This window comes from Zingiber officinale, chromosome 5B (assembly GCF_018446385.1).
Source record: "Zingiber officinale cultivar Zhangliang chromosome 5B, Zo_v1.1, whole genome shotgun sequence".
Lineage (NCBI taxonomy): Eukaryota > Viridiplantae > Streptophyta > Magnoliopsida > Zingiberales > Zingiberaceae > Zingiber > Zingiber officinale.
In genome coordinates, this window is record NC_055995.1 from 4,546,207 (window position 1) to 4,618,295 (window position 72,089).

Consider the following 72,089-nt stretch of genomic DNA (forward strand, 5'->3'; position numbering starts at 1 on the left):
GGAACTCAATCAAAGGAGTCTGCCAATCACTCAGTCTCCCTTTTAGTTGGCCTCTCAATGTGAGCTACCAACATTACCTGCTCGATCGATTTGTCCAACACCACAAGTAAAATCCCAGCACCTTGAAAGTTCTTCATAATCAACACAAAGAGACCACAGATAGAAGGATACTCCACCAGAAAACCCAACAACACCCAAGTTTAATTGCACCAACGGCATGTTCCACATAACCAGAAATCCCAGCAACACATCATCCACAAGATTTCGCCTTACTCAAAAGATGCCAATAACATTTCTCCACACAACAACATCCAGTATCTTGTGAAAAAAATCTCCAAACACTCCCCTTAACAGAAATTTAAACATAAGAGAAACCGTAACAAAAAATATAAATATCAACCTAGAATTTGGCCACCAATCAACACATTTTCATCACACAACCAAGCACCAAAAACCAAAAACCAAAAACAAAATCTCCATGAAAAAATCATTAGCTTTTCAGAAAACTTCATAAGGGTATGAAATCCAGCCACAAGACAAAGAAACATGTCATTTCAATACTTAACTTCTACCGAATCCAGCCAATCACAATAACATATCAACATCACACACAGAAATAAAATTCCAGCACTGTAAACATTATACATTATGAGTATCATGATTAATATCTTCATAAATGCTTCACTTATTTTTAGAAACATAATTCCAAGAAATCCAAACACCAAAAAACCAGAAGAAGATCACCATAAGAAAACCCAAAAACAGCCTCCAACTGGGAAATACCTGCCCCCGCAGAAACCCAAACCTGCACACAGATATTAATATCCTGACAAATTCTGTACAAAGAGAATTCAGTAGCTCCAAATCAATAGCCACATATATTTAACATCAATTCTAAATCAAAGTCCATAATGTCAGAAAAACTCTGCTCAAAGAATCTAATACGGGCACAAAACAATCTTCCCAAAAAATTCTAAAAAACAACACATCAGCCAGGCTTCAAATATCTCTCGAAAGTCAGCTTTTAAACTCCCAAATAAATACATTAATATCAGCTCTAAATACACCTCTTCTTCATTTATTCAATTACCAAATCTACTTTCTAGAAGAAGATAGCAAAAGAAAATGCAGTTCTCAGGACAGAAATAAACAAAATTATGTAAACACGACTTCTTAAGCCTCCACAGATTTACTTGTGCATCTAAAATAAGGGAGACCCAATCTATCAACCTTACAAATCCCAAATAACTTCCTATCCAAGTCATGACTAAACAACACTCTATCTCCATGATATTTAAATGCTTGATTTGCTAAAAAATCTGACCCCGTGGGTCATCCGAGATGGCATGGGGTGGAGGTTGCTACAATGAGGCCGTTGGGTCGAAACTCAGTGGCAACGGGGAAATAAATCCCCTATCCCTGTATCCCACACCCGGTCCGTCCCATGTTAGCTCGGGTGCTGCCATTTACCTCCCTCACAATGACCGTGGGTCCGGTCGGTGGGGGCCCTGGGGGCGAAGGTTTCGCCTTTTGCTGCAATTGATTTGCTAAAAAATCTGCAGCAGAATTAGCTTCTCCGAATATATGAGAACAAGCAACTTGATACCTTAAAATTAACTCTCTAATTTTCAAAATTTCATTGCGAAATTCCCAACAAATAAAAGAAGACCGAATAATCTTCAAAGCCACCATGGAATCAGATTCCAACCATAAAAGAAAAAAATTATTATCAACACATAACTCCAATCCTTTACTAATTGCTACCAATTCAGCTCTTACATTAGATCTAATGCTAATCATTCCATGTTTAGCCATAATCACTTGCCCACCATGATCCCTAATAATAACTCCATAAGAGTATCTACCAGGATTTCCTCTAGAACAACCGTCTGTGTTGATTTTAAAGATTCCCAAATCCGGCCTCCTCCAATGCACTACCGAAATTATCCTCTCAATTACAAGCTTCAAGGGTAAACCCAACTCACCAGCAGCTTTAGAAAAACCTTTCGAATGCTTACTTTTGATAAAACCCGCAGCCACACCAAAGAACAAATACTGATTAGTATTTCAAATTATCTTTTGAGCACTCATCTTGATCCCCCTATGTTTGGCATCATTCCTGGAGACCCATATAAACCAGATAATTAGGAAAGGGATCACCTCCCTTACATGTCCACCATGTAACCAATGTACTCCCAATCTCCAACTCTAAAATTCAAAAAAACTGTTTACACAAAATAGCTTAGCAAAAAAAATCCAAACCTCTCTTTCAACTTGACCATTAAAGAATATATGCCCCTAAGACTCCATCTCCTCACAACACTGACATCTAGATGCTAGGGATACTCCTCGTTTTTGCAAAATTGAATCCACCGGTAATCTTTTCAACATAAACCTCCGACCAAAAATAGATATTTTAGTCACCAACAATTTACTCCAAGTTACCACTCCCATATCCTCCTGCTGTCCCCTACACTTAACACCATTCCACGCAGATTTCATAGAGAATTTTCCATCCGAAGACAACTTCCGTATCATATTTACAGGATCTCCTTTCTGAATTACAACTTCAGCCACTTTATCAGCCACCAAACAAGGTAAAACAACCCTCAATTTATTTAAATCCCAGCAATGGTCCACTATAAAATCTGTAATTAAAGCATCCGGATTTGTTTTCACTGCACAAGACTGAAACAAAGGCCTTCTATCCAGCCACTCATCATATCAGAATTTTACCTGGCCTCCACCAACCAGTTCAGATCCTCTATCCCCAAATTTCTCAGTCCCCGTGTCCCCTTGTCGATCGAACGGATCATATTACATCTCAAAGATGTCTTGCACATCACGAGGATACTGCACACATCTTAAGGATACCATGATGCCTTGAGATGTAATCTAGTCCATCCGATTGGCAGGGGACACGGGGACAGAGAAATTTAGGGACAGAAGATTTGAACTGTCCACCAACAATCCATCCAATATGCTTTTCTGCAATAACACGAGCTTTCAGCATCCTTCTCCAACAAGGAGAAGCCTTACATTTTATAGCAACAATCAATGGAGAAGTCGCACCACAATACATTTTGGTAAGAAACCTTGCCCAAGGAGTATTGTGTTCTCTAAATCTATGCCATAGCTTCAAAGATATTGCCGTTGCCACAACAGATAATCTTCTCACACCCAACCCTCCCTCCAACTTTGCTTTGCAAATTCCTGCCCAAGAAATCTAGTGAGCTTTCCCTTTGGGATCCGAGGAGCCCCAGAAAAAATTTGCAAATATCATTTCCAATTGATGCAAGATCGAAAGAGGTGGTAAAATAACTTGCAACAAATAAACAGGAAATGAACATAATACACTCTGAATCAAAATCAAATGTCCACCATGAGATAATCTTGATATATTCCATCCAATCAATTTTCTCCTTACCTTTTCTAATAAAGGCTTAAAATATATATTTTTTTATTGCTAGAAAGAATAGGAACTCCCAAATAAATAAGAGGTCATTTCCTTCCATAAAGCCCGTCACTCCATAAATTTGTATTTTTCTAGCATTAGAAATACCTTTAGAAGGAAAGAACTTTTTGAAGCATTAATCAATTGTCCTGAGCATGACATATATGAATCCAGAAAAATCTTAACTCTTTTACCACAATTTATCAACTCATTCATGAGAATCATCACATCATCTGCATATTCTAAATGGGATACCTTAAAATCACATCCTAAATTGAAAAACATTTGAGGAAACTTATTAAACAAATTATTCAATCCTCTAGACAAAAAATCAGCTGCAATAATAAACAATAGTGGGGAAATATGGTCTCCTTGCCTTAGACCTCTTTTAGAATGAAAAAAACCTGATAGATGCCCATTTATCCTTACTGAAAACCAGCAATCCGCAATACATCTTCTTATAATATCAATCACGGTATCCGAGAATCCAAAAGCATTCATTATTTTAAAAAGGAAATCCCATTGCAACTGGTTATAGGCCTTGGCCATGTCAAGCTTTAGAATTAGATTCCCTCTCTAACATGATAATTCAACTTATGGTACATTTCTTGAGCCAAAAGGATATTATCTGAAATCAATCTTCTTGCAACAAATCCACTTTGCATAGGAGATATAATTTTTTCCAAAAACAAACTCAACCTATTAGCCAACAATTTTGTAATAATCTTGTTTGATACATTACACAAACTTATAGTTCTGAAGTCCGTCCACTGTTGAACATTATCTTTTTTTTTGGGATAAGTACTATAGTAGTAGCAGCCATCCCTTTTGGTAAAGATTCTCCTTGAAAGAAATCTAACACCGCATTATGAACATCCCATTTAATGATCTCCCAACAAGCCTTATAAAAAGTTACAGAAAAATCATCTGGCCCTGCTGCACTATCTTCACACATCTCCCATACAACCCATTTCACTTCTTCCAAAGTAAGTGGAGCTAAAATCTTTAGCACTCCAAGAAGGCGATAACATAACCCTATCCAATCTCTTCCATACCTTATTATTTGTCCATGTAAAATATGTTGGAGTGTATACTGAAAGCCTAAGCTTTGTAAACATTCATTATGAATAAAGAATCACATTTGGTCTAATTATCTACATTTGTTTGTAGTTGTTCATTTAATTTATATTGTAGATAACATAGTATGTGGTGTCACATACAGAAGATGATGTTATCAGTACCTTATAAATTATAAACAGTAGCTCACGACCAGAATGGAAAGGAACAAACCATTAGAAGGTCGTAGTGTAATTAGGTATTAGTTTATCTTGACTATATAATTACACTAGTATACTCAGAGTGTATTGAGTAGGACCATTTGAGGTCGTTCCTTTTATACTGACTTTATAAAGGAACAAAGACCTCAGTTATTATGGAAGTGTGTGCTCTTAATCCTAATATAATAACAAGCACATATGTTTGATATTTATTTCTTTAATTTATCAATGGGTGAGATTTAGTTCGATGAATCAATAAACCCGATAAATTGGAAAATGGTATCACTCATAGTGTGTGTTGTTGATTATAGAAGGAACCGTGTCCTAGTGATACTAGGTTGATAATGTCCTCAAGAGGAGCTCATAAAGATTGTCATGTTAAACCCGGCAGGACTTAGTCCGACATGATAATAAGGTTGAGTGGTACTACTCTTGGACTTAGATATTAATTAAATGAGTTGTCAGAACTCACTTAATTAGTGGACATTCGATATCTTAAACACAGGAGACTAACACACTCATAATAAGAAGGAGCCCAAAATGTAATTTGGGATTGGTGCGGTAGTTCAATGATAGTTCTCTAGTGGAATGAATTATCATTGATAAAATTAAGTTGTGTGTTCGGGGCGAACATGGGATGCTTAATTTTATCGGGAGACCAAAACCAATTCCTCCTCTCGGTCCCTATCGTAGCCTCTTATTTATAGAGTACTATACCCACATATACCCACCTTCTATACCCACCTAAAGGGGGCCGGCCAAGCTAGCTTGGGAACCAAGCTAGGCCTAAGCTTGGGTTTAAGGTGGCCGGCCCTAGCTTGAACCCAAGCTAGTAGGGCCGGCCATAATTAATTAAAAAGAAAATTTAATTTTAATGTTTATTATTATGTGGAAGATTTAATTTAAAAGAGAATTAAAATTAAAATATCTCTCTTGTAAAATATTTACAAAAGATTAAAGAAAGAGACTAGATCTCTTTCCTTATTTGTAGATTGGAGAGATGTTTTATTTTCTCTTTAAAATTATTCACATGATAATAAAATTAAAATTATAGATATTTCTTTTTATTAACCATGAAGAGATTTTAAAGAGAAATTTTATTTTTTAAAATTTCCGGAAACAAATAAGGAAAGTTTTAATTGTTGATTGAAACTTGTCCAATTTGCTTCCTATTGTTTTGGCCGGCCATCATTGTTTAATTGGGGAAATATTATTTTATTTTTCTCAATTAAATCATGTCAAGGAAATTAAGGAAAATTTATTGTAATTAAATTTCCTAATTTACCTAGGCCAAGGAATATAAAAGAAGGGGTGAGGGTGCCTTCACAAGACACAACATCTATTATTCCTCTCCCTCTTTTGTTCCTTGGTGTGGCCGGCCATCATCTCCTTCTCTTCCTCTTGTGGTGGCCGAACCTCTCCCTCTCCCTTGGAGTTCTTGTGGTGGCCGGATACTACTCGGAGAAGAAGAAGAAGAAGGAGAGAAAGCTAGCATCTCTTAGAGCTTGGTTAGTATTTTGGTTTTTCTCCTTGGTGAAGCTTTTCTTTGTGGCCGAACCTTGCTTGGAGGAGAAGAAGGTGGTTGGTGGTTTCTCATCTTGGAAGATCGTTGCCCACACAACGTCCGAGGTTAGAAGAGGAATACGGTAGAAGATCAAGAGGTTTTTCTACAAGGTATAACTAGTAATTTCTATTTCCGCATCATGCTAGTTATTTATGGAAATAATACCAAATACAAGAGGCTTACGTTCTAGTATTTCGAATATATTTTTTCGAAGTTGTGTTCTTTTGTTTCTTTCTTTTCCTTGTGATTTGATTGTTCTCTTTGGTTAACCTAAAGTTATTTTAGGAAATTAAACATTAGCTTTCTATTAAAGGTTTTGTCTAGTCGGTGGTGGTTGCTCCCATATCCAAGAAGGCCATGTGCCTCGCCACGTCAGTACTGGGAACCTTTTATGGAAATTAATATTTAATGGAATTAATAACTTAAGGAGACTTGGGTCGAACGTGTTAAGTTCCGCAGGAGATCCAAGTTAAAACCTAAAAGAACAAATAGATTAAGTTTTGGATCAAACGTGTTAAGTTCCGCAGGAGATCCAAAATTTAATTTAAAAGAACACATGGTAGCTAGGAAAAGGTTCAGATCTTTGTACAAAATTTTTGTACAGTGGAACCTATAGGCTTTCCGAGTAGCAACCAACAAAAAAATCCCCAACAAATCCCTCATCTACTAAACCGGACAACATTATAAAGTTATTAAAATCTTGGTTTTGATATACAACCTACAGAATGTTCATTAATTCCAGATATCACATTGAAATCTCCCCCAACCAACCATAGATCATCCATAGATGGTTTGGTTTCCACCAGTCTTTCCCATAACACCTTTCTTTCTGCACTATTACACTTAGCATATACCACTGTAACATATATACTGCTAGAAAAATCTGTGAAGAAAGTTTAAGGTGAAGAAACTGATCATGGTCCTCAATCAAAGACAGACAATGTTATAATCATGCAGAAACCAAATCTTTCCTGAGCAATTTGATAAACCAAAATTTAAACCCAATCTTCTAGATATAAAGTTTCCATCTAATGCAATAAAGGCTCAAGAATACCCAAAAAATTTAAATGATAAAACTTTTTCAAATAATGCACTCTTCTACAAGAAACTTCATTACCTATCCCCCTAATATTCCATATAATACCTGACATTAATGAATGGAGGGAATGGAAACTTTTGACCTTGTGTTTTACTTCTCGTAATGCGATAAACATGGTTAGAAACAACATTTGATGGAGCAATATGATGAACCCCCATGCTCGGCACCAAAGATAAAGAAGAGCTCCTTTTCAATTGCCCCGTATCAACATAATCTGGATCATCAGCTGACACTTTCTGTTTATTGTTCGAAATCCAGTTCTGTCCCTTCTTTACTCTCTTATCCACAGCCACCGAAGTCCCCCTGCAAACATTAGATTCAGCAACTTGCAAAACTTTCTGACCTTCCAAATCATCAACCACTTTGTTCTTTAACTTCAAAATCTCTGAATCTACAGAATCAAAACTATGCTGCTCATCTCTATTGACATGTTGACCATCATCAAAAAGCTCCTCCTCATTCAACTCTTGCTCTGCAAAACCTTCCATATTATTCTGTTCTTCTTCGATTAAAGGAGATAAAAGATGAAATCTATTCTCAGGTACACTGCCCTTCTCATTTAAAGTGGTATGTCCATTTAACAGATCCTTCTTCTTCCATACTTGTTTTTCTACTACTGGATTATTTACCACTTCATCTCTCACCTCATAAGGAGCTGGATCAATCACTGCCTCTTTTTCATTTACCTCTCTTTGATTTAGGAAAACCCTGAAATCTTCACCATCATCCATAGCATTCTTCTTATCTGTTTTCCACACCTATTTAGGCTTAGTGCCCTTAACATAACACTCATCATCAGAATGACCCAAATGATAACAATGTAAGCAATATTTTGGATACTTTTCATATATCACTCTTTGCAACCTTTTTTCATCGCCAATTCCTATCCAGAAATCCTCCACTATTGGTTTTAGTAAATCAATTTCCAAACAAACACGAGCAACCAAAATCCTCGAACCATCTGCAGTAGCTTCATCTATTTTGATAGGTTTTCCAACAATCTTAGCGGCCGAATACGAACTGTTTTTGTGGAAGACGTGGATAGGAAGATCTGGAAATCTCACCCAAACCGGAACCACAGAGGATACAATCTCATAAGAAAAATGTGGAGACCACTTGAAGATTCTCAGAGGTACACCACTAATATACCAGATTCCCCTCAACCAAATTCATGCCATATCCTCATTTGATGTGAGGTGAATAAGAAGATATCTAGATCGAACATTATAGAAATTCAAAAGTCCAAGGTTCTTAAAAGCTTGAAAAACTACTATAGGTTTTGGCCTATTGCCCGAAAATTTGCCAATCAATGAAAATTTATAAGCTTCATCCATATCAATTACCTCCTCCTCGGAATAGAAAATTCCCGATTTATTATTGTAGATCTCAGATTCCTCATAATCTTCCCCAACATCATCGAAGTTTTTTTTTGGAGGTCCGAGGAGATGCCGGCTTCAAAATCGCCGTATAAGAAGGAGGTCGAGATGGATCCAGTGCTGGAAGATGAGCATCCACTGTTTGATAGAAGCTCTAGGGAGAGGAGAAAACATGGAGGAGTCCATCGCCGGCGGCATAGAGCCGGCCATGCCGCCGAAGAAAGAGGCTTGCGCCCCTTGTCACCGTAGAAATCGCCCAAAAAGACAGAGTCGGGAGGGGAAGAAAGGTCTAACCGGATGCTTCAGGGATGAGGAGAACTCTTCCTAAAATATTGTTAGTTAGCACAATTATTGGATGTGATAAAAAGTAGAGGCGTCACCTCCGAACGGCGAGGACAAACCCGTATACTAGTTTTTCGAGACAAGTGTAGTGACATTCAACATCTTTCAATATGTGGCTCAAAAAGTATACTGGCTGTTGTTCAGTGTCGTTCTGTCGCACCAACACTGAGTTGACCGCATGTAGACGACAAGTACATCCAGAGCGGCTCGTCAGTGATGGGCTTGGCCAGTATAGATAAGGAAGTTAAATAACTCTTTAGCTCCTCCAACGCCTTATCTCACTCAACGTCCCATTGAAACTTTGTAACTCAGCGTAAAACCTTGAAGAAAGGGTGGCTCCGATCGGACGACTTGTATTTAAACCTTGACAAGGTGGTGATCCGCTCGGTCAGCCACTGAGCTTCCTTCAGGTTGTATGGAGGGGGAATGTCTTGGAGCGCCTTCACTTTGCTTGCATTTGCTTCGATCCTCTGCTCGGTCACGATGTAACTGAGGAAGTGTCCGCTCCCTGCTCCAAACAGGCACTTACTTGGATTGAGCTTGATTTCATACCTCCTTAGCGTTCATCAAGTCACCTTTATATCTGCACAGAGAGTAGCAGCTCGGAGGAATTTTATTAGAATATCGTCGACGTATACCCCCATGTTTCGATCGATCTACCTTTGGAACATCTTGTTCATCAACCTCTTGTATGTGGTTTTGGTATTCTTCAAGCCGAACGACATCACATTGTAGAAGGTCTCATCAGTCGTGATAATACTGACCTTCTCTTGATCCTACTTTGCGAGTGGCACCTGGTGGTAGCCCTGGTATATGTCCAACATGCAAATCAGCTCACAACCCGCCGTGGAGTCCACCATTTGATCAATGCGCGGTACGGGTAGTAGTCCTTTAAGCAGGCTTTGTTCAAATCTCGGAAGTCAATGCAAACCCGCTATTTATTACCCGGCTTAGAGACTACTACCACGTTAGCCAGCCAGCTCAAGAATTATATTTTGCGAATGTGCCCGACCTCCGACGGCTTCTCTACTTCCGCTCGGATGATCTGATTCTGCCCCGAGCTAAAATCTCTTTTCTTCTATTTCACTGGCCCAGTGTCCGGTCAGACGTGCAATTAATGTTGTGCTACGCTCAGCGAAATTCCTGGAAGCTCATGAGTTGTCTAGGCAAACACATTATGGTTTTGCCTTAGACAAGTAACCAGCTCCGTCTTCTTTGCTGCACTCAGATCGACCGCGATGAAAGTAGTGGCCTCCGGTTGGCTCGGATGGACATGGACTTCTTCTTTTCATCGTAGACCAATGCAGGAGGCTCTTCTAGAATTGTATTTTCCTCCAACCTTTGAGCCCTCCAAGCGGCAAGTGACTCAATCTTGACCATTTCGATGTAGCATCATCGAGCTGCTAGCTGGTCGCCCTTAACCTCACAGACCAAGTTATCCACGGAAAACTTGATCTTCTGGCAGAACGTTGACACGACCGATCGAAACTCGTTCAATGTTGGTCATCCCAATATGACATTGTAGGCGGACGAGGCATCCACCACAATGAAGTTCATTGTCCTCGTCCGTCGAAGTGGCTCCTTCCTGAGGGATATGACCAGCTGAGCTTGGCCGATCAACAATATTTCATTTCCTGTGAACCTATATAAGGACGTTGTCATGGGCTGGAGCTCACTCTGCTTTATCTGAAGATGCTTGAATACCTTCTTAAATATGATGTTCACCGAACTTCTTGTATTTATGAAAGTATGATGAATATTATAATTAACAATTGTTGCCTTGATGATCAAAGCGTCATCATAAGGGACCTCTACTCCTTGCAAGTCCTGAGGGCCAAAACTGATCTCCGACCTCTCTGCTTTCTCCTTGCTGCATCCGATAGCATGTATTTTTAGTCATCGGGCGTGTGACTTCCGAGTCGGGTTGGAGTCATCATCAGTCAGGGCTCCAACGATTATACCAATGTCTCCTCGAGCGATGTTACTTTGGTTCTCTTCTTCCCGGGCTGATGGGCGTGACCGCTCGACAGATGCCCGTGCGGGCCTCTCGTACTCTCTTTGCGGGGGTTGTTGTTGGTGTTGCTCATCTCCCTGCTTGCCTTCCTCTTGTTGTCCTCCTAATCGACTATGATGGCGGCGATTGGGTGTCGCGGATCGGCGGGGAAATCTTGAAGGTGTCGGTTGGCGTGGCTTCGGTTTGAGCTGATAGCAGTCTTTGGTGTTGTGTGTTGGTGATCGATGATAGGAGCAAAAGAGTAGCATTCATGGTCTGAGCTCGGCGAACTTCGTCCAATCGGCCTCCACATGCTGAACCGTATGGGTCCATGACAATTGATGTTGTGGCGCAACTCCCGCTCGGGGCCTTTTTGGTAGTTGGTATGTATGGACCACGTGACGTTCCGAGGCAGCAGTTGGCTCAGGAATCACTTCCTTCTTCCGAGCTACCTGGGCCTTCTCCACTTTGATATATTCTGCGGCTCGTCCGAGTAAATGATCAAAATCTCTTGGGGGCTTCCGGATGAGTGAGTGAAAGAACTCACCATCTAAAGTCCTCGGGAGAAAGAACTCATCAAAATTCCAGAGTCGTTAATGGGACTTCTATGACCACTTGATTAAACCTTTTAATTTAGGCCCGCAATGCTTCCTTGGCCCCTTGTTTAATCGTGAATAGGTTAACATTTGTTTTCTGATATCGGCAGCTGCTTGCAAAGTGCTAGAGGAATGCCATTTGGAAGTCTTTAAAGCTACATATCGATCCGATCGACAACTATTTAAACCACCTCTGCACTGATCTAGAGAGCATGGTGAGAAATACTCGGTATTTGACTCCATCAATAAACTGGTGGAGCGTGACCATGTTGTTGAATTTGATCAGGTGATCTTCTAGGTCGGTTACTCTCGTGTATTCCCCCGATCGCCAATGACCTATAGTGTTATTGTAGTTGGTGGTCATCCAAGATCTCTGGGAAAACTACCTATTTATCCGCTCGGGAGAGTCATCAAGCCAGGGTGCTTTTCCTTTCCGCTCGTCTTGGACGGGCGCGTTCTCTAAAGAGGAACTTTGTAATTTTTCCGCTCGACCTTGATCTTCTAATGGCATGCAGAATAGTACATGGTGGTAAGGGATTGGCGGCTTAGACGCTTCTCCAAAGTCACCAGTCGCCCTGTTGTTGGGCTTGCAAATATAGCCGTCAATTTGGCTTTGGCCCATCATGTTGGCCTGCCCCACCAAATAATTTAAGCGGGTTGGGTTAAAATTTTACCAACCCAAGCCCGTCGTGGGCTGAGCCGATTAGGCCCGCGACCCGCGTGGGTCAGCCCGCGACGGGTTTGGGTTGACCCGCGGGTTAAGAAACACATGTAATCTAAGTTTTATGTCAATTTATTATCTTTCTTTATTATAATTTTGAAATAAAAATAGTATTTTTCATCCGAAGTACTAGTTTATGTCCATTTATATTTAAAATACATGTTTATGTATACATTTATTGATGAAACCTTTTTGAAGTAAAACGTTGAAGATATGAAATATTTTTTTTTTTTTTTAAATTTTTGATGGGCCCGCGGGTTGGCCCGCCAAACCCACAACCCGCCTTAGATTGGGTTGGGTTGGAAATTTCCTAACCCGCTAAGTTGACGGGTCAGCCCGTCCTGCCCCACCAAATGGTCGACCTGCCACGGGCCGACCCGCCCAGCCACGGGTTGGCCCGTCTGACAGCTCTACTTGCAAACGACCGAGTTTTTCACTCGGCCTCTTGGATCAGCTCACTGACCTGTCATTGAGACTGCAGGGTCCTTTGCTCGATAATCAGTTGTTGCCTGCTATTGCTCCGCCATATTTGAAGCTCAAGCTTGTATTAACAGCTCCAGGTTCTCTTATGTTAACGTCATGGTGGTGAGTCATCCAACGTCTTCCATCTTTTCATTTCTGATGCAAGTGAAGTTCCCACAGACGACGCCAAATATGTTCCTGTCCAAAAGTGGAGAAGATGACAATCTCGGGATGTGGCTGGAAAGTTGATGGGGCGGAGACTTCACATAGTCCTACAACACAAGCGTTAGTGCTGGGCTGGAAAGGGTTCTCGGCGTTGATCCTCTGACGCTCAAGTCAATTTCCGATGATGTAGAGAATAGTGAAAAATTTGTAGCTAAAGCATATAGAATAACGAACTTGTGCATACCTTTGCTTGTAGATGGGAATTCCCTTTTATAGTACTACTGTTGTGTCTGTGCACGCATCTCAAAGCATACTCACATTTTCCTAAGTGTCCTACGAAAAGAAAAGTCAAAAGATGTCCCTGACATCTTTCCTTGAGTATGCATATCTCTGATGTGACAGGTTGGAGACTTCCGAAGTACTATTTGCCTACGGAACATGCTCTGTTGTCAGTGTCGCAAACCTCCAAAAGAGTACGAGAAGATATGCGGGTGGATCCTGTTGTATGTCGGTTGGTGTCCGCTCAGCCAGGACACATCCGCTCGATCTTGCTGAACAACACAATATTCCTTTACTTAGCTTTTTTGCTATCGAAGGGTTGTCTCTCATCCGGATAGACATGCCTCCCGCTCGGCAGGGACAATGGTCGGGGCATGCACTGCTTGTTTGTCTCTTATCCTCGAGCTATCCGTTTAGCCTTGCTTGTCCGTTCGAACATGTCGTCCGCTCAGCCGTAACGCCTCCCACTCGGTCGACTTTGACTCCTTCCTTGATTTTGACTTCCACGTTAGTCGGTCTTCCTTGCTTTGACTTATCTTCGGTGGGACCCCTCTTCATCACCGCAACATTAGTGCTCTATGATTATTTAAACATATATTTAGTTAGTTTTGAGTTAGTTTTTTATCAATAATATTTTGTTGTTTCTTTATCCAAAATAATGAATTTTTGAATGTCTCTTGTCCGGTATTCTACAGAATCAACATGTCTTTAGAAGATTATTTTCAACGTTCGTGTTCAAATTAAAAATTCCAAGCTGTTACATTAGTTGTTTATTGGCCTTTAAACTAAGTCATCTTGTAAACCAAGGGAACATTCTTGAGGTTAAATATGATTATTATTATTGTGTTAATAGAAATTTTAAACTCTTGCATTTTAAGGTATAAAAATATAAATATTATTAAGTATTATTATGTTAGAAATAATATTGTAGTTAAATTACTAGTTAACTTAAATAAATAAATATACATGTACCATAAAATTAGAGGATTTTTATAGGATTATATAATTCCACTATCCTGATCGATTCGATCATGATTCTAAATTCATCATGTATAGGATCATGATTCTATAAATTATAGTCCCCTCGGGGCGGTGCGATGGTTAAGGCATAGGGTGTTGCCACATGAGGTCTTGGGGTCGAACCTCGGTGTGACCGAACATAACCTCCTCTATGTCTTGGCCATTTGCACTAATGGCTACTCGTGATTTACCTCCTCCGTGTTGGCCTAGGGACGGGTTGACGGGGGCGCTGGGGGCGAGCGAATCGCCTTTTTTGCCACATGATTCTATAAATTATAGAATCATTCTATAAGTATTACCTCCCCCATGTCTTCGCCATTTGCACTAATAGCTAGTAGCCACCCGTGATTTACCTCCTCTGTGTTATCCTAGGGACATGTTGGCGGGGGCGCTGGGGGTAAACGAATCGCCTTTTGCCACATGATTCTATAAATTATACTGTCGAATTTCGATGTCCATGTGGATTGTTAGAGACTGTTAGAAGTAAATCAGATCCACCCGTGGACGTTGGGAGCATGAATTCAATTGAGTGTTAGAGATGTGGCATGATGTTGTACACCTAGCGTTGCATAAAAGTTGTCGTGAGTCATATTGTTGTTGCTAGTCTTGTCAGTGGCATATATTTACAATTTCACGTCAGAGTTACAATTGTCGAGAGGAAATAGTAGGACATTCAGATTGAGAGAGATCCGATTTGATTTTTTCTGATGAGAATGTTCTCAAAATGTTTAGTTTGATACCTATAGGCTAATCAATTTAGACCGACGAACTAACCCGAACAGACTGATTGACCTTGAATAGATTCCCTTGAATACATCATGGATGGTATATGGGTCTTGTCCTAATATAATTTAATTACAAGTAATTGAGATCAGTTGGGCCGGATTTCTGTACTGAAAAGGGAACTGATTCACCTGACATCAATATTAAAGACATAAGTTAGAAGAAATTTGTATATTTATTAACAGGTATAAACAATAGCTCGATGAATATATAAATTATGAAAGATGTTTATTTTTTTAATAGTAGAAATATGAGGATAAATATTTAATTAGACTAAGTATATAAAATCCAATTCAAATCCGATTAATTATTATCCGTTATTTTAGATTCGTCAAAGTCCTTTCATCTCACAAAACTAACTGACGGATTATTATCGAGCTATCCTCCGCTTTATAAGAAAAATATTCCGATAAGAAGTTGAAAATCGGATGTTCTCTTCGTGAGCAGGCAGGCAGTGGAGCCGAGGCGAAATCCGGATTTTTTTGGATAAGTCTCGTTCTTTTTTATGTTTCGCGTGCTTTTCTCCCGTTCGCATCTCCCTCTCTTCCTCTGTCCAAATTTCTCGTCGGCCATCGATGGTAGCCTGCCTGCTGCACGGCCACTCGCCCTTCGCCGCTGCTCGCAGCCCCCACCTTCCTCTCTTTCCCAAACCCCTCTCGGCGTTTCCCTTCTGCCGGCGCCCTTCCCTCTCCGACCGTCGATCTACTCCCCGAACCGTCAATGCCGTCGGGCCCAACTCGTCTTCCTTCCCCAATTCTCAAAAACAGATGCAGCAGCAGCAGAAGCAGGTGAGGACTTTGTTCCCCGGCGGGTTCAAGCGGCCGGAGATTAGTGTCCCCACCTTGGTGCTCCGATTAAGCGTTGACGAGTCGCTCGAAAGGGGGGCCGAAATTGACTTTGCCTTGCCCAAAGGAGTCGGAGTGGTTGTGCTCGACGGCGGCGAGGAGACTGGTGGCAGGCTTTACGAGGCGGCGTGTGCTTTGAAATCATTGGTCGGCGACAGGGCCTACCTTCTAATCGCCGAACGCGTTGACATTGCTGCTGCTGTCGGGGCGAATGGAGTGGTGCTATCAGATTCGGGTTTGTATTCCTTTCATTATATCGTGTTTTAATCATTTGAATTAGTTAGCAAGTTCCTTAATTTTCTATCGTTTTCAATCATTTATGTGAATTGTTCTTGATTTCTATATTAGAGCCCATTATCATGGCGAATCTACGGGAGTTCATTTACTATCTAGTTGGCATGCAATATTGTTTTTTGGCAGTTAGATCTGCATAATTTAAATATAAGAACAATTTGCATTTTCTCATTTATCAATATGTTCTTGACAAGTGGCAACCCTCCAGGAATCTATTGACACACCTGCAACCATAATTACTAAACAAGTTCCAGAGAAGATCATAATAGAGTGTCTCTGTCTCATAACCCCAACAACTCTTGAAAATCTAATGCAGTCAACTCACATCCACATTTAAAACTGGAGGCAAGACAAGAAATAAACATAAATGTGTTAATTAGGAATGTACAAAGTATGTGATGATAATAGCTCTATCTATCAGCATAAATGAATCAACAAAAATATGTAGAATGTAACCGTCAAACCTCTAACTGTTGTAACAACATCCAATTATTCCAGTCCCAGAACTATCAACAAGATGAATGATATTCAACTTCATAGTGTTGACAAACTCTAGTAAGTGCGCAAGAATGTTAAACATAATAAATTCAATCAACCAATATGAGTATGCTATCAGCAAAAATTTTAGGAGATGGCACACACAAACTGCACATACCATATTTATTTACACCACCTCACATGATAGGCCATTACAACAACAATGGCTAAAACAGATACAACAATCCTTCAAAAACTTCCTAGATCTAAATTGAGAAGAAGTCAGCTAACAAAAATCCACTATTACAGCTACACAAACCAAGTCATGGAAAGAAAATTGAATCATCTATGATTCGCTAAATCCATCAAATTCGACTAAGACTACAATTTGAAAATGAGGGATAGGATCCTACAATTCCCACACACTACAGACATGTACATCAATTGACATCCTTTCTACATATAAACCTAATAAAATGATATAAGCACAATCCTCTCACAACACTCCCGAGTTCCGAACATTGTATCAACTCAACCATTACCATCACATGACAATCACAAGTCGAGAAATAATCTCCCAAGGGATTAGAACCAACTTAAAAGACAACAACAAATCATTAATCATAAATATTACAAGAAGCATATACGACTCCAAAGCCTATTATGACCAAAGATATTCAATGAAAGAACCTTTCAACCAAAACTTGTAGTTAATACGACATTTGTAGCTTCATTCATTAGTATTGACTCTGAGTTTTGGCGCAACGGTAAAGTTGTTGTTGTGTGATCTCTAAGTTCAAGTCTCTGAAACAACTCTTGCAAATCAAGGTAAGGCTGCATATAATAGACCCTTTCTGCATTGGCGGGAGCTTCATGCACCATGCTGCCCTTTTATTCATTAGGATTGACTTTGAGTCTTTGGCAAAACTTGTGTTTGATGGCAAATTTTGAATCCAATAATAGTAGTAGTGAAAGATTCTACTTCCAATAACAATATTCCTACTCCCGAGTTGAATCATCTAAACCTTATTATCAGTCTCTATTGATATGTAGCTACTCACCACCTCTCAATTTTACAGCTCCCCAAGATCCAAGTTAACAACAAATCAATGGACAACTTAATTGATTCACAATTAATAAAAAAGATTCATGAAAAAGGTTTGAGGGTTGCATTAAGCTTACACAACAAATGTTAAAAATTTCTAAATTCATCATTATGAATCTTAATCCTATTTTTTCGTTTGAATAGGTCACCACCTATAAGTGATGCAAAGGTAATATAGCTTCATAGAGACAAATGGAGGCATAAGGTTCATGTAGTTGATCCCACATAGGTGGGATAGACCTGAATGATCACCTCAGCTAGACTCTATCTCAAATTGGCCTTTATTTATCTGAGCTCAGTTTTTGTTGTTTATTTTCTTAGCCATGAACCTTCCAAGCAAGCCTAAACAAATTGTGTTCTCAGTCATTAAATTTTTCATTAGTTAGGGCTACTAGATTTTGTATCTTAGTACATTTTCTTCTCTCCCTACAGCTATTCCCACACTTGTGGCAAGGAACATGATGATGAAATCAAAGTCCGATTCAGTGTATCTTCCTCTAGTAGCAAGGACAGTACAAAGTACAGCTTCTGCTTTAAGTGCTTCTAGTTCAGAAGGTGCTGATTTTCTTATAATGAGTATGAAGGCAGACAAATTTGATGATATACTCGGGAGTTCTGTTATTCAGCAGATGAAAGTTCCACTTTTCTTCATTGCAACTGACTTTTTTCCTGACAGATTACCTTCAGACATGGCATCAAATTTGTTGAAAGCAGGTTCTAGTGGAATGGTTTTGTGCTTGAATGAGTTGAAAAGCTTTGATGATGGAACTCTGAAGATGTTCTCCAGACCATATATGGCTAATGGAACAATGCAAGATAAATATCAAAATTCAAGAGCTAAAATGGATGATACTAGGTTTGCGAATAACAGGCAGGCAGGGATCATGGGATTCTCAAAATTAGATGACCGTGAGCTAGAATTAATTGAAAGGGAAAGAGTATTGATAAATGAAGCAGTTTCTATCATTCAAAAAGCGACACCAATGGTGATCTTCTAGTGTTAAAAATTTGGTAGTTGAAGATGCCATAATAAAATTTTAACTGAGTTTATTTTCTTCTTCATTTTGTGTTGGATTTTAGTTAAATTTCTAATCATTTCATGGCAGATGAAGGATGTTTCACTTCTTGTGGATGCTGCAGCTCGTCTTAGTGAGCCATTTTTGCTGGTTATTGTGGTGAGTTAAGAAATTAGATATCATAATATGATTAGTTAGCAAGTAGTTGCTGAATAAATCTGAAATATTTGCCAGGTATGTTTGTCTATCTGTTCATGATCAAACATGATTATTTAGAATTGTGTCTACATGATCACAGGTTAAGCATGCTGATAAATTAGTTGAAATCATGAAAATTTCCTAATAGTAATGAGTAGACGCAAGGTTTAAAAATCTCAATTTCATATATCAATACAATTTTTGTTCTCTTTTCAGAAAGATGTCGTATCATGCCTATCAACACGTGATACACTACCCACAGTGACCTAGTTTTGAATCGTCTCACTTCTGTAATGCCCTCCACTTGCGGGAACAACTTGATTCAATTTAATATTTACATATGTAGGTACATATATATTATATTTTTATACTTCCTCTGAATTGTGTGAGATCCAGTGGGAAAGTTAGAGAGATAGTGAAATCACAATTTCATTTAATGGATGATACACTGATAAGGGGTATCAGAGGTGAAGATTGTACAAAGTTGCTAGTAGTCAACTAACATGAGATGGGACCTAAATGGGCAATGATGGATCAAGCATAACATGAATGATGAGAGGAAGAGAAAAAGAGAGAAGAAGAAGACCAAGAGGAAGAATAAAAGGAGGAATAATACTTACTAGGCAACTTGCCCACTATGAGCAATGCATGGTTAATATTAAGCAACATGGGCAGAACATATACATTTTTTCCATGCAAATGAGTTTCTGTTTCTGTACACAACTGAAAGGACATGTTTTGCCCACTATGGAATGAGATTTGAGATTGAGTAGATGTACTCAAATGTTGATCATAAGTTCTTATTGTTGGTATATTTTTTAGTGATTTTTGCCATTATTATTTTCACATGAACCTATTCCCTAAATGTGGGTTTGCACAATACTTATCTGTTGTCTCCGTTAGTGGTTTGACAGACTCCTATTGTCAGATGTAAAGAGGTAGCACCTAATGTCTATTTTTAATGTAATATCATCTCTGCCTTTAACTCTGCAGCGTTCTTTATAACTTCCTGCAACAGTCAATTATGTAGTTATTAACCTTTTTCTATGATAGTTACGTTTAATCTCAATTGTCGTGGGAGAGCTGTACATAAAACAGTTGATATGCTTTCTTCATAATTTCGTTGTATCCTTTTTGTTTACTGTTTACTTTGTGATGGCTGACAAGTAATAGCAATTCATTGTTTCCGTTGATTACTATCTGCACATTGTTGCAAAATTTCCCATGATCCCTGCCAACTCATTTTGTTTTGTTATGCAATATAAACTCGTTGAAAGAAACCTGAGTGGATGTTTCTGAAATTGCCTTTTCTATTTTAATCTTTCTTAATTCTATGATAAATGGTTCATTTTGTTCTTAGGGTGAATTTAACTCTGGAAAATCTACTGTTATCAATGCCCTTCTTGGACGGAGATATCTCAAGGAAGGAGTGGTTCCTACTACAAATGAGATCACACTGCTTTTGCATTCCGAGACAGAGTCTGCCAATCACAGCCACTGCGAAAGAAATCCAGATGGACAATTTATATGCTATTTGTCATCTCCAATACTCAAACAAGTTAATAAACCTAAACTTATCCAAAATATTCTGTTCAAATTATTTGTCCTTGCATATTTCTTTCAAAGTCACGCTTCATATCATCTCTGAGCAATTTTTGGATCTTAGCTAATAAGCAAATAGAAGAATTAGGTGCAGAATTCTCTTTTGAAGGAAAGACTAAGTTAATTGCATTTTCATATTTAAAATTTCAGCCTGTCATTTAAGAAAGCTCATTTTAAATACCAACACAATTTAGCTTGAAAATACAACATTAAGCACCAAATGCTACCACCATCAGGAACTTGTCCTTCATTAAGATCTGTTTTTAATTTATTGTATAAGTTTTGTTTGCCAACTGTTTCTTTATTAATTCAACAAGACATTCACCAACGGAGGGATCAAATCCTATCAGAAATTTGCTGGTTCGTCACTAGTCATTGCAAGAAGAAAAGGTAAAATTTATGAACGCATATTAAAAGACACGGATGGCAACATTAGCCAGTGGATTCTCTCCCCTTTCAAATATTAAAGTCCTTTTCAATACTTTGATGAGTGATACATCAATTTTCTTTTTATGATACAAATAATTTCCATTCTGCTCAATTGTCAGAACTTTCCTTGTGAGCTGTAAACATTTAGGAACATTAATATGACCTTTATTTATTAGCAAGTTAAAGAGAGTTTTCAATTTTCCTCTCTGTTCAGTATATTGCTGTTTTTTGGGCTATTCTTGCCCCAAATGTAACATTCTTAAGAAATAATCTTACAGATACCATTAACTGCCATTAAATCATACTAGAATATTTGGTACTAAGAATTCAAATACTAGCCTGAAACTTCCTGAGTTGGTGGCTTCTCTGTATTTTAGGCTGTTGGACTTGGAGCAAAATCAGTTTTCTATGAAGATAAATTGAGAGTTTTACCTAGCGGTTTTGGATGTTTGTAGTGAAGGAGTTTCAGAAATGTATTGTTCATAAACGTTAGATTTTGGGAAATATATAGCTGGTTTGATGGCTTAACTTTGAAGGTTCTCTTGCTTGTTTTAGGTGTTAATGCATGCCTAATTAGTTAATACAAGACCCCTCTTGTTGTCTTTCAACCCTTTATTTTCAAAGTGGTATTGAAGTTAAATGTTTTTATAGTTTAAGATTTTAAGCTAGTTTGCCTTACCAAGGCTAAAAGGTTGAACTGTTGAACTTATAAAAATGTTGCTACTAATCCCACTTGAGCAAGAGGGCATAACTTCAGATTTTTATGTTCAATTTGACCCTTGTTTTCTATTGCCTCCATATGCACAAAGTTCCCTCACAGTTATATATTTTTCATTAACGTAAACATTCTTAAAATTTTACTGCCATGAAGTTGGTGTCCAACACCAGATAGTGACTTATGTATTCAAATATATTGAAATTTGAATTACTAATTTCTTATATATCCATATTACTAGAGCTGATAGATCAAATCAGAGAATTAATACTGGATCATCTACTGATTTAGCAAATGTTTTATTGTTGTGGTTAATCATGTGATTTCTCATCGTGTTGGTTCACTAGGGGTTTGCTTATTTTGGATTCTTGTCTTCTGCATTGCTTACTAATTTCTAAATTATGATCTAAATGATTATTATTTCTTACTGCACTGCAATTGTATAAACTAATTTGTGAGTTGAAATTTAATTATTTAAACTTTCAGTCTGTATCTAGTTAAGAAAAATATATATAAGTAGTAAGAATCTTTGAGCATTCATGCTCAGGACTTAACAACCTTTTCAATTGAGTATAGATCTGCAATTTCTGTTAGACATGTGAATCTCATCCCTTTTAACTAATCCTACTGTCACTAAACAGATGAACCTTGTAGATACACCAGGAACAAATGTGATTCTTCAAAGGCAACAACGTCTAACTGAAGAGTTTGTGCCCCGTGCTGACTTGATTCTCTTTGTTATATCAGCAGATCGACCATTGACCGAAAGTGAGGTAACTTTTTTGCGTGTAGTACTATATGTTTCTATCACATTGTTATTTTGAGTGCTTATAAATCTGCTAAATATCACATAAAGTCAATGCAATTAATAGACAATAGGATACATTCAACTTTCTATGAGCATGAGAAGTGCAGAGACTGGTGCTTCTGTTTCAGAATTTAGGTTGCATCTAATTACTTGCCATGCAATGCAATTAGCATACTTTAGATAACATTTTAATAATTCCCTCTATCAATGGCTGCCCTCATGCTACACTGCTAGTAGTTTTGAGAATTTTTTGTTTTTGTGTTTTTTTTAATTGTATCAAAGTGGGCGCTTCGTGCACCGGATTGCCCTTTATCGAAATGGATCTTTACCACTACATAATTTTGTTGATACAACCAGATATTCATATGTTATAATTACTTTTCTATCTTCAAAATCATGTGGTTGTCTCTTTGTATGATGGCACATCGTCTTTGTCACCCCACACATTGTCCATCCCTTCCATCTGATTCTTATTCTTTGGGTTCACACTTAATGGTCAAACTTCTAGATGATTGCATTGTCTAAAGTGATCAATATTACAAAAGAACTCTCTATCACAGTTATTATGTCAATCTATGTTAGTTGAACACGGATGCAGGTATTAAACATGTGTTGGATCAAAAATATGCAACACGACTGTTTTTAAAAAAATTATACATGACGAATAGGAGTATCAAGGGTTATCTTGGAGTGTCAATGTTGGAGTATTCATTGTCCAACACGGTTATGGAGGGGTTAGATGAGTTCAAGTGTTAGAGGTAGGTAACAATATTTAACCAACGTAGTTTCTACCTCAGCACCATTCGTTTGCCTTTTTGCATGATTTAAGACAAGATTACTATTTATCTATCGTTTTCAACATCTCTTCTATCAGAGCTTGTGCCAATTTCACTTAAATCTGTCCTAAGACATTCTCCCTCTCTCAAAGTAAAATGGTCAATAATTTAGTTACTGACATTCCTCCCCTCACAGAAAAAGATGTTGGAATTCTGAACTCACTCATATCTGTGATGCTTTTTTAGTTCCATTATTAATTGTAACTCTGAAAAGATAGATTGTCCTTTGTAAATGCCATAATTTATGAAGTCTTTCTTTGAGTAATATTGGATTTTACTTGGTCTCTCTTTCAATGTTAATTCCTTATTTGAAGAGCAGATGTTGAATCTCAATCTCTCATTTCACTGTGCAATCTCTCACGAATCTTTTGAAAGTGGCCAAGCTATTCATCCTCCAAGACTCATTTCACTTTAAGGAAGCCATTAGTGCCTACAATATAATGGGTATTATCTTGATTTATCATATAATTTCACTATTTTTAGTATCTAATACAACTTTTGTTGAATCTGATATTCTTCACCTGATTGCATGCTTAGCATTTTCTTGCTTTCAATTGTGCCAAGTTTTGTTTCTGGGCATATTAACTGTTAAGCAATGCCAGTTATATATTTCTGCAGTGTGGAAATCTGTATTTATGTATGTGCCTACTTATTTATCTTTCCAAATGTCAGGTTGCCTTTCTTCTTTATGTCCAGCAGTGGAAGAAAAAAGTTGTATTTGTTTTAAACAAATTGGATCTTTATCGAACAAACAGTGAGGTTATGAATTCCTCCTCTGATATATTTCATTGTAATTTGTGCTGCTGTTTAGCTATGTTGTTTGTCTCTAATTTTAATGTCTGTTCTACTTATTCTTTTGTGTAGCTTGAGGAAGCAACTTCCTTTGTAAAAGAAAATGCACGTAGACTGCTTAACTCAGAAGATATAAGGTTATTTCCTGTATCTGCACGGTCTGCTTTGGATGCGAAGCTCTCCTCTTCAAGTTACAGTGCGGTAAAATATGAGGAAGCCTTGTTTAGTGATAGTCGTTGGATGAGCAGTCAATTTTATGAGCTGGAGAAGTTCTTATTTAGTCTTTTAGATGGAACAACAGAAAGTGGTTTGGAGAGAGTGAAGTTGAAACTTGAAACACCGCTTGCTATTGCTGACAAGCTATTATCTTCCTGCCAAGCACTTGTAAAACAAGAATATGAAATTGCCAGTGAGGATTTGATTTCGATCGCTGGAATCCTTAGCAGTGTAAAAGACTATTCTGCAAAAATTGAGAGTGAGAGTGTTACATGGAGGAAGAGTATCACATCTGCGGTATGTATTGTTATAGATAATATTACCAGGGTACTAATAGGGGATCATACAAACAACAGCTTAATCTGTATTCCTGAATTTTCTTCAAATTTTAAGATTATAAGCAATTTATTCTGGATCTTTACAGCATCTTTCTTTTCTTAAAATGCAGGTTGAGACAGCAAAATCCCGAGCACTGAAGCTAACAGATTCCCTCCTCAGATTGTCAAATATTGATCTTATACCTACATATGCTTTGAAAACAGAAAGAGCTGGTTCTACCTTCGCTACCTCAACTTTCCAAAATGACATCATTAATCCTGCTCTTTCTGATGCACAAGTATATTTTTTGTTCTAATTTATAATTTCAGATGTTTTAAATATCCCCTTCATTTCTTTTAAGCATAAGCATAGTTTCTAGTTCAATTAATGTACATGGAATTGGTTTAACTGAGCATATTAACTATGATCTCTTCTGCATCTTCTTTAAGTAGGACCTAGTAACTGTAGTGTGCATGCTGCATACTTCCATGAGTGTAGAAGTACAAGAATTGCTGAATAGTCACCTCTGATATGAAGTTCACTATATCTATATTATACAATCCTTCCCATAAACAATCAAATTATTTAAAAATAAATAAATAATAAAAACTAATAAATCACAGTGGCTTGAGTTTGGACTGATTTGTATTACACTGTTATGCATTAACTGGAATTATTTAGTGAACACAAGTCTCACCGTACTTTCCATTCATAAATTTAATGGTAGGATAAGTATTACAATGTTAATCTCATTCTTAGTATATATAGGTTGGGTCTGCAAAAGGCAGTTGATAGTGGAAACAAATTAGTGTTGGAAAAGGAAAGCATACTGGATTTGCCCAGTGCTAGTCACACATTGGAATTGAGACAAGATTGGAAATTCTCATGGTATGTAGGAAGAAAAAAATGTTATTTATCATTGATATAGAAGTTTCTCTTTGCCCAATGCTGCATGTAAGCAGATAGAAATTATCTGCTAGGAGCCTATATCTCTCTTAATTACTTCATCTGTGGATGGAGATTCAGAAACTGGCAACAACTGACCATAGGCAAAGAGTTCCAAGACGATTGGGCCGAAATTACAACAATCTGAAGTGCACAATTCAATGGCTTATTAGTTACAGATAAGCTAGATATGGAAATAAATTAGAGTTTTATTTCTAGATACTTTTCGACTTTCATTTCTTTAGCAAAGATAAGGTGTACTGTATACATAAAGATTAAGGCAAATGTTAGGAAACCACAAGTTGGATAATCTGTGATGTCATCTATTCCCTTCTCTTTTGGATATGGCTAACTAAAAACAGATTTCTTTCTGTATCCCTTTGTTCACCCTTTCATAGATGGATTGATATTTTTGTTTTATTTCCATTTTATTTTTTTAATAGAAATAAATGAAACCTAGTAAAATTTAATTTATTTAAAGTTTATTACTTTTTTGGCATTTTGTAAAAGTTTCCAATAAGATAATTTACTTAGATTTAAGATTTGATATCAATTGAAAAATATTTCATTTGTTGCAACATAATCCAAACAATGTAAATAAAAAAGCCTTTTCTACTGTACTAAGCTAAAGACAAAAAGAAACAAGCAAAGTTTTAAATGATTAAATCAGATCACCTTCTTCAGAGTTCAGATCATAATGTGGGGCCTCGAAGGATATTGTAAATGGTAAAATTTCCTTGGAAAAGTTCTGAATGATGATGTAATTTCAAACTGCCTTCCCATTGTCATTGTTTTTGTGACCTTTGAATACGAACCTCAAATTTCACATTCTTGCACCTAAATATTTGTCCCTCTATTCTTCCATCATTTTTCTCGACTTTAAACAAGCATTTATGAATCCATGTGTAAATGAACTGCATTCATGTAGCTCAATAAAACAGCAAGGGAGATGGACAATGGCAAAAGGTCTATGTAGAAATCTAGTTCTTTTTACAAATGGTCTTTGCTTGTGTTTTAATAAAAAGAGCCTGAGTCCAAGTGTTACCTTTTCCCCCACCTTTCTGGGAAGTACTCGAAGTGTTCTCTTATGTATATCATGCATGCAATTTTCTTGAATAGTATGAATCCTTGATTGTCTCATCTAAATTCACTCAACAGACTAATATCTGGTGAAGGTGTAACCTGTGCGTGCTAGTTTCACATCATGGCATCTCATTTACCTGAAAATGGTTGTAGAGTTATTTTGTTTTGTGGTGATGTTTCCAGAGAGTTCTTGCTGACTACTCAGAATGGTCAGAGTCCTGTAATTCTCGTGAAGCAAAGCTCTACTTGGAGCACTTTAAAAAACAATGGCCTGCATTAGTTGATACTAATGGTGAATTTCATCTGGAAAAATATAGTATCAATATCGCGTCAGGGGATTTCAGCTCTAAGGTGATAGAGAACTTCAGTTCTGGTGCAGCTGCAAGACTTTTTGAACAAGAAATACGTGAAGTGGTTCGTTAAATATTGCATTTCTTTTTGTTCTCGTTTTTGTTTATTTCATTGATTGACTTATTTACAACCTTTTGTTTACTGAGGAGTTTTGTAAGTTGTTGACAGAGGAAGATAAATCCATGTGCATGCTTATTATCCATTCACATAATGTATGATTATTATGATGCCTAAGCTATTGGCTATTTGTGAAAATGATCTGATTGTAGTGCAATTATAAAACAAGTTCCTGATTTCTCTACAACAAGAAATTGCTCCCATATATTTGGGGTCAGCTATATGCTTCTTATCCCACCATTAGAAGCATATATTAGTGAGTAATATACAGATTTGGTAAAGCAATTTAATCAAACAGATGAGTTTGCTCCTCTACTCATTCATTCAACTCTAATTGTTTCAACTTATCTTTGCTAAACTTTAGTTAGTGTCTTTTAAGTTACATCTTTACTATCTTATTTTATTTTCTTTTTCTGTTTTTCATAGGTTGGAGCTACACTTTCTCCCGACAAATAGTATTTTTGTTTTATGGTTTCTACTAACTCCATAAATCCATCTTAGAATATTCATGTTTCCTATACTAATGTTTTGTATATGTTATGTTCTTATTGTTTGACTCACAAAGTACAAGTATGCGGTCCTACTATAGTCAAACATTTTCTTTTGATCTATGTGGCAAAGATGTCAAGGCTTAGATGGCTTGTCTAGCTCACATATAAGTGCAACAAATGGAGTATAACAGGATACTCCTTATAGAACATCATTTATCATTGATGTAAATGCAAAATGAGGTTCAGATTGAAAGAGTTTTATGAATGTCCGAATCTTGTTGAAGTTCAAAGAACAAACTCATAAATGTCTAGGAAGCTACGGGTATGAATGTCTTGAGTTATACTAATTGCTGAACAATTTAAGACATCAGATTAGGAAGAATGATTGACCCACATGTAAAGGACTCAAATGAATTAGCTTGAGAGTATTTGAGCAGGCTCTAGCAAATAGGCTCCACAAGAGAGACATAAAATAAAAAACACATTAGTAATAGGCAGGTTTCCTGTAATACATTTGATCACATTATATATCATTTGCTAAAAAATTCACATACCCTAAATTACTCTTTTTTCCTTGACGTAGAGCTTTAGCAAGATTCTTTTTTGTGGATTCTATTTATTAATTTTTCACTATATCCTAAGTTTTCCTCTGTACATCTAATTATTGTTAACACTATCCCTATCCTGAGATTTTCATCCATCTTTTCCACAAAAGAACATAAAGGATAACAACTACCAAGGTAAACTCAGTTTTGAGCCATCATTTGTTGTTGAAGTGTTAGTTCCTCTGGTTTAAAATTTAAATTATTAACTAGCTAGTAGATTTTAGCTATTTATAATTATTTTCCCTTTTCACATAGATGGCTTAGAAGGGGAAGCCTTGGTGCAATGGTAATTTGTTGCTTTGTGACCTAAAGGTCATGGGTTCAAATTCTGGAAACAGTCTCTTGCAAAAAGCAGGGTAAGCTTACGTATAATGGATCCTTCACTAGGACCTCGCACAGCGAGAGCTTCGTGCACCGGGCTGTCCTGTTTTTTGTTTTTTCACATAGATGGCCTACCCAACTCGCATATTTACCTGCCTGGCCTGCCTCAACACCTGAACCGCCTAAGGGACCACATATTGCATGCATGTGATGCAAACCCTTGTATAAAATTCCTAGACGATGCATATGCTAGTTGGACTGTGTTTTAGGTACTGGTTTCCATTGAGCTTACTGTCTGTTAATCCTTATGGTTCAGGCTTACTCTATAAAGGATGAACCCTTCCTTTATCCACAACCAGGTAATGTTTCCATAGATAATCTCATCTGTACCAGCCACTGGTTTTGTAGATGAACTGTATCGGATACTGGTTGTGGATAATCCCACTGGTTGTGGATAATCCCACTAAGCATAATCTCAGGTGTACTGCCCAGCCTTTCGTACCTAATAGGTTATGCCTTGGGCCCTTGGCATATGCCTAATGTTAATACAAGATACCTCCCACCTTCCCCTCCTGTGTAAAATCTGTGTAACATGCGAAGTTGTGAAGGCTCTTTGCTTTCATTTCATTCATTCCTCTACAAATCAACCAAAAGTTCAATTGATGCAATTACATCTTTTGCTCAAATAGTTGAATCTAGACCTAAGAGATCTTCAAAAGTTGCATCTGCCATGAATATTGATGGTTATGGAAATTTGTGTGCATTCTTTCCCTTCTTCGACCTATTCTGTCATGCATTGCATGTCAAACTAGCAGTGGATTACTTATAGTAGAGGTAATCTATATATTATTCAGCTATAATCTAGCTTACAGGCAGATCATGCTTTTAAATATATGCTTAAATATTTTAACAAAAGCTGTTCTTGCTTCTGGATTAGTATAAACTGTTTTTTAACTTTTTAACAGGTTGTAGGGACCTTTGGAGGGCTCGGAGCAGCAGGGCTGTCTGCTTCACTTCTTACATCTGTTTTGCCAACCACCTTAGAGGATCTCCTTGCTCTTGCTTTTTGTTCAGCTGGTGGGTAAGTATTAAGGCCTTTCGCTAAATTTAGCTTCATTTCACTTGTTGCTTACACACAGAACTTAGGTGACTATTATATACTCAGATCTCTTATTGGTCTGTTATCTCTTGAGTTAGTTGACAAAAATTGTGACTTTCCGTTGTCTACTAAAGAGAGCGGAGGGGACCTACAGTAGCGATGCTTGGAGTTGAGCACTGATGTCATAGGCAGAGTGGAAGAGATAAGGAAGATGGCCTGTCATGAATCTATTGAATAAACCACCATTCAAAGTAAAATCAAATGGTCATCTGAGAAAATAAGATCCACGTGAACAATTTTGAATATTTATGATGTGTTTAAGCAAGAATGGCAATTCTCAGTGATGCGATAATAATGAGGGTCCCACTCCACGGAGGATAGCTGTCACGGTGGAGGTCAAAGTCAAGGTGGTCAACACTTAGAATATCATCGGCCGGTCGGGCGATCAGGTCAACGCTGAGATATCATCGGCCGGTCGGGCGATCATGTCCCGACCGGGGGAGAAGGGTTTGGTCCGACCCCGCCTTTAACATGGTGAGGTGTCAAAATGACCAACGCTTAATGGAGTATTGGACGTCGAACGGAGAAAGAAACGGTGTGCAGAAGCCGGGCCGAGTAGTTACCCCGCTTGACCAGGCAGCAGGACTCGACAGGCAGAGTGGAACTTCAACCGAGCGGACATGACACAAACACAGTGAAATTCCGGCCGAGCGGACGCAGCACAAGCACAATGGAGTTCTGGCCGAGCGGACGTGGCACAAGCACTGTGGAGATCCGATCGAGCGGACGCAACAGAGACAGTGGAGTTCAGGCCGAGCGGACGAGACATAGGAACAACGAAGTTCCGGCCGAGCGGCCAACCCGCTCGGCCTAGCAGCATACTCTGTTATCCATAGACATCCTTTTGGAGGTAGTGTCGTTAACACCGGACATGGATAACCAGAAGATCGTACGGCGGAAGTTTCCACTGTCACTTTGGAAATATGATCGACCTATTAAGGTACTGTGTTGGGACACTTTACTAACAAGTCTTTTCAAGAAAAATTTCGGGAAGTGTGCTCACCTTGGGGAGCGTGCACACGCTCTACAGGAGCTTTATATAATGGGGGACCAAGCATCGACGGAGGTATGCAATATGCGGTAGACACTGTTCTCGCTACTGTTCATTCTTGTTGCTCCGCCTTTTACTTAATCGCCGGTGATTGACTTGAGCATGGGAGGACCAACGCCGGAGACTCCTTCCCTGGCTCGGCACTGACGTAATCTGTGTTGCAGGTCGGAGCGGAATCTACAGGCGATCAGCGGGAGCGCCACATCCCCAGCTTTCCATCTCATCGACTTTCAGACAAGATCACTCAGTTTTCCGTCTTTGTAGCACCATAAGAATACACAATCTCGTCGGATAAATGTATTAAACCATGCTTCAGGCAACATGTGAGGAGGACATTATTGGGATTCACACGCTGATAGTGAATAGACTCTAGTTAGGTATTCAAAAACCTCAAAAGTTCTGATTAAAGATGTACGGATTAAAGATGTACGGATGAATGAAAAATACTGCGTCTGCTTAGTCTAATTGCCTGTTGTATATCTGTCAGTCAATTATCCTTTCTTATTTTCGTAATAAGTATCTTCTTTGACAGCTTGTAGTTGTTTTCTCTACTTCTAGCTCAGTCACGGACATGAATGGAGCTTGGAAGTACCACTATTGCCCCATCCTTTTTAAGTGTTTCTTTTGACGTTGCAGGTGGCTTGCAATCTCAAATTTTCCAAGAAGAAGAAAAGAGACAATGGAGAAGGTCAGCAAGGTGGCTGATAAATTGGCTACCGAACTCAACGATGCTATGTTGAAGGACCTGATGAATAGCGTGGAGAAACTAAATCAGTTTGTCGAAGCTATTAGCAGACCTTACGTGGATGCAGCTCAGGACAGAATAGATCGATCCATAGAAATGCAAGAGGAGTTGGCAAAGGCTGAACAGAATCTACAAGCTCTGCGAGTAGAAATTCAAAACCTTCATGTTTCATGAAGCCGAAGCCCCTTGGGTACGTATCGAATCGCTAGTGAAGAGTTGTTGGATTCAGAGAAAGAGTTGATTTTTCAAGCGATATTCTTTGACGTTGTAAGAATACAACTTCGTTTATGATCCAGCCTTAGCATTACTTTAATGCGCGTCTCCATGTCCGAATTGACGCCAAAGATATTTGATATTTTAGTTTAAAATAAATAATTCCAAAATATAAAAATGAGAGACTCCAAAATATGACAGATAGTGAGATCTCTTGCGCGACAGCGATGGTGGGATCAGGTCGATTATTTAAATAATTATTAATTAAATATTTTGTTAGGAAAGATTTTATGTAATTTTATATTTTAATAAAAACAAAAAATAGTTGAGAGAGTGACTGACCACCACACCAGCCAACAGCTAATAATCTTCTTATATAATTTTATTTCTAAAGAAATTGTTATCGGCTCTGCAACACCGATCTCTAACGGATCCTCGGATCCCACCCACGTTCCCGCCTCTCCATCGATCGATCGATCGATTCCATAGATCGCTCGCCATGGCAGCCACCTTCCTCTCCATCTCCATCCGTTCGCCGTCGACGCCCCTCTCCTCGGTTCTCCGCCCCGCCCGCAGAAGCTCCCCGATCCGTCGCCTTTGCAGCTTATCCTCCTCCGCCTCCTCTTCTCCTCACTCGCGCTCCCATGGAGAAGGCATCCCCAACGCTCCCCGTTCCACTGCCGCTCGAGACGGGACCTATTTGGGTGCCGAGGTCGACCCCGATTCCAGGTTCGGTCACAAGCTCACAGTCGATCCCAGCGGCAATGCTCTCCTCAGCCCCGCGCCTACCACGGAGTCCACCGTCGAGAGGGTGAGCAACTCTGCTTCTATTCCTCCTTTATTCATCCTTGTGGTTTGGGGAATTCGTTGTTTGGCCCATGATCTCCATTCTTACCACTATTCCCTTTTCATGAACCACTGGTTGGTGCATAATAGTTCAAAAATCTTTTTACTGTGAAACTAAAATTTACATTTGTAGATGATTTAGTTGATGGGGATTTCTAACTAGGAGATGTCAAATAACAAAACTTTTCCGGATTTTTTAGTGATTTTTTTTTTTTTGACCTTTGTATATGGAAATTTCTGGCTACGAGAATTTGTGTGTGTGTGACAACAACTTGTCAGCTCAAGTTGTTATATGTTTTCAATGAAAATCACGGCAAGAGGAAGTTTTTTTGGGCTCTGATATGCTTTTGTATAGTGTCAATGTTCTTTACTTCTATTTTACTGATAGTATAATCTTGAATTTTGGTTAACCAAAGTAAGTGCATTTCTTTAACTACTGCTAGCTTAACAAAATAATGAAATATATTTCTGAACTAAAATGCAGGTGATTTTTGATTTTCGCTTCCTAGCCCTGCTGGCTGTTGGTGGCTCACTTGCTGGATCTATATTATGTTTTCTAAATGTAAGTTATTCCAAGTTAAATATAATCTTTTTGTAAAAACATAAGTATGCCCTTTTTTTCTAACAAAACAGACTATTGCTATTATGTATTTAATAACAGCACATTCATAGCTCTGAATTTGGGAAACAATGGCCATTACATGACTAGTTTTCCTGTTACTGGTAAATATGTTATTTTTGTGGTGTATCATTTGTTCTTTATTATTGTCAATATGCAAAGATCTAAAAGTTTATCTGGTGAGATTTTTCATAGCATTAATCTTTGATTTAATTTCTGTAGCAAAAGTTGAATCGACAAGAACCATTTAGTTTTCCAATTTTCTAATGGACAGTATATTTACTAGCTGACATGAATCATCACATCGACTCAAGTTTGTCCCAAGAGTTGGTTATATGGATCTTATCACTCCATTCATCAATTCATCTCTATGCAAGGATAAATTACTAGTTGCATTCATACAACATGAATGTGTCCGCCAAAATGTTGCAATATGTTAACACTCGTCTCTTGTACAAAACTAATGGAACTTTAATTTTCAAAGTCAATGGAGAATGTGCATGTGATTTGGTGCATTCTTGTCAATCTATGCGCATATATAATTGAAGTTGATGTGCAAAGGAAAATACCTTTCTGATGAATTCAAATTTGTTATAATAAAAGCTGAATGAAATATGGAGCTAGATCAGACAACATCGAGCTTCAATACCGATGGTACTTGATACAAATTCAGGCTTATATTATTTTTGCATTTTATGCATATTCTTTTATGTCATTGATTCTCCTGTAAGCATAATTTTTCCCTTTGAAGTTTCAAGTACCTTGAATGTTTTTTTTGTTCCCTAAAATTTTCACTTTATTAGGGCTGTGTATACATAGTTGATGCATATAAGATTTACTGGACAAGCTGTGTTAAAGGCGTTCATACTGGACAAATGGTACTCCGGTTAGTTGAGGCTATTGGTAAGTGTATTTCTGATTAATTATAGCTTTGATGATTGTTGCATATCATACTACCATATTAATTATTAAGGAGATAAGGACCTTCTGCAAGGCTTTCAACAATATTCGTATATTGCTTTCTTATTGTGATACAGAAGTGGTATTATGGTCCAGAACATGTAGTATACTTCAAACTGTATTAGAACGAAGTATGAATGAATCTGATTGATACAATAGAATATTCTGGATTGTGTGTTCTAGTATGCTTCAACGATATTACTGATGTCAAATATACAATAGTGAAGGCATCGGTCAAATTTCTGTAAAATCTTGCTATCAAAGCGATATTAATTTGAATGAGTAAAATTTTATGATCCACAAACTTGTGAACATCTCTATATTGTGTAAGATGCATAGGATCACAAACATAGTGTTAGGAAATGAAGTAAAATATCAAATGTGGTTTTGGTTCCTCATCCTCACCAAGTTTGTCTTGTCTTGGGTTGAGAGATTGAAACTTGTCAGGTGCTCTTGTCCTACATATTGCATACTATATTTGGTATTACCCTAATGGCATAATAGTCCATACGAGTTAAAAAACTTGTACATTTGATTCTCCCTCTCAAGCCGGTGCATATAAATTGATTGATGTCTTACATGTTTACAAAACAGAAAATGCTCCAAAATAGAGTGTGAGTGGGCTTGGTTGAAAGCCAACCCTTACTCTGATAGATTTGGTAACTTGATTTGTGATTTAAAAGTGTAATCCAAAAGAGTATGATGTTCCTAACTGCCCCTCAACTGATAATACAAGTGAACATGGGACTTGCTAATTCATTTAAGTTTAAACATGCTACGAATTTGCAATTTACAGAAAGATTAGTTTGGACTTCTTTTGACATGTATTTGGAGCTTGCTTGAAGTGTTATTTCCTCCCCGAAAGTTGTAGTGATAATTTATTATATCTGCAGACGTTTATCTTGCTGGAACAGTGATGCTGATTTTTGGTATGGGTTTATATGGACTGTTCATCAGCAATGTAACCCCTGAGACACCTTCTGATGTTGATCGTGCTTTAAAGGGATCTTCTCTGTTTGGGATGTTTGCCTTAAAGGTACTAATAATCTTCAAGAGATTAAAAAAAAAAAAAACTAGTAAGCTCTGGAATTAATCTTTTTCAAATGCTCCAACTTAGCACTAAGTTTCTGCTTCAAAACAATTTTTCTTTCTTCCTGGAATTACTGGTAATTGTGTCTCTTAACTGAATCAATAATGAGGTTCCAGCATCTTTTTCCAATCTAGCAAATTGTATTACTCCACATCCTCCTACGAACAAGAAACAATTTTACTTTCCTGAGTTGTGTTCCAATTGGCCTACGTGCAACAACAACGTTGGAATTGCTAACAAATCCTTTTCTACAAAAAAAAAAAAAGTGATGAGTTTTTTGTTCCATACAGGAGAGGCCAAAGTGGATGCAGATTAGCTCACTTGACGAGTTAAAAACAAAGGTCGGGCATGTCATTGTCATGATTCTCCTGGTGAAGATGTTTGAAAGAAGCAAAATGGTGACGATAGCTACTGGGATGGATCTTCTATGCTACTCGATATGTATATTCTTGTCATCAGCATCATTGTACATTTTGCACAATCTTCACAAGTCCGATTGAAAATTTCCGAGTTCTCAGATGTGCTGTAAGGTAGATTATAACAAGCTCTCTTCTATCGGTATACTTAGCAGCAAGAATAGTATTATGATTTCATTTCATTGTGGTCCGTGCTACCAAGTAACAAGAATAATATTGTCATTTCATTTCATTGTGCATGTTGGTGCATACTAACACGATGAACAAGGAATGAAATGAGTTGTATTAGTTGCTATGACCTTTGTTTTTATATGATTTTTCTACCTTACTCTTTGCAAATTTTATTTTTAACCACCTCCGGTGGATAAACAGTAGATTAATACGAAATTTGAGGAAGTGAAACCGTAACCTTGACAGCCCCTCCAAGATGGCCCTACACAACAACAACAACACATGAAAGGAGTGATTGAGATAAATAATAGACCTTAGGCATATTAACAACGACACCTTTAACACTTAATAATCTAACAATATTACATCAATCTATACAATAAAAAAAACCATTTGTAATATAATTTAACAATATTATCAATATTAAATTAAATAAAAAAATAAATTTCATTTCCAAACTAACTCACCATTTAATAATATTTTGGTAAAGATACTTTTGATCTAAATATTCGGTCGGGTGCGCCAAGCCCATACAATAGTACAACACAAGGATGACCAACACACGAGGATTCCAATAGCAAGTGACTGTGATGAGCCCTTTCCTCATAAAAAAATTAATTTAATATCATAGTGAGCTGATGACCCACATATCAAATATTAAACAGATAAAAACAAATACTACATTTGATTTTAGCTAAAAGGCTGAAAAAAGTATGAAGTGTATAGTTGCATTGTAATATGCGACAATTAAATAATAAGTGTTATTTGAGAAATAGCCTTATCGAATTTATTACAAATTTTTAAAAATTTTTAAGGATTTAAATGGAGTTCGTATGACAAATTTAAGGGATAAATTTATTAGGCTTAGAGAAAGTAATATCAATTAAGTGAGAGTTGATTAGTTCAATTAACCTAAAGTTGAAAGTTCACTTCTCTCCCTCTGCCCGATCCTGATTCTAGCTGCCGCCTTTCCCCTTCTCGTACGTCGTTGAATTCGTCACTGCGTCGGCTGTCGGCAACTCCACTGTCGGCGTCAGGCATGCTTGTTCCCTCTATGGGTCTCCCCCTCCACTCATGCTTCTCTGCCGACGCCGCCGCAAGCCCCACTGAGCCCTGCCTAGCTCTCGATCCACTGCCTTCCTCGAGCGCCACCATCCTTGAGTGTCGTCATCGTCGCCAACGCCGTTGATCCCGTGAGTCATCTACTCCCATTCCAACCATGAGTAAGAGGCCATCTCGTAAGTCATCGTCACTCTCTTCGCGATGTGATCCTAGCAGCAGCTGCCACAATCCAACCTAGTGGTTGCTGCCACCTCCAGCTGACCACCGGCATCCACAGTGAGCTGTTGCCGAAGAAGAAACGCCTAATTAGGGTAAACCCTAACTAAATCCGATTGCTGTTAATGACTAAACCATTTTTAATTGGACTTTAATTAACCATTTTCTGATTAATCAAGATGCAAGATTTGGTCATGGATGTGGGAAGGAAACAATCTAGTGGATTGTTTTGAGGTAATTAATGCTCTGTTAATGCCGAAGTTGATGATGTTAATTAGAATTTGAGGGTAAATGAAGATGAATTAATTCTTGTTGGTAGGATAATTAAGTATGATGATAAGAGATAATGGATTAGTTAGATTGTTATTTTCATGGCTTGTTGGATAATTAAAGCATGTTAACCAGAACGGTTAACTAATTGAATTGGATTAATTCATAAGGAGATTAGTTGTGAAGGATGTGTTGCATCATTAAATAGAATTAAAATATGAGTTCCTAATCAGATCAAGATTAAGTTTAGCTATTTGGTTTATGCTAGAACTTAGCTATACTATGTATTATGTATTGCAGGATACTAGTTAGGTACACATCCTGACATGGAGATAGTTCACGACGATCTACATTTAAGACGGGTACTTTCTTCCCTTGTTTACATAGTTCATTGACCTTAGTGTATGATCTTGTTATTTGTATTCATTGTGTAGTATTTTACCTTGATATCCACCCTATGTTACTTCTTGAGTTGGACCTATCATTGTTTGATCTTATATTTTAGTCTATTTTGTGATTCATGCAGTCTTATTGTCCATGGTATTTGTGACCATTTATGCTTTGACTATTATGCTAGCGATGCTATTCCGTAGCATAGATGTAGAATATTGAGTTAATATACCCGCTTGACATTTATCCATGCCTGAGTGTTAGTAGGACCACACCGTAGTATAAGATATCGAGTATCTTGATATATGCTAGTGAGATCATATCACAGTGTAGCTAGCAGAATTCACTCTTGAATGTGGTTGTTACTACTTACTTATCATTTTTGATTTATACACTTAGATATCCTCCCTGTCCACGGTACCATCCGTGGTATAGCGTTCTGGTATAGACAATGGCTATTTATTTATCCTGTCTGCCCACAGAGCATCCATGGTAGGATGTTCTCCTACAGACAGTGACTGTTTACATACCCTGACTGCCCACGGGTTCATCCATGGTAGGGTGTTTTCTTACAGTAACTGTTTACATACCCTAATTCATATATATTATATCTTATGTGTGGATTTCTCCTACAGACAGTGACTATTTACATACCCTGACTGCCCACGGGTTCATCCATGGTAGGGTGTTTTCTTACAGTGACTGTTTACATACCCTAATTCATGTATATTATATCTTATGTGTGGATTTTTGGACTTGTGTCCAAATTTAGCGATGTGGGACTAACTTTCCATTGTTCTTCAGTTCTCATGTCTCACCTTCTCTCCGCCTCGCTCAGCACTTCGTTCCTCCCCTTCTCTGCTGGACCTCTCTGTTGATTTAGTGGCTCGGTTTGCTTGGATCATACTCTCTTGCTTCTATAGGAGGCATCGATGAGGTCACATGGAAGACTCTTGGTGGCATCCGTGTATGAAGCAAGTATCAAATGTTTTTCAAAGAACAAAATTGTATCTTTTTTTTTCTGTCTACACAATTATAGATTTTATATATTTTTTTAGCATTCAGATTCAACAAACTCAGAGACACAAATAACATAAACCTTGAAAACTCGCAAGTATTTCATTGCTCATCGATATCAATTAAGTTAACAATCAAAGGAAATTATGCTCATGAAATATAAGTAGATATGCGTTAAAGTATGCCAAAAACATATATAACCTACTCACATCAAGTATCATCAGAATTTCAAAGATACTTACAATACTTGCTTTTACATTATCAGTCAAATAATAAAAGCAGAAGAAAGTAACTTCTTCAACCAAATATATATTACATATTGATATCTCAACTCTTATTTTGTTACGAATATTATTCTTTAATTTTCTTAGAAATTTTTCAAATGGGTACATCCATATATATTGCACATGATCAACTAGTTGTGCCTCATAAGATAAATGAATAGCTAGATATTCCATTGAATAAAAAAAACTAGGTAGAAATATTTGTTCAAGCTTACAGAGTATCATAGGAATGTCTATCTAAAGTTGAAGCATATCTAATGTCATAATAACCCTTGAAGTCAAATCTCTGAAAAAGAGATTTAATTCTGTAAGTGTTTGCCAAACATTATTATGAAGTAGTTCATAGTAAGCTATTGGAATTAGTCTTTGCAAGAACATGTGACAATCGTGACTTTTCATTCTAAACATTTTTAATCTGTTTGTATCAACTCAACGAGACATATTCGAGGCATATCCATCAGGAAATTTGATTGCTTTCAACCAAGTACATAATGCTTGCTTACCTTCTTTGTCTAATGTATAGCATGCTTTTGGATATTTACCAGTTTCGTTCTGATGCAACTCGGGTCTGTTTACTAATTGTCTAAATTCCTCATGTGATTTTGTTGTATCTTTAGTTTTCCCATGAACATTCATCATAATATTGAAGATGTTATTTAAGAAATTTTTCTCAACATGCATCAAATCTAAATGATGCCGAATAAGTAATATTTTCAATATGGAAGCTCCCAAAATATGATTCTTTTCCTCCAACCATACTTGTTCACTCTAACAATGTACTTATTTATATCATCAGAACCATCCTGATATACTAGTAGAAATTCATAACTGTTAATTTCATTAAGAACTTCTTCACCTAACTTTAATACTGGAGGAAGTTTCCTAACAATTTAATTCCTTTTAAAAATTTTCTTATTTCTTCTGAATGGGTGATCAACTTGTAAAATTTTTTGATGATAATCAAACCAGGATATCTTTCCACTGCAAGAGAATGAAAATACATCAAATTCACTTATGCAATGTAGACATGCTAACTTGTCAGCAGTGCTCATCTTGACAACATTGAGTATGTTGAATAATCACTAATCGTCCATAACAAAGTAACACGCATTGTAAAATTTGATTTACTTGTAATGCCATAAGTCTCAGACCCTACATTCTATAAATGGTTCAGCTCAACAATCAAAGGTTGTAAAAAAAATATCTATTTACCTTTTTGGATTCTGAGGACTCGGAATAAGCACAGTAAAAAATATAAATTCATCTTTCATGCACATTCATGGAGGTAAGTTATATAGTGTTAATATAATTGACCAAGATGAATATTATTGTCCATAATGTAAGTATCCGGAGTAGTTTTGATGTGGTCAACTAAGTTCAATTAGGTCCTGTTATGTTTGATCCTTGTGTTTATGTGTGCAGGAGCTTAGGAACACAAGAAGTCGAGCGGAAGACGTAGTTAGCGAGAAGGGTGACACGGGAAAGGAGCCGACGAGCTCGGTGCATCCGAGGGATGAGAAGCTGTGGAAGAGTATATTGGTGGATGAGAAGGACTTGTGTGACATTCAAGGGTCGAGAAACCGGGGAGAAAGTTTGCTCAAGGAGAAATTCGAAGTTGGGTTCGGGTGAGCTCAACTCCAGTTAGCCGGAGAATCACCCAATTGAAGAGGTCAATTACTAAGGAGCTGATCTGCCACTTGGAAGGCGCCTTCCATGGCTGGAAGGCACCTTCGATGAACAATATGAAGGTGCCTTCCAGCCTTTGAAAGTGCTTTCTGATAGCCGTTAGTGAAGAAAAAGTTTTATCTTCGTATGGCTAAAACTTAACCGATTGAAGACGCCTTGAACCCTCTTGAAGGCGCCTTCCACCCTCAGATAAGATTTTTTTAGGAGCTATAAAAAAGCTCCTGAAACTAGGAAAAAAATAACAACTGTAACTACAACTCTTGTACTCTTTTCTAGTCTATTTCTTGAGCTATCAACGTCTGTAAGAGGCTTCTCTGCCAGCAACGAAGGAGATCTACTAGTGTTTTTCACTGCCTTGGATTAACAACCATCTAAGTTGTAACCAAGTTAATTCTGGCCTTCTTACATTTTTTCTTTTAAGTTGTTTAGTTCAGTTTTATTATTATTTTTTCTTTTAAGTTGTTTAGTTGTAATATAATATATTGAAATTACATTGACCCTCTATAATGAAATTATATTAATTAAAGTATTTTAGCATTAAAATACTAAAGTAGAGTCATTAGTAGGAGTTATTAGGGTAGAATACTTGACTTTTGAAAATATGAATTATTTGGGTCTTTGAAAATCCGAATTGTTTGAATTTTCGAATGTCACCCTTACGATTTCCCTATGAAAAAAATTAATTTAATTTAATATTATACTTATCTTAATAAAAAACTAAGAAAAGTATATTTTTTTAATATTGTTGGTCTAAAATATTTATAGAAGTTTCTTTAATCATAGTGTTGTCAATTCTAAGATGTGGGACTAAAGAGAACTATATTTTTTTATATAAAATAATCAGAGAAAATAGAGAAAATTAATGATGAGAAAAATTCATAATAACATGCCGTAGCTGAGTCTCGAAATCTAGATCACTGATTGTTTCGCTCGTGGAATTATTAATAAATCTTGGAATTATTTTTAGTGCGAATAGAAAAAAGGATATTAACGTAATTCATTTTAGACTTCGCCAAAGTTAGTTAGTAAAGGGGGGAGGTTTTTAATAAAATAGTAAGATTATGCTACTAATCAAGTACAAAGGATGAGAAGTGGTTAGTTTTTATTTTATATGTAACTCACCCCTCTCTTGCCGGCCTTGCTGCTCCAACAAGTAGTATCAGAGTCAGAACGCTTTAGAAGGACTAACCTCCGACTGAAAACCGAGATGATTCCGGACCGAGCATCTACTCGTCAAAGTTTGAGAGAGAATTTGTGTTATGGAAGAAACACATGGAAGTATTTTTTTAAAACTGATTTTGAAATTTTTTTGATAATTAAATATGATTTTGTAGCCCCTAACGACCAACAAGGGGTAGAAAAAGTAGAATAAGTGAACCAAGAAGGAGCAAGCGGACTTCGTAGCAAATGGACGAGCTAAATTCTATCTGCTGAGAGTGCTGCCTCCACAAGAAGTCAGCAGAATTGGCGCCTACGAATCAACAAAGGAACTTTGGGAGAATTTTCTGGAGCAATACAAAGGTACGTCCGAAGCTAAGCTCTTAAAACATGATCTTGTCTGGAGCCAACTGATCAACTTTCGGCTGAAAGAAAGAGAATCAGTAGCGTAACTACACTCTAAATTGAAGGAGTTGATCACCGGACTCACAAATCTTGGAGAAAAGGTAACAAACCGAGATTTCTTAAGGTACACATTAAATACTTTTCCAAGGACACCCGAATGGTCCTCAATTGTCGACTCCTATAATATTTTTAAAGATCTAGAGGTAAGCACATTAGAAAGTTTATTTTCCACTTTGGAACTTCACAAATATAGATGTGCAGAATCAAAGGAGTCTAGACAGAACATCACCTTGAAGGCAATAACGGACGATCTAAACTCCAAAGTGTCAATTGATGAAGACGAAGCGGTCCTAATGGTAAGAAAATTTAGTAAATTTATTAAATCTAATAAATTTAACAAGTCGCAGGTGAAAAAGCACTTTCAAAGCAAAAGGAAGGTTCGGTGCTACAACTGCCAAGGAGAAGGGCACATCAAGGACGACTGCCCAGAACTGAAGAAGAAGGAGAAAGACAATGGAAAAAGACCAACAAGATTAAAGCATAAGAATCTGAAGGTTACATGGGATGAATTGTCGTCCTCCAATTTCAAGTTTGAAGGTTACACCGGACAAGCTCTAATGGTAGATCACCAGGTAGAAGATGAAAGCAGCTCAGAGATGAGCATCGATAAAAGGGGAGGATCTTCAGAAGAAAGCTCTGATGAAGGCGGAGCATCATAACACGAGATAAGTGAGGTACGCACACTATCTCCCAAGCAGTCTTTCAATTTTATTAAAATGCTTTCAAAGAATATACTACAACTAGAAAAAGAAAATACTAAGATAAAAATGACTTCAACCAATTCATGTCTCTTAGAAATGTATAATAATTTAAAATTAGAAAAATAAAAAAATGAAAATAAAAATCAAAAAGTTGAAAAATGACCATGCATATTCAAACAATTTTAAAAAACCAAAATTTTAAAATTATGGTAGAATCAACTAGTACATTAAAAATCACTAGGGATAAATTAGAAAAATTCTTAAAAAATATATACCTCCCAAATTTTTACTAAATCCAGTAGGCAGAAACCTATATTGGGTTCTAAAATCTTTTTTTTAGATTAAACTCTAATTTTTCTTATTATGATAGAAATTATCTCAACCAAAAAAATATTTTTTTTTTATGTTTGTATTCTGAGTTGAAAGTTTTTCTATAATATTTGATGATTTAATCTACAAATAAATTTTTTAATTTTTTATTTACTGTTGAGTTATTTTTTTCACTTTGAAATTTAAATTTATTTCGCAGACTTAAATTTTTAAAATGTTATTCTTATGTGATAAAACATAATATGCTCTATCCCTATAAACATTTTCGATAAAACATACTCTTAATAACGTTTGATTTATTATTTCTGAAAAATATTAGCCTACTAGTAATATTTGTAATGCACCCCTAGAAATTTTTTTAAAATTATTTTTGATGTGATCAAATGGGGAGAATAGATACAAGTTAAGGGGATTTTTTTATTTACAAGAAATTTGTTATCTACTTTAATTATGTTATTGTATTTTTAAACCTAACTTGAACTTGGGTTGATGTACATTAAAAAGGAGGGGATTGTAAGTATCCCGGGTAGTTTTGATGTGGTCAACCAAGTTCAGTTAGGTCTTGTTGTATTTTGTCTTTGTCTAAGTGTGCAGGAGCTTAGGAACACAAGAAGTCGAGTGGAAGACGTAGATAGTGAGAAGGGTGGCACAGAAAAGGAGCCGACAGGCTTTGTGCATCCAAGGGACGAGATGCTGCCGAAGAGTACATTGGTGGATGAGAAGAACATGCACGATGTTAGAGGGGCGAGAAGCCGGGGAGGAAGCCTGCTCGAGGAAAAGATCAGAATTGGGTTCAGGTGAACTCAACTCCAATTAGCCGGAGAATCACCCAAGTGAAGAGATCAGCTACTAAGGAGTTTATCTTCCACTTGGAAGGCGCCTTCCATGAACAATACGAAGGCGCATTCCAACCTTTGAAGGCGCCTTCCGATATCCATTAGTGAAGATAAAATTTTATCTTCACACGGATAAAACTTAACGATTGAAGGCGCCTTGAACCCTCTTGAAGGCACCTTCCACCCTCGGATAAGATTTTTCAAGAGCTGTAAAAAAACCCAAGGATTTAGGAAAGAAATAACAACTATAACTACAACTCTTATACTATTTTCTTGTCTATTTCTTGAGCTGTCAACGTATATAAGAGGCTTCTCCACTTGCTACGAATGAGATCTACTAATGGTTTTCACTGCCTTAGATTAATAATCATCTAGGTTATAATCAAGTTAATTATGGTCTTCTTACGTTTTTTTCTTTTAAGTTGTTTAGTTCAGTTTTATTATTATTATTGTGCTACTAATCAAGTCCAAAGGCCGAGAAGGGGTTAGTTCTTATTTTATAGGAAATTCACTCCCCTCTTGTCGACCCTGCTACTCCAACACATAACTTCCAAATGGTTGAAATCCATCTACGGAATGTCCAAGTCTCACATTATACGGTTCCATTGCAAAGGAGAAAATATTGTATCAAGATGTTTCCACACAGATGAGTCACAAGAATGACACATTATATCTCAGTTGTGTATATGGTTTTCATGTCATCTCATGTGGCTTGCTGTTGCGGCAGATGCATACAAGTATTGGAACCTAGCAGTTAACAGAAAGCAATACATGACTTTCATGGGAATATTTTTCTTCTTCTTCCCAGGCATGAGACTACTCTACTTATAACGAGGGTGATTACACATTCTGCATTCCATTAGTTTGCTATATTCAATATTCCAAAAGATCATGCAATTATTGATACAACAATGAACCTTCTCTATTGGCAAACCTAAATCTCTAATCAATTTGTTTTGTATTGCAGAAGATATCAGTCATGCAGTTATCAGCAGGGAACAACTCTAACATCATTTGGCATATTTCATTGTAACATCGTTCAGAAAAATGATGTTCTGCCTTTATGTTAAGTAATATTGTAGTAGCTGATAATTGAGAATGGCCGAAAGGAATGTCTTCCCATAATTCTCTTTCACTGTCCATCAACATATCATACATTTCTGAACTTCAGGCGTAGGTGTTTCCTCTATATTTGATTGATCATATGCATTCATTACGCTGTAAAGTATTGATTGCATTGCATTCACATGCCTTGATGATTCCTCTAGAGCAATCAAGTAGGATGATGATGCAACGGAATGCCCAATTTGATCAAATATATACAACTTTCTATGACAATATAGTTGTAATAATTTAGAACAAATTCATACTTACATATATGAGTTTCACTGTATCCTCATCACGAAAAGTTGTATTTCTACATTTGCACTAATTACAGGATGAAAAGCTATATTTCTACATTTGCACTAATTACATGGATACTTTAACTCTATACCATTCAAACATTCTGAATGAGACTTAAGAAAGTTCACAAACTCTTCAACTCGAGCAAAAAAATTCTTGATTGATAAATCGATTCTCTAACATGCTGTACATCCAAGCCTTATTCATATACACTATATCCTAATGGGAATACAATTTCCAACAGCATTAATCATGTCAAACTAAGCATGATTATATTTAAATCATTTAGGTCTCATGAAACTATGCAAGTTATTTATCAGGTTATCAAACTATGTAAATATGATATCATCCTGGGCCGACGTTGCATGATCAATGCCTGTCGCAGCCCTACTCTGTCGGTCATGGATGAGCAATACTGGTCACAACCTAACAGTGTCGGTCACGACCAAGCAATACCGGTTGAGGTTCAGCAGTGTCGGTCGCAACTAAGCAGTGCAAGTCACGACCGAGAAGTGTCGACCACTGCTAGCACTGACCGAGTAGTGCAGGCCATGATCGGCACTACTTGTCCAGTGTAGTCCACACCCGACATTGGCCGAATAGTGCCAATCGTGGCCTGCACTAGCCAGGCAGTGCCGATTGTGGCCTGCATTGACCGTGCAGTGCTAGCTGCTGCATGCTCTGGTTGAGCAATGCCGGAGGAGGAGAAGAAGAGGAGTAGAGGAGTACCTGAACGTCGGAGGAGGAGAAACTGGAGGGAAGTGGAGAAGCCGAACGAGGGAGGAGAGATCGCTGGAGAACTCGATTTGCCGAAGTAGGGAAAAATCATCGATCGCGCGTAGAGAAGAGATCACATGGGAAACCTGATATCCCAAATTTAGCAATGGAAAATAAATTAATCCGTCAAAAAATGATATTTTTCGTCGGCTAAAATACTAAGGACTAGTGACATAAATCAATTAATCTATCACTAATAGTGATGGAATATAAAATAATCCATCACTATTAGAGACCGAAAACAAATAAATCAGTCGCTATTAGCGACAAATAATTAAACAATTCGTCGCTAATAGCGATGGATAAATATAATCCGTCATAAAATGCAGATATTAAAGGTTTTGTATTTCTCGCAGGTTAAATGCAAAGGGCTAGGGACAGATTAATTAAGTTGTCGCTGTCAGTGACGGAAACTAAATTAATCCGTCGCTACTAGCGACGGAAAATAACCTAATCCATCGCTAATAGAGACAGAAAATACATTAATCTATCTCTATTAGCGACAAATTTTAAAATAATCAATCACTAATAGCGTTGAAGTCTGTCCGTCACTAATCCAACGCCAAAAATGGGGTTTACCGGCAACGACGGCTAAATGTGAAGGCCTTAGAGACATAATTCAACTTTCTGTCGCTAATTAGCAATGGAAATTCACTTTCTGTTGGTAATTAACAACAAAAATTAACATTCCGTCGCTAATCCCGTCACTATTTATTGCCCAATTTAGTGAACTAATAACAAAAATAAATACAACAAAGTTGCAACCAAGTTACAATAAACATGTTTCTAAGTTATGATATCCAAATTACAATCTCATACCAATGTCTCAAAATTTGGGAAAGATAGAATATAAGATAAATCCTACCTCATTCCAGTCTTCTTCTTCTACCTGCATCAAAACATAAACAAACAAGAAATATCATTTTTAACAAAAAGAAAATCCTATAGACTAACACAAAAATAAATATAAAGACTTACTTATTTTTACGTGGATTTCCAACCATCATTATTCTTGGCCTCACCAACCTTGTTCGAAAGAAAAATAATAATACCAATTAAAAATATAAAAATGAAGGATTTACAAACTCAATAAAATAAAATTTTTAAAAATACTAATTGCAAATATTCATGCATCATCGTCATCGACATCATCACCAGCATCAGGAGGAATCTGACTTTGATCGGAACTAAATTGCTGAAAGTGTTGAATAATAAATTGTTGTTTTCTGCGCATTTTTAGCATTTCCTCATCCCTTTGTGCCATTTGTTGATGTATATCTACAATTTGATGATCCCTTTGATATATTATGTCCTTCAAATTACTGATCTCTTTAGTTAAGTTATGAATCTATGTCATTACTATTGGTGGAGTAGAAGAAGAAAAAGATCTACGAACAACATTTTTACTCATAAAATTCATACCTAATATCCTTCCCCCTTTAACTCCTCCAGTCGCCTCCAGTTATAAATCCAAATTATTACTAACACACGGTTCAGATCCCTCATTATCATTGTCATCACTTGAACTTCTCTGTGATAGCAATAACTGATCATATCTCTCCTATGAAAAAATAAAATCGTAATTAGAACAGGTAGATAACTAATAAAATATAATTTATAAATTAAGATTAAAGATTAACTCAAACCATAATTATTCTAGCTCTATCTCCGCTCCAAGTCTTATCTTTTTTTCGAAAAGTACGAACACAAGTGGTTATAAATTCCGGATACTTTCTCAAATCCTTGGACTAAAAATAATACGATTAGAAATAATGAAATAATCTAAAATAGATTAAAAACGAGTTGTAAAGTTAAAATATTACCAATATGCATGGATTTTCCTTGATATTTATAGATGTTCCCACATATATTACAGATGAGTCTTCAGAATTATAAGCATGATTTATTTTATTCTGGTGACTCCTTTTTGCGCTCTCATCGATTTGCCAAATATTGAAGATCTTACTCAAATTATCCGACGTGATGAACATTGGCTTTTTCTCAGAGTTCTTGGCATGATTCAATATATGCCGAATGTGATTACCATATTTTCTTTGAAAATTCTTTTAATTTCCATCTCTTGATAAGGGTCCCAAGTGAATGGCTACTGAAGTGGAAAAAAACAATTGATTATATATTCACTTAATTGTTTCATATATAAAATTAACTAGTTATATCTTAAACTAACACCACCAGAGTTCTTTTTTGGGTCTTGGAGTGCTTGAGTATTATAATGAGTCTCCTCTCTAATGGTTATTCACGATTTGATTAATCTCACGAATAATACTTATAGAATTTTCAAACTTATCATAAAGTTACAAATAAACAACGTTAAATAATTAAGATAGTTGAAAAATTATAAAGTTTTTAATTCTTGCGAGTCTCCAAAACGGACTATATGTTGTTGAGTGTCAATAATTTTAGCAAATGAATGTCTGGCGAATACGGGCCACTGGTGGCGAAGGTGAATGCGAAGGTCTTGTCGATGACGGAGTGGGGAAGGTGAATGGGAAGGTCATACCAGCGACTGCCATATGAAGGTCCTACCTGGGGGGGGGGGCAGCAACGGCATAGGTACCGTGCTAGTAGGTGGTGAATTAGTCTAGCAAGTGCTAGAATGCTGACATCTATGGCTACCCCGTCGAAACTACCAACCAAAAATCAAAATTAGAATAAAGCAAATAAAAACTTGATGTTTAATGAAGAATATGAAAAAAAACTTACAATATGCATAATAAAGATCTGAGAGTGCGAGAATTTGCGACGATAATGTCACCTCTAATATTCTATATAAACAAATACACAGCATACACGGATAAAATATATAAATTTAACAATGAGACAGTACATAGAGAACTAATTGAGCTACAAATTTTATAAATTTGCATATTAAATCTAAATTTAAACATAAAAAAACTTACCCTACATGTCAAAAATCAAAGTCCTTATTATTATCCTCATCCTCATCGTAGTCGTCATCATCATTGATCCTGTATGAAAGCGAGGAAAATGGTGCGCTAGCCATGTGGATGCGATGTTGATTGCGAGAGGACAGTGAGCTTGATGACGTGGATGAACCTAAGTGGCAAAAATAAGAACTGGAGGAAGTAAGAGTTAGTCACCGGCTGGGGAGGGGCCCCTAGTGCAGACACTCCGACGCTCAAGTTAGGTAAGGTAACGGAGGAAGAAAAACGAAGAACAGTGAACTATAAGGGCGAAGCGTAGTGTCGCATAGCGTAACGTACGTGCGCTTGTTGATGAAGACCCCTTATATAGAGTTACTTTTTCTCTCTACACGAATATTAATGCATTTCCAAAATAGAACCGACTATTCTGACATTTTGACAACTTTCTTGAAATAGTCTTACCATTTTTGTGTTTTGTAGGGTGGAAGCTTCCGTCATATGACTTGCGCGGAGCATACCCCCTTGATTCTTTAACAACGGTTGCACAAGATGACAAAAAGGAATATTAGGCCATTGAGCTGATGGATCCTTGGTATGTTCTACTAGTAGGCTAGCCGAGTCCCCTTTAACGTCTACCCGGAACTTGCTCTCGAATAGAGTTGGGTAGACTAAAGAGTGATGATCATCTCGAGAACTCGACTTCTTTGAGGACTTGGCCCTTTTGGAGGACTCGGGTCTCATGAGGACTTGGGTCTTTTGAGGCCTTGGGTCCTCCAAGGTTAAGGAGTCTGGCAAAGCCGAGTGGACTCTCGATCTGATCAGACAAGAGGTCCGATCGGCTGGATTATTCGACCATGCTACTAAATTCTAAATTAGACTAAGACTCGGCTCAGGATTCCATCGAGCCGGGAGAAGTTGGGATCCTTGGACTAAAGGTCTGATCGGCTAGACTATTCGACCATGCTGCTCGACTTTGAATTTAACTAGGACTCGACTCAGAATTCCATCGAGCCAGGAGGAGTTGGGATCCAATCGGACAAGAGGTCTGATCGGCAGGAGTACTCAGCCCGAGTATGACCCTTCCTTGACTTTGACCACCATATCGATCAGCTTCTTGATTTCAACCCTGCTTCGAGGGCCCCACCCTATTCGACGTATCAACCATCCTTTTCCTCCAACTCCTCCTCCTCCTCCTCCTCATCATTATTTTCATGAAATTCACTAGCATCCACATTTATCACAACTCTGTTGGATCTCTTAATATTGGAATAATATATTCATCGATCTAAAATATATTTGCCACTGTCTCTTGTTAATATGCAATGTCTTCTCAATGTTCCTCAATTTTTTTTTTCATACTGTCGTTTTACAAACAGTCCACCAATCAAGTTTATCACATTTCAAATTAGGATACAAAGCATAGAAAACTTGAATCACTTGTTGTGTAAAAACAAATGGTTCAAATAAGATAACTCACATTCTGGGCCAGGGTATTCTATCTCTATAATTTCATCCGGCAAACCATAAAAATCATTGCTTGCACCTCCATCATTGGATGACTAAACACATACCCCCACTATTCATTCTAGTCTTCCATATTCTTAAGTATGAAAATATATCCATTTATAAATTATGCTGGTCAAGTGTGTACCATTGATTTGGGATCCCATGACAGATGGATTAGCTATTCTTGCTCAACGTGAGTTTGATTTGCATAAACCTAAACTCAAACGAATATGTTATTCATTTAAAAGTTAAGATATGTGTAAACCAAATTTAGGTAAAACTACTTATATATATATGATTTTAACCATGGTGAAAATTCTTGATTACAGAAGCGATCAAACTCTAGTGTCAACATTTCAAATTATAAGTTTTAGAAAATCCTATCATAAAAAATTGAATTATAATACAAATAATTTATGACATAAGAAAAAAAATATAAAATATATACTAACTCAAAATATGATGACACTTCTGTATAATTAAGTAAAATATATGTATGGGCTGCTATCCATTCTTGATCAGTTAAGTATCTCTATTTACATGGTCCACTTGGCCGACCAAGATAATTAAAAATTAAGAATGAGTTTAAATTGGAATCAATAGGACCTTCATCATTTGTTCCTGGTCTCCATCTTTTGGTCTGAATGTGAGGCTCAAAATAATGGGATGCAAAAGTTGTTACTTCTTCCACATTGTATACATTAACAATACAGTCTTCAATATATGCCTTATTTTTGACTTTTTCCTTCAAATGATATAAGAATATGATTGTAATATAACAATTTGTATTAGATATTAATATATATAAATAACTTATCAATTTTTATGCATTAATAACGAAGTATAGAAGATGCAAATTATACCTTTCAAATGGATACATCCATCGAAAATGGAAAGGTCCTCCAACTTTGTCATCATATGGCAAGTGAACCAAAAGACGTTCCATTGAATCAAAAAATGCTGGTGGAAAGATCCTTTCTAAATTACACAAAATGATTGGAATGTCTATTTATAACTTCTCCATAAGTGAAAGTCTTAAAACTGTAGAGCAAATATCATGAAGGAAAATGCTTAACTCCGTAATGACACCCCATACAAAATTTGGTAAGAGTTCCTTAAAAGCAATAGGAATTAGTGTTTCCGTGAATATATGATAATCATGATTTTTCAAACCAATCAATTTGCATTCCTTCATATTGACACACATCTCCCAAGATTAGAGACAACCCCATCAGAAAATCTCAATGATTTCAACCATTCACAAATAACACGTCTTTGTTCTTTATTCAATGTATAAACTGCCTTTAGCTTTTGTCCCCTACTACTTTCATCCACATCAAGAGTTGGTCATTTACAAATGAGTCGCATATCTTTTCTTACATTCAGATTGTCTTTTGTTTTTCTGGTGACCCATCATTGTATTTGTAAGATTATCAAAAAATTTTTTCTAAATATGCATTACTTCGAGATTATATGATGAATCAAATTACTATAGCAATATGATAAATCCCAAAATATACTCCATTTTGTTCATTTATGTGTACTTCTATATTTATATGTTGTACCATGTGGCTCTTCAATAAAAGATGGAAAGTGAAGCACTCTGTACCAAATATCTTGACATGTCAATTTCAATGGCAGAAGTGTTCTTGTAATTCTATTCCTAGTGAATTCATCCTTATTTCTTCTGAAATTATGATTTGATGGTAAAAATTGTCTATAACAATCAAAATAACTTGGCTTCTTTCCATTTTTCAGTCTAATCAATTTTGATCTCTCCATACATATTGGGCATCCGAAGATTCCAACAGTACTCCAACTAGATAGCATGTTATAAGCCAGAAAGTCATTTATGCCCTAAGAAGAGAAGCCCTCATTATAAACATCTGATTAGTATGAACATCGTATGTAGGAAAATATTTATCTCATACTTATTTTAGTTTTGCAATTAGTGGTTGTATATAAATATTTATTAACTTCTTTGGATATTGTGGAATAGGCACAACCAATGTTAAAAACATATATGGTGTTTTCATTCACATCCTAGGTGGAAGATTATACGGAGTCAATATAACTAGAATAGTGTGTTCCTAATTTACCAAATGGAGCAAATCTGTTAGTACAGAGATCTAACCTAATATTTCGAGTATCCTTCACAAATTCAAGATATGTTCTATCAAAATTTTTCCACACCTCTACATCTGATGGATGACACATTAGCCCATCTTTTGTTCGATGATTTGCATGTCAAGTCATGTGTTCAACAGTGGTCTTTAATGTATAAAGCCTTTGCAACCTAGGAGTTAAAGGCAAATGAAACAATTGACTACATGATTTATATCGCTTTTGACTGATTCTGGTGCTCTTGTACCTAGCTTCCTTACAGAATTTATAAACATCTGCATCATCTCTCTAATATAGCATACAACAATCTCTGCAAATATGTGATCACGTAGCAATGTCTCTCCAAAACTTGAACAAAATCATTAAAATAATCTTGCAACACATTATGCTCGGTCTTGACATTTAACAATCTTGCGGTGAGAGATAATTTAGTGTGGTTGTCACAACCAACTCATAGTGGTTAATCTATAACACTCAAAACTTCCTAAAATTTGAGATATGCTTCATTATTTGAATTTTTTTATCGACAACTGGTACTTGTACCTCTTTCAACAATGATGCATAAGTAGTAAATATTTGTTCAACTATTGGAAGACAACTAGAACTTCCACTGTGTGGTTCGGGAATCAAATTCAGGCCCGTTATATCAAATATCATCCTCTGATACGAATTTAATTGATTATAATAACTCTGATCCCCAGAGGCTTGTATGTTGTGTCCATAATAATCCTCATCAAATATGAATGGTTCACCATGACATATCCAATTATAGTACTTTACAGTAAAACCAAATTTATAAAGATGCTTTGAACTTTACTAGACAATAAAAATTTACTATTATAACACTTTCTGCACATACACCTTATCTGATTATCATCCTAAGCTCAACATTATTGGATGGAAAATTTAAAAACTGTTTCAACCCAGTCATAAACTGATTAATTCAACCCCAGTGTTCAGGTAAATTCTTTTTATACACCCAACTTCTTTCTTTCTATATTTTGTCTGCTTTCAATAAATTACATTAATAAAAGCTCCTAGATAACACACTAATGGTCAATATGTACTTAGTTCATATATAAAAAAATATTATTATGTCCGAAAATGGTGAAAACGGCTGGCTAGGAATGTGGCTCTGCGGTTGAACGTATGAAGACTCTGCTCCGCCTTACAAAATCAAGAACATCAGTGTTGGGCCAAGGAAGGGTCCCCGACGTTGGCCCTCCGATGCTAAAATCAGTCACGCCAACAGTGGAGAGCAAAGACAGCTTCTTTCCCTAATGCAGCTAGGATTTCCTGCCTGTCTAGCATCAACTAGGACTTTCTTGCATACTCAGTCACATTTGTTACATCACACGACAGCCTAACTTTGAACCTTTTGCCATGATCAAAACTTGGGTTCCATCATTTGGTGCTTTCTACACCAACATATTATGTGATTTTAGGCCGATTGGCGTTGAACGTGTTTCGAGCGGTCGAGCGATCGTCTTGACTTTCTGTCAAAAGATCAAATTCCCAATGGATGACCAGGTGGGCGAAGTAAGAGGAGATCAGCTGGCGGCGCGCAAGTGATACATCGACATTGTCAAGACCGAAGCTCGCGTAGCTCTTAAAAAGGTAGATCCGCTACCTTAGCGGCCCCCCTAGTGCCGACCCCACGGATATGGGGAGAGGTTCATGCAATACAAAAAGTGCCCCGGTGTTAATATACGAAGAAAAAGAAGAAGTGAAGATCCATTAAGGCCGATAGGAGGCTACTAGTCAAATAGCAGCTGACCTGACCCCCGAGGTCAAACAGAACTAATCGTGTGTTTAGTGCGTAATAATGATGTATTCACTTGGATGCCCTGGGAGATTACTGACATATCTCCAACTGTTATGGAGCATGTGCTCCATGTCCTACCGGATACTCGGCCAGTTAGCAAAGGAAGAGAGATTTCAGAGTTGAGCAAAACAAGATCATCCAGTTAGCAGTTCAATTTCAGACTCTTGAGTCTTAGTGTCGAGTTATAAGCGGATTTTCCTATGCCCTTCGACCATCCAATCGGAGATTTAATTTCAGACTATTGAGTCTTAGCGCCGAGTTATAACTGGATTTTTCCCATGCCCTTCGACCATCCGGTCGGAGGTTCAATTCTAGACACTCGATCCGTAGTGCTGAGTTATGTTTTCGCATGTCCTATCAACTGGAGGTTCAATTCCAGACTCTCGAGCTTTAGCGAGGAGTTATAAGTGGGTTTTACTGTGCCCTTTGACCATCTAATTGGAGGTTCAATTCTAAACTCTCAAGCCTTAGTGCCAAGTTATAAGCAAGTTTCTCCATGCCCTTCGATCATCCGATTGATGGTTAAATTCCAAATTCTAAACTTAATTCATTTAAGTTTAAACATGCTACGCATTTGCAATTCATTTAAGTAGCAGCACAGGCGGGCTCGTGATGATGGTCCCCTAATTTAGAAGAAGAAGGGAGATCTGATCGCCACTCGGTCGACCAAATTACGGACTGAGGTGCTTGAATGAAGAAAAAGTAGGATTTCCAGCCCTTATTAAAGGAAGGAATGTTCTTAAAGAACATGGACTTGGGCCAGGACTGAACCATGAAAAAAACAAGTTCCGATTTTTTGAGGTTGTAGAATTGATGAAAAAGATGGGGAGATATCGTATAGGCGGCAGATGATCGCCATTCCGCACATAGCACAAAAGTCATTAGGTGCAAATTGAGAAAGAGGAACATGAAAATACCGACATAGGTCAGAAAAAATGAGGGAATGGGAAATCGAAAACCAGCATGAAGCCGATCCTTTAAGAATGTGACAAAATCAGGGGGAGGATGATAAGGGTGGTCTTGAGGACTTGGAATGCGAAGACAATACGTTTATGGGATCTCCATGTTCAACTTGGCCGATTCAAGGTCATTGTTATCAATTAGAATAGAAGGTGGCATTCCAAGGGCGAGAGTTTCTTTTGCTTCAAAAAGGGGAGGTCCTCCCCGTTGGTCAGGCACGTGCACGCATACGCATCTTCTACATTTCTACAATTCGCTCGGTTCCCAGTCTGACTTGAGCGTCAGAGACCTTTTGCCAAGAACCTCTTCCTTGGTTGTGGGTGCTAGCTCTCCCATGTGACTGGTCTATGGTGCGCGCAGATCCTCCAGCCGTTAACGTTCTCGCCTCATCGCCAGCATCCCCATCCGACTCAGCTTCCATACAAGGTTAATCGACTACAACCTCGCCCTTTCATTCCAGCCCATGCTTATGCTGGGCATCACCATTGGCGTCGACCCCATCGTGTCTTCCCCTACCGGCTCATCACCGTGCTCATCCTCATCTTCATAAGTTCTTCCTCAAGATCAATGTTCAGGGGTGTTTAGATGTGAAAGCAAGAAACTCTCCTCAATGCAGGCCATTGAGCTACTGAAAGTCTTAGTTATTTAGCTACCCTCTTCACTTCTAAGTGCAAAGCTAAGACAATCCAGGGCGATGATGAACAGTGCTTTGAATTTGTTTGGATTGCTTCATTTGGAAGAGCTACATTGCTAGGTCTAAAAATGGTAAAGACGAATCATGGAAATTTGGCTCGTCTTGAATGTATATCTTCTATCACCCGACATATTCTAATTCCAAATTTTTTTTGTCGCATCATTATTGCGGATGTTAAGGAGGTGACATAAAAGAGGTTATTTCCGTTGACAAGATATGCTCACATTTTTACTTACGCACATACGTATCTATTGCTCATCTTCTCCACTTTTTGCTTGTCCACCTCACTGACTTGATCGTCAGAGTACATGTGCTAGGGACCCCCTCCGTGGTTCTCACTGTAATATTCCGTTTGACCTCTCTGGTGTCATCTCTCCTTCATCTCACAATCTTCTCCCAATCAATGGCAAAGCCACCTACCCAGCTCGCCATCTCCACCACTTTCAGACAAATTCAACTTTGGCGGTGTCTATGGGAACTTCGTCTGAATCTGAAGCGCGGAGATAGAAAAAGTTGGACGACTTACAACGATTACTTTGACGCAAGAGGATTTGGAATTGTTGATAACTTCCCGAGCACAAAAATTGGTACCGCAACAACAAGCAGCAACCGGAAGTACTTTACCACATGATCCTGCTGCGTCGATAACGTGCCCTCACACTATACGAGGAACTAGAGTAGAAGGCCCAATCGAGATCCAGCTAATTCCTCCAACGACTAGCTTCGTGCAACAACCTGCTCAACCAATCAACCTCCCGCCTATTCAACCATTCATTAATAAAACTATTATCAAAACACTAAATAAAAAAAATAAAATGAACAAGTAAATTTAAACTATGAAAGCTTAATAACCAATCAAATAAGTAAAAAAATTTAAACAATCAAATAAGTTTAAATTTAGAGTTTGATAATATCTGAAAAGATCAACTTCAAACCAAACTTAAATTGAGAAGTTTAAGCTAAGCTTAAATTGTGAAGACAAGAATATCTAAAGGAATGAAAGCTTACACCAAATTTGAATCAACTTATAAAAAATAAAATAAACTTCAAAATAGCTTTCACACGCTAAAACTTAACTTTTTATACTTGAACACGCTAAAACCTAACCCTCCTTATTTACGGCCTAAGTTCAATATATTCTACAAATGCCTAAGTTCACGAGTAATACTCTAGATATGTTTTTCTATCAAATAGAATGGAACCAACAAAGACCAACCCCCATATCTAAACTCCCAACGTGCAATATGCAAGATTGCAAAACAAAATATATTTTAATTAGTCTGGCTCAATTTAATATAATTTTGTAATGTTAATCTTGATATTTAAATTATATTGTTTAGATGCATCAAACCCATACAATGGTGCAACGTAAGGGCGACACACACGAGGATCTCAGTAGCAAACTTACTATGGTGAAGCCTCTCCCAATAAAAAATTAATTTAACATCATAGTAGACCGATGACTCACTTATCAAATATTTAATTAATAAGAACATATACTATACTTGATTTTAGCCAAAAAACTGAGAAAGATATAAATTGGATAGTTACATCCTACTTTCTTTTGAAGATTCAAATCGCGCTCGAAGCGCTTAATTCAGCGACGTGGGACTAAAGTTGCAACTCATGTCTCTCTGTTGATATAACAACTCGATTTGTTGGGATCACACTCTCTTGGTGGATTGGGTATCCGAGTAGTAAGAAGGTATCTAATGTTTTTTAAAGAAGTAAAACATAAAGAATAAATTTAAGAACTAACTCAATTTAATATAGCTTTAATAAAGCTAATTTTGTTATTTAAATTATATTTGGTCGGGTGCGCCAGCCTATACAATAGTGCAACACAAAGGCGACGCGCAAGGATTCCAATAGCAAGCTATTGTGATGAACCCTCTTCCCATAAAAAATTAATTTAATATCATAATGGACCAATGGCCCACGTATCAGATATTAAACTGATAAGAACAGATACTACACTTGATCTTAGCCAAAAGGCCGAGAAAGGTATGAATTGAACGACATAATTTTTCCTTGCTTTAAAGTTCTCAGTCTCATTTGATGAGGTTGATTTAGCGACATGGGACTAAAGTTTCATTGTTCTTCATTCCTCATGCCTCTCCTCCTCTCCGCCTCCTGTTTCAGGTTTAAGTGCAGAACGAACGAGTACTCTCTTTCTCTTTCCCAAAAAACGATCAAATCAAAAAGCGAGTGAGGGTGATCAGAACCCGACCGAGTCCGAACCTTGTGTTTAGTAGTTCCACAATAGGCGTTAAATGTTCGCTCTACGTGGCAGCCATCTCCATCTGTTCGCCGTCGACGCCCCTCTCCTCGGTTCATCTGTTCTCCGCCCTGCCCGCAGAAGCTCCCCGATCCGTCGCATTTGCAGCTTATCCTCCTCCGCCTCCTTTTCTCCTCACTCGCGCTTGCGCATCCCCAACGCTCCCCGTTCCACTGCCGCTCAAGACGGAACCTATTTGCTATTTGCTATTTGCTATTTGCTATTTGGGTGCCGAGGTCGACCCCGATTATATTCCAGGTTCGGTCACAAGCTCACAGTCGATCCCAGCGCCTACCACGGAGTGGAGTCCACCGTCGAGAGGGTAAGCAACTGCGCTTCCATTCCATTCCTGCTTTATTCATCCTTGTGCTTTGGGAATTCGTTCCTTTCATCTCCATACTTACCACTATTCCCTTTTCCTGAACCACCAAGTATTTACTTTACTGTGAAAATAAAATTTACATTTGTAGATGATCTAGTTGATGGGATCACGAGCATACTTGTGTTAGGAAATGAAGTAAAATATCAAATCTGGTTTCGGTTCCTCATCCTCACCATTCACCAAGTTTGTCTTGTCAACATGTGAGCATAGTGTTGTTAGGAAATGAAGTAATACATGTGAACATGGGACTTGCTAATTCATTTAAGTTTAAACATTCTACGCATTTGCAATTTACAGAAAGATTAGTTTGGATTTCTTTCGACATGTATTTCGAGCCTGCTTTAAACATGCTAAGTTGTAGTGATAATTTATCATTTCTGCAGACGTTTATCTTGCTTGAACAGTGAGGCTGATTTTTGGTAGGGGTTTATGTGGACTGTTCATCAGCAATCTAACCCCTAATAAGACACCTTCTCATGTTGATCGTTCTTCTCTGTTTGGGATGTTTGCCATAAAGGTACTATTAATCTTCTAGAGATAAAAAAAAAAAAATTTAAAAAAAAAAAGGAAAAAGCTAAACTAAGCTCTGGAATTTATCTTTTTCAAATGCTCCAACCCTGCACCAAATTTCTGCTTCAAAACAATTTTTCTTTCTTTCTGACCTTACTGGTAATTGTGTCTCTTAACCGAATCAATAATGAGGTTCCAGTATCTTTTTCCAATCTAGCAAGTTGTATTACTCCACATCCTACGAACAAGAAAATCATTTTACTTTCCTGAGTTGTGTTCCAATTGGCCTACGTGCTACGACAGCGTTGGAATTGCTAACAAATCCTTTTCTACAAAAACAAATGATGAGTCTTCTGTTCCATACAGGAGAGGCCAAAGTGGATGCAGATTAGCTCACTTACGAGTTAAAAAACAAAGGTTGGGCACGTCATTGTCATGATTCTCCTGGTGAAGATGTTTGAAAGAAGCAAAATGGTGACAATAGCTACTGGGATGGATTTTCTATTGATACACGACGATAAACTGGAGGCCCCGAAGTTGGGGACGAAGTTAAGAAGGCTAGCTAATGTGGCGGTCAAAGTCAAAGAGGGTTCAACAATCAAGGCTAGCACGGTCGCCGAGCTCGATCGAGCAATTCAATTGATCGGACCTTTTGTCCGGGTGGCTCCCGAGTCCTCCTGACTTGATTGGAACCTGAGTCCTCTTGGTCCAATTGGATCTTCTAGATATACTACTCGATCGGACTCTTTGTCCGACCCGATGCCGAGTCCTCAAGGTACCTAACCTTCAGTAGTCGAACGGGCCCCGCTCAAGAGCGATGTCCGATCGAACAGCAGATAGGACTCGTCCGGCTCACCGTTGAAGTGTTACAATTAATAGCCCCTCAACCCAACGACCCGATATTCGTTTTTGGTAATTTTGTGTAAACGCTGTCAGAGAATCAAAGAAATATTACCTATGTTGTCCGTACGGTGGAAGTTTCCACCCTGCAAACTCAGAGATGTAGGTTCAATTTAGAAAAGACTGTGGATTGGCAGAATGGTTGATCCTATTTTAGTAAGGTATTGATATTCATACAGTGATGAAAAACGTTATTATACAATTATACAAGGGGTCTCCTCTTCAAGGCGCAGGTAGGCTTCGCTCTCAAAATTCACTATTTATTGTCACTGTCCATCACTCATTTCTTTAGCTCATTCTCTAACTTGAGTGTTAGTGTGCTTGCGCCAAAGAGTCTTCCCTGGCCCGTCACTGACGTCTCTTCCTTCTTTGTTCTTCTTTGACACACAGGTTCGCTCGTAGCACCAACTTCCTCTTGAGGGGATCAACCCGATCGGGATCCTCATAAGGGAAAGGTTTTGGTTGCCAGTAACTCTCTCGAGTGGTAAGTGTGTCGTTCTGACTGGAAATCTTAGAAGACAAATTACCGAGTCTTTTTCAACCCTTGGCGATTGGAGAATATGGAGGGCGATTGACCCAGATGACCACCTACTTAAGTTTGAAAGTGCAGTCATCCTCCATCAATACATGGATCGTGTCAAGTGTCGAGTGTTCTTAACTACCCTATCTAGCTCCACACAAAGATGGTTCAACCGACTCCCGGCGGACTCCATCTACAACTTCAAGTATTTTCAAAAGTATTGTTTGCAGCACTTCGCTAGTAGTCACTGATATGACAAAACCACATTAAGTTTATTCTCCCTCAAGCAATGGCGCAAGGAGGCGTTGAAGGCATACATCACGCGGTTCAATCAAGTGGCCATGGACGTCCCTTCAGCTACTCCGGAGATTTTAGTTAGTGCTTTCTCCCTAGGACTCAGTTGAGGTCTTCTTCTGATCCCTGATCAAGAAGCCCCTAGGGATTTTGATCATATGCAGGAAGGGCAACAAAGTATATCAACATGGAATAGGCACAATCCGCTCGATAGAAAGAGGTGGCCACGCCTGCTACTGTCTCTACCTCAGAGCGCCGAGCCCCTCTCCCTATTCCTACACACAAAGGACCCAAATCGGGCCCCATTCGCATCTCTCGAGTAGAGGCCAAACATGTTTGAGCATATGGAGGTTCGTTCGTCTAGTCCCGCCAATGGGTCCAACCTTCCTACACTTACTACTGGTCGGGAACACTTAGGAGTGTTGTAAGTACATTATGGGGATGTGTCGTATGGCTAACCAAGAGTTCCGGCAACGATCGTAGTTTCCTAACAATCGACGTAATCAACAATCGAACGAACTACCTAGAAGAGGCTCTTGAGACGCTGACCTGTCTCGGCCAGTGCTCCAACAGTAAGAAAACAAGGCACCAGCCCTCTCCTAAGTCCAACCTGAGCGTTCCCTAACTCGGCAAAAAGAAAACCGCGTCAATGCTGCTCGGGGAGGCACGGACATGATAGGATGTTAGCCCAATCGACGAAGATTCCAACTCGGCCAAAAAGTTACACGCATGCCGATTGGAGATTCACACAATTGGCTGCAGCCAAGAGCAAGCACAAGGACCGAAAATCAATTTCATCCCAAATGACTTGGACGGTGGAAGTATCCCATGACTATATCTTGATCATCAAGGCTGCTGTATCCAATTATAAGATACATTGGATTTTTGTTGATATAGGAAGTTCCATTAATATCATCTTCAAGAAGGTATTCAACCAGATGTAGATTGTGAAGAGTGAACTTTAGCCCATGACGACGCCTTGGTATGAATTCACTGGCAATGAAGTGCAGACAATCAGACAAAGCAAATTGAGTGTTTCTCTGGTGGAGGAGCCCTTGATGAGAACTCAAGGTCGACCTTCATAATTGTGGATACACCCTTGGCCTATTCTGTAGGATCGAAACGTGCTGGAAGATGGGCCACCAGTTGAGAAAGTTATCCCCAACTCCTCGGAATCGATAACCTCCGCAGCCTGTGTTGTTTATCCATCCGAAGGCGCCTTCAAGCTCATGGAAAGTGACTTCCATCCAGTCTCCAAGGCGCCATCAGGCGCATGGAAGGTGCCTTCATGCCTCTCCGCGCAAGCCTTCGGCCAAGGTGCTCGAGGCGTCTCCAGCACCATGGGAGGTGCCTTGAGCATTGTTCATCTGAAAGCAACCTTTGTGTTTCAGTTCCTGTAAAACACGTTAGTCCAAATATATATAGATATCCTGCGAAACAAAGTTAGTATAATAAAATATGATTAATAAAATGTTTGACAGTATCCAGACTGTCCGGTTCTGAATTTCAAATTTTTCAAAACCCTATGTCGAATCGACGCCTACTGTTCTCTCACTATTTCTCTTAGGAGAAATTACCTTTTACCAAACCAGCCCTCCAGACCGTCTAGACTTTTGATCAGTGTCCGACACTTCAGGACTTCATGCTGAATGTCTGATCCATGAACAATTTAGTTTTCCACCTGGTTTCTATGACCCCCAGGATTTTTACCTACAGTTCTCGAATCTAGGATTTCGACCAAAGTCCTCGACCCGCTAAAATTTCTCCCAGTCCCGTGGACCCGGACTTCTTTGCCTAATGCATCTAGGATTTCCCGCCTGTCTAGCATCAACTAGGACTTTCTTACTTACTCAGTCACATTTGTTACATCACACGACAACTTAGCTTTGAGCCTTTTACCATGATCAAAACTTGAGTTCCATCGTTTGGTGCTTTCTACACAAACATATTATGTGATTTTAGCCCGATCGACGCTGAACGTGTTTCGAGCAGTCGAGTGGTCATCTCGACTTTCTATCAAAAGATCAAATTCCCAGTCGATGACCAAGTGGGCGAAGTAAGAGGAGATCAACTGGTGGCGCGCAAGTGCTACATCGACGTCGTTAAGACCGAAGCTCACGTAGCTCTTAAGATCCAGCGAACGGAGGTCAACACAATACAAAAAAGCCCTGGTGTAAATATACGAAGAAAAAGAAGTGAAGATCCATCAAGGCCAACCAGAGGCTACCTGTCAGATAGCAGTTGGCCTAACCCCGAGGTCAAACAGAACTAATCGCGTGTTGAGATTACTGACATATCTCCAACCGTTATGGAGCATGTGCTCCATGTCCTACCAGATGCTCGTCCAGTTAACAAAGGAAGAGAGATTTCAGAGTTGAGCAAAACAAGATCATTCAGTCAGCAGATCAATTCTAGACTCTTGAATCTTAGTGTCGAGTTATAAGAGGAGTTCCCTATGCCCTTCGATCATCCGGTCGGAGATTTAATTTCATACTATTGAGCCTTAGCGCCGAGTTATAAGTGGATTTCCCCATGCCCTTCGACCATCCGGTCGGAGGTTCAATTCCAAACACTCTATCCTTAGTGTCGAGTTATAAAGGGGTTTTCTCGCGTCCTATCAACTGGAGATTCAATTCTAGACTCTCGAGCTTTAGTGTCGAGTTATAAATGAGTTTTACTGTGCCGTTTGACCATCTAGTCGTAGGTTCAATTCTAGACTCTCGAGCCTTAACGCCAAGTTAAAAGCAGGATTTTCCGTGCCCTTCGATCATCCGATTGATGGTTAAATTCCAAATTCTCGAGCCTTAGCGTCGAGTTATAAGTGGATTTCTCCGTGCCCTATAGCTATCCAGTTGGAGGTTCAATTCTAGACTCTCGAGCTTTAACATTGAGTTATAAGTGGGTTTTCCCTTGCCCTTTCATCGAGTTATAAGTGGATTTGCCTGTGTCTTAAACAATCTGATCGGAGGTTCAATTCCAGACTCTCGAGTCTTAGCGCCGAGTTATATGCGGGTTTCCCCGTGCTCTTCGACCATCCAGTCGGAGGTTCAATTCCAAACTCTTGCGCCCTAGCGCCACGTCATAGATGGTCCCCCGTGTATTTATGGAGAGATTATGCAGCCACACGCTCAACACCACTTAGCTGCCCACTCGGCACGATTCAATCGCTTGCTCGGCATGACTCAACCGCTTGCTCAACACCACTCAGCCACTCACTCAGTTCGATTCGTTCACTTGCTCGGCACAACTCGGTCGTCAACTCAGCCAATTGGCCGAATATGTCAATTAAGATCGAAATGGTTGACTGCTATCTATTTATTGTTCACTTGGTCGATATTTCATCGAGGAACCTCTGGTAAGGTGACAAGATGAGGTCATCCGAGAGCCACTAAGCCAATGCCCACGTATGAGTATTAGAGCAACGGTTGATTGATCGATCGATCAGGACAATTCCCAACTTTGGAAATTTAGCGAGATGTGCTTATGTGTTTAGTATCTATTTAAGCTTGACTAGAATAGATATGGTCACAAAATTTGGCGCAATACAAAGAGAGGAATACAAGATCCTAAGAGCAATTAAAGATATTCACAGTAAAACAACTTAAATTCTTACAACAAAGGGGGTGATAAAGCCCCAAAGATAAAAGATTTTATAAAATCTTAAGCTAAATCAGGGAAGGCGTCATCTAGGATATCTTCTAAAATCTTATAGCAGTTATAAAATTTGTTGGGATATCCGCAATAAGATGGTCACCTTCCCTGAGCTGCTTTATGACACCCTACGCTCCGTAAGCAAAAATCTTGGAAGTTTTCATGCCCGAAAGCGTAGATAAACCATCTTATAGGCTTCAAGTCGATCAACCTGCCCCACCTTGTAATTGGTCAGCTCGTCCTTTAATGCTCTAGCTCTTGGCATCCAAAGCTCGTTACTTCTCCTCGAGCTGTAAATCCTTCGCGGTCAACTCGGATGTTTTGCTCGTCAGCTTGAGGGTATGGGTGGTCTCTACTTCTTTTTAACTTTGAAGAAATGGCTCTGGCTTCGAAATTCTTTTGGTCCAGGTCCGATATGACCCTTACTTTTCGAGTGCTCACTAGACTCAGCGATTTGTAGTTGGTTTAGAAGTTTCTCCATGGGCGCCTCTTGGACAATGTCCTCTCTCTCTCCTCGGTAAGGACCTGCTCGGCCCATAGCAAAAGGTTATTTCGGCTCTCCGACTCCTCCTTCAGATGAGCTACTTCTCCTTGGAGTCACACAGAGGGGGATAGGGTGGTTCCTGCTTCTCCCACGATGCCCTTCCGGATTTGATAAGCATGACTCAGCTCCACCATCTTTTTAAAGAGGGAAAGACTCGTCACCCAAAACTGACAAAAGCGGGGAAGTTAAAATAAGAGGTAGAGGAGAAAGTCTATTTGATAGAAAAAAATTCACTCCTGTGACATCCTAAGAAAAACGATCGTCTAATTCCTTTGGGATGCGTTTGATCATATATGCCACAGAGTCGGCCTAGGTCTGGGCTAGCAGACCTTGTATCTTTATGAGATGTTGGGGCTGGATGCTTGGAGGGGTTTGTGTAGAGCCATTTGTGGGAAGGTAACCGGAGAATAGCGCTGGCCTTGCGTGGCTCGGACCCTTTCTAGCTTGACTTAGACTTCGATTGGGTTTGGAAGTGATTTTTGTTCTCTTCTCACGAGGCTTTGACGGTTCGGTCGAGGGAGGTGGTAGGAAGGAAATGGACAACTACGCTATGGGTCTGGTTGGTGTGGGAGGATCTAGCAACGTCTGGGCGGGAGAGGCGGGATCTTAATAGCCGACCTCGTGCATAGGAAGGGTTGGCACCGAACTCTCTCCTCGATCAGGCAATGGGTGAGGTACAGACCTGCCAGTGGAGATTCGGCATGTAGGTGTAGTCGATCAGCGTCTATTGCGACGAATACGCATAGGTATGTCAGAGGTGGTGGACTCAGAAGGGACTTGTTCTGGACCAAGAAAGCCCGAGGAGGCGACAATTCTCTAGTATTGACCATCGCATAGCTACTCGCGGCCCTGCTGGAATAATTATTGTCGATCAACTCCGCAGTTGAGGCGAGCGACAAACCATCACAATGAGCCAGCTCAGTTTCCCGCTAGACTTCCGCGTGTAGATTTATCTCTTCATTGTCCAACTTGATGGACTCAAATACACACGATTTCCACATGGTTCTAACTGCAAAACAAAAAAGTGAAATTAGTTAGATATAACACCAAATGGAAGTTGAATTTCTTACCAAAGTTGTAGGGTAGTCCAGGTCGAATGGGGCTGAGCCAAAAATGTACAAGAAACTCTCTAGGAGCACCTTGTGGATGTTGAATTTTAGACTGGATAGAATCTTTGAGGCGGTGATATTTATGGGCTCCCATCAGAATTCACCTAGTTCGAGTGTGGGGCAATTCCATCTAGGGATGTAAACGAGCCGAACCGAGCTGAACAGTATTAGGCTCGAGCTCGGCTCGTTTAAGTTATATTCGGGCTCAAGCTCGAATCGAGTTTTTATCACAAGGCTCGAGCTCGGCTCGTTTTAGAATTATCAAGCTCGTGAACAGTTTGAGCTCGGCTCGTTATTAGCTAGATTATCAAAGTTAACGAGCTTAACTCGTTAAGCGAGCTCGGGCTCATTTTCGGACTCGTTTAGAGCTCGTTTTTGGCTCATTTTAGACCTCGTTTTTTGGTTCATTTTAAGGCTTGTCTTAGAGGTCATTTTTTTAGCTCGTTTTAGAGCTCGTTTATTGGCTCGGTTTAAGACTCGTTTTAGCGATCATTTTTTGGCTCGGTTTAAGGCTCGCGAGCTCACGAGCCGAATATCCTTAAGCTTAAGCTCGGCTCGATAAAACTGTCGAGCTCGAAATCGAGCTCGAGCTCAGCTCGATAAGATAAACGAACGAACTCGAATGAGCTTTTTACCGAATCGAGCTCCGAATAGCTCGCGAGCCGTTTGGTTCATTTACATCCCTAATTTCATCTACAAGCCTATCGGAGATGAAACATGAGAGATAGATCAGAGATAAAAGTAATGATATTTTCAACCTTTGTTAAAAGTAGGCATTTTGTCAAAGAAGACGAAACCCATCCTCGCTTGAAGAAGGAAAATGCCTTATTCGGATTTTTAGGATAATAAAATAGTAAAAGACGCGGGGGTGTAGAGGGACAAGGTATAATCGAAAGAGAATAGCGACCCCACACAGTAACTTGAATGAGTTTAGGGCTAATTATTGGTGAGGAACATAAAAGTAGCAAGAGATTTCTGAAAAGAAGGGGTGCAACAGAAAGAGAAGATCGGCTAGAGAATGGTCTCTAAAAATGGTAATGTAGTCGTCAGGTGGAAGATTAGGGCGATCGTTGGCTGAAGCTATGATGATATGATGGTCGACGGGGAGCTCATAGGTGAGGCATATCTGCTCGACCTCTCCTCCATTAAAATTCAAGGCGGTTGAGTTATGTCATAAATAGGGGACGGGGGCGGGGGGAGCAGTGGCCACAACAAACGAGAAGTGGAAATGAAGGAGGAAAGACTTACAATGACAAGAGAAAACCCTAAACAAGCATAGGCGAGAGTGAGAAAGGTCGAAGAAGAAGTCGCGAAATGATAATAATAGATAGGAGTCGAAGGGAACACTCAAAGGCTTAAAAACTTTAGCAAAGCTCCACCAGAGTCGTCCGATCATGGGAAGTAGGAGAGGGAGGAGGAATCAGGGCCATTGAATTAAAATGAATACTTGTCGCATCAAACCCTAACAGTGACTTGTCGTTCAGATATTTTTTTCATAGGTGTGCACCACGTGGCGGAGAGAAGAAACCCACATTTATTAGGGATGGGAGACGGTAATCATTATTATGGTAAAAGAAACGTGTTTACCGCACTATAGCGTTGATTTTAGGTAATGTACCTTGTTTTCGAGGTACGAGTAAGGTGGCTAGGGGATGATGTCCACTCTAACCGAGCATCTGACCGGGGACTGAAAATACAAAAAGACACATGACTCTAGTCAATCGAGTTTGCAGTCTCCTTCAACTAGATTTGAAAGAAAGGCTTGTGATACGACAAATAAGGTGGGGCCCCTAAAGTTGGTGATGAAGTCAAGAAGGTTAGTTGATGTGGTGGTCAAAATCAAAAAGAGATCAACAATCCGGATTAGCACGGCCACAAAGCTCCACCAAGCAATTCAATCGATCAGACCTTTTGTCCGAGCAGCTCCCGAGTCCTCCTGGTTCGATTGGAACCTGAGTCCTCTTGGTCCGATCGGATCTTCTAGACATACTACTCGACAGTGTTCTTTGCCCGACCGGATGCCAGGTCCTCAAGGTATCTAACCTTCGGAAGCCGATCGAAATCGTTCAAGAGTAATGTCCGATTGAACAGTAGATAGGACTTGTCCAACCCACTTTTGAAGTGTTACAATTAATTAGGGGTGGCAATTCGGGTCAGGTTCGAGTTGGCAGGTTCGGGTTCGCGGATTGACGGGTTGGAACATCAAAACACGAACCTAACCTGATTAATATTTTGGGTCAAATTGTTCAACCCAACCTGTTTATCTGCCTTTGACTCGAAGTTGACATGAAATTATCCACAACCCGAATCCAACCTGAACCCGACCAAACCTGAAATGACCCAATAATAATAAAATATTCATTTTAACCCGAACCCGACCTGAAAAGACCAATTTCATTAAAATATGCTTATTTTTACCCAAATTTAACTAGAATCTGACCTGAACCCGATCTGAAAATATTTATAAATGGGTTCATAGTTTGTAATCGGGTCATTCAGATTGACCTGAACCCAACCCATTTATTAATCGTGTCAATCAGGTTGACCCGAACCCAACCCGAACCCAATAAGACCTGACCCTAACCTGATTTTTTCGTGTTCGGGTCGTGTTTTCTTGTCGGGTCACAAAATTGCCACCCCTACAATTAATAGTCCCTTAGCCCAACGATCGGATAATTCTTTTTGCCGTTTTGTGTAACCGCTATTAGAGAATGTAAGGAATATTCCTCGTATTATCTGTATGGCGGAAGTTTCCAACCTGCAAGCTCAAAGACGATGGGTTCAATTAAGGATCCTATTTTGGTAAGGCATTTATATTCGTTCAAAGATGAAAAACAAGCCGATTCAAATCGAGCATAAAATAAGCCAAGCTGTTAAAATGATTGTTCAACTTTGACTTGATTTCTTTTTTATGAACTTGAGCTTAGTTTGAACTTGATTTATTTAGATATTATCAAACTCTCAATTCAAGCTCTTTTGATTTTTTTGAAATTTTTATATTTTAAGTTTGTTTGATTAGTTATTGAACTTTATAATATAAATTTATTTGTTCATTTTGAAAGTTTTCCTTTATTTATTTAACAAGTTGATAAGAGTTTTATTTATGAACATGGTTCACCAATGTTATTCACAGACATGGATATGTTCATCAACATTATTCACGAAAGTACATGCGTTCAAGCTAGTTGGTTTAGTTAATCGAGTTGTTAAATCTTATTTATTTAATTAATTTTTATGTATATTGAACAAATATAAATAAATTTTTATCAAGTCAAGCATCTAGTTTATTCACTCACATTTGATTTATTTATAACCCTAATCTTCCGAATTAATAAGGATAAATTGAATATTTAATATCAACTAAAAAAAAATATGTCCGTCAAACAATGCATCGTGTGAAATATTGTCTTCTATCCACATGGTTCTCTTTTGGCTGATTGAAACATATTAAAAATTATTTTTTTAAAATACTTAGTTTGTTTTAATTTTTTTTTAAAAAAAACTCTTCGGTGACTATAATACCAAAATCATGAAGCATGTTTACCCCTTTCAAAAATTTCCCTCCTCTAAATGTTTATTCTATTCATTTAAATATTTAATGTTCTAAATTTATGCTATCAAATTCACATATTAGACGTAAATATAATAAGGAGAATTTTAAAATTATGTTAATTTTAATTTGATATGATTTAGAGTTTTTTATATTCAATCGTAAGTTTCATCCATTGATTACAGTGAATTCTAATGATAAAATTTATCAAATGTTTATCATATGTCCTAATATAATAATGTTTACTAATTAACATCATCAATAAATTCTTAGAACTCTTTTGATTCAAAAAGTATCAAATTTTCAAATTGTTGAATAATGTTAGTCCATCAATCAGTTTCATGATTGATTGACCTAGAGTATTTTGTTACCATTTTAAATTAAAATAAATGTCCTCCTAATGTATTCATATCTATTTAGATCTGAATTTGACAATATAAATTGAGAGCAGTTAACTTTTGAATGAGTAAACAAAATTTTACGGAAGATAGAGTTATTTTTAAGAGTTCTAAAATAACGAGGGGTATAATGAGAATATATTGTGTGCTTTCAGTATTATGAAAGTTATGCAGGAGAAATTAAAATTTTCAAAATCTACATGCGCTTCCAAAAATCTTAATTAAATGACCTCTTTGACTACATTGGAAACTAACTAGTTTTTCACGGGTTGAGGCATTTATGCTCCCTTGTAAGGACGAATTGAAAAAACTAAAGAAAGTTTAAAGTTTTCCATGGGAAAGTCTTCAAGCCTTTTTTCTTGTGGGAGGATGAATTACTCATCCCTTTTGATGTTTACTTGTCGTCAAATAATGGATGGAGGGATTTATGAATTCATTTGCACATCACTTTCTAGGGTTTTTTTGTCCACGCAAAATCGGACAAAAAACCTTTCTAACTTTGTTTGTTGTGTGGGCTACGACACTTGCCTCACCGTTGATGACTCCATTCGAGCGTCCAACTGAAAGTGGCAATGACGCTCCTCTTGGTTCTCAATCTGCGGCTGCGTGTCTTTCAATTTGTGCCCACTTGATAGTTGTCGTCGTGTTAGTCAATTCATTATATGAATTTGAATCCGCATATATGAGTGGAATCTAATTCATTTATTATTTAGATCAAAGAATTATTGATAGCCCCACCCATCAGTTTTGATCATCAGTTGATCAGTCTTTTATATCTTTTATATTTTATAATTTAAGTATCTAGTTTTTCAAATCGATTAATTCTAGAGATAATATATTCGGCCTTATGAAAAATTTTCATCAATTATCGGGATAAATCGAAATGCATTCATAGAGGTCCATTCAAGTGGCTAACATTTTTAAGTTTGTTGTTCTATTAGAGAAAAATCTTTATAATGTGTCAACAATATTTTAGACATCTGATTAACCACTTAGAGGATCTAATTGTTGCATCTAATCTGGGGACAGTTGATTAAATTCATATAGTTGTTGCATGTAATCAAACTAAAATTCGAATGTGAATGTATAAAAGATAATCCAATAGACGTCAATCTAGAATTCTAGAGAAGAATTTATCGTACTGGTTGTATGATGTATTGCAAAAATAAATGTATAAAAGATGAAAATAATTTCCATTGATAAAAACAACTTAAGTTAACAATAAACTTTTTATTTGAGAATAAAATATTTTTTGGTAGAATAATATTGTGATCGATTGATAAATTGATCCACGATTAAAAAGTTGAGAGTTTGCTTGTAGTGGTGAGCGAGCTTGACAATTTTAAACCAACGATTAATATTGTGATAGATGGATTT

The 72,089-nt window shown here is 38.0% G+C and overlaps 3 protein-coding genes and 3 non-coding genes across 9 annotated transcripts; 2 read left to right on the top strand and 4 right to left on the bottom strand.

Moving 5' to 3' along the window:
• Positions 1 to 613: 613 nt before the first annotated feature.
• On the bottom strand, positions 614 to 9,139 carry LOC121983965. 2 transcript variants are annotated; one of them, XM_042536680.1, is made up of 2 exons: positions 7,477 to 9,139; positions 614 to 805 (listed from the first exon to the last, which is right to left on the bottom strand). In XM_042536680.1, exons 1-2 carry the CDS (start codon positions 8,123 to 8,125, stop codon positions 741 to 743), a joined length of 714 nt encoding a protein of 237 aa, XP_042392614.1. In that variant the 5' UTR covers positions 8,126 to 9,139; the 3' UTR covers positions 614 to 740. The 2 variants fall into 2 exon arrangements, with proteins under 2 accessions (XP_042392614.1, XP_042392613.1); XM_042536679.1 differs by having other exon boundaries at positions 7,440 to 9,139.
• Positions 9,140 to 15,549: 6,410 nt separating this feature from the next.
• On the top strand, positions 15,550 to 31,963 carry LOC121983966 (probable transmembrane GTPase FZO-like, chloroplastic). 3 transcript variants are annotated; one of them, XM_042536682.1, is made up of 11 exons: positions 15,550 to 16,211; positions 18,285 to 18,838; positions 18,959 to 19,027; positions 20,427 to 20,624; positions 22,454 to 22,585; positions 24,129 to 24,215; positions 24,321 to 24,761; positions 24,913 to 25,080; positions 26,994 to 27,224; positions 29,661 to 29,772; positions 31,542 to 31,794. In XM_042536682.1, the coding sequence occupies exons 1-11, from the start codon at positions 15,707 to 15,709 to the stop codon at positions 31,643 to 31,645; spliced, it is 2,601 nt and encodes an 866-aa protein (XP_042392616.1). In that variant the 5' UTR covers positions 15,550 to 15,706; the 3' UTR covers positions 31,646 to 31,794. The 3 variants fall into 3 exon arrangements, with proteins under 3 accessions (XP_042392616.1, XP_042392617.1, XP_042392615.1); XM_042536683.1 differs by lacking the exon at positions 31,542 to 31,794 and adding an exon at positions 31,070 to 31,490 and having other exon boundaries at positions 29,661 to 29,776; XM_042536681.1 differs by having other exon boundaries at positions 15,551 to 16,211; positions 29,661 to 29,776; positions 31,542 to 31,963.
• A 291-nt stretch (positions 31,964 to 32,254) lies between these two features.
• On the top strand, positions 32,255 to 36,127 carry LOC121983967. Its single transcript, XM_042536684.1, has 5 exons — positions 32,255 to 32,674; positions 33,194 to 33,271; positions 34,132 to 34,231; positions 35,182 to 35,324; positions 35,669 to 36,127. The coding sequence occupies exons 1-5, from the start codon at positions 32,363 to 32,365 to the stop codon at positions 35,876 to 35,878; spliced, it is 843 nt and encodes a 280-aa protein (XP_042392618.1). The 5' UTR covers positions 32,255 to 32,362; the 3' UTR covers positions 35,879 to 36,127.
• Positions 36,128 to 36,477: 350 nt separating this feature from the next.
• Positions 36,478 to 36,680, bottom strand: LOC121987993. Its single transcript, XR_006113777.1, has one exon. It is a non-coding gene; the product is annotated as a U2 spliceosomal RNA (small nuclear RNA).
• A 21,231-nt stretch (positions 36,681 to 57,911) lies between these two features.
• LOC121987991 lies at positions 57,912 to 58,112 on the bottom strand. The gene has a single exon (XR_006113775.1). It is a non-coding gene; the product is annotated as a U2 spliceosomal RNA (small nuclear RNA).
• Positions 58,113 to 58,387: 275 nt separating this feature from the next.
• Positions 58,388 to 58,584, bottom strand: LOC121988262. Its single transcript, XR_006113995.1, has one exon. It is a non-coding gene; the product is annotated as a U2 spliceosomal RNA (small nuclear RNA).
• Positions 58,585 to 72,089: the final 13,505 nt, after the last annotated feature.

Coding starts and splice junctions, on each gene's coding strand:
- LOC121983965 (XM_042536679.1), bottom strand. CDS start 8,125: ATGGATGATGGTGAAGATTTCAGGGTTTTCCTAAATCAAAGAGAGGTA. Junction 806..7,439: donor CCTCCATTCATTAATGTCAG/GTATTATATGGA, acceptor ATCTGTGTGCAG/GTTTGGGTTTCTGCGGGGGC.
- LOC121983966 (XM_042536681.1), top strand. CDS start 15,707: ATGGTAGCCTGCCTGCTGCACGGCCACTCGCCCTTCGCCGCTGCTCGC. Junction 18,839..18,958: donor TTCAAAAAGCGACACCAATG/GTGATCTTCTAG, acceptor ATTTCATGGCAG/ATGAAGGATGTTTCACTTCT. Junction 20,625..22,453: donor CATCTCCAATACTCAAACAA/GTTAATAAACCT, acceptor GTCACTAAACAG/ATGAACCTTGTAGATACACC.
- LOC121983967 (XM_042536684.1), top strand. CDS start 32,363: ATGGCAGCCACCTTCCTCTCCATCTCCATCCGTTCGCCGTCGACGCCC. Junction 33,272..34,131: donor CTATATTATGTTTTCTAAAT/GTAAGTTATTCC, acceptor TCACTTTATTAG/GGCTGTGTATACATAGTTGA. Junction 34,232..35,181: donor CCGGTTAGTTGAGGCTATTG/GTAAGTGTATTT, acceptor TTATATCTGCAG/ACGTTTATCTTGCTGGAACA.